We start from the raw sequence: 72,089 nt of genomic DNA, 5'->3' as shown, positions 1-72,089 counted from the left end.
ACATGTATCCATATAGGAGAAAACAGAGTGAAACCTAAAAACTAAAACTGTTACTGCCAATGAACGGTTTAATCTAGAAGAACGAAATTTGGTGAGCCAAGTGGGATTGGGGTAATGATCATTACCAGAAAGTGTCATTAAGATTGGGTGAAAAAATGTGTGGTGTGATTTCAGGAAACTCGTAGGTTTTTGGAAGCTTGGCAACCATTTCCATGAAAGTGATTTGCGCCAGTCTCTGCTTAGGGCTACATCAATAGGAAACAAACCATAGAGATAGAACGTGGAACTACTTTATTGTGTCAAGTTTCAAAGAGCTAGCACAAACCGTCTTATTTTAGATTTCCACCTACATATATCCATATAGGAGAAAACAGAGTGAAACCTAAAAATGTAAACTGTTAATGCCAAGGAACGATTTAACCTAGAAGTATGAAATTTGGTGAGCCAAGCGGGATTGGGGTACTGATCATTACCTGAAAGTGTCATCAAGATTGGTGAAAAAATGTGTGCTGACATTTCAGGAAACTCGTAGTTTTTTTTAACCTTGGCAACCCCTTTCCATGAAAGTGATTTGCGCCAGTCTCTGCTTAGGGCTACATCAATAGGAAACAATCCATAGAGATAGTACTTGGAACTAATTTCTTGTGTCAATTTCAAAGAGCTAGCACAAACCGTGTATGATTTAGAGTTCCAAATACATGTATCCATGTAGGAGAAAACAGAGTGAACCCTAAATATTAAAACTGATACTGCCAATGAACGGTTTAACCTAGAAGAAGGAAATTTGGTTAGCCAAGTGGGATTGGTGTACTGATCATTACCTGAAAGTGTCTTCAAGTTTGGTTGAAAAAATGTGTGCTGAGATTTTAGCAAACTCGTAGTTTTTTGGAAACTTGGCAAACCCTTTCCATGAAAGTGATTTGCGCCAGTCTCTGCTTAGGGCTACATCAATCGGAAACAAACCATAGAGATAGAACTTGGAACTACTTTATTGTGCCATGTTCAAAGAGCTAGCACAAACTGTGTTTGATTTAGAGTTCCAACTACATGTATCCATAAAGGAGAAAACAGAGTGAAACCTAAAAATTAAGACTGTTACTGCCAACGAATGGGTTAACCTAGAAGAATGAAATTTGGTGAGCCAAGTGGGATTGGGGTACTGATCATTACCTGAAAGTGTCATCAAGATTGGGTGAAAAAATTTGTGCTGAGATTTCAGGAAACTCGTAGTTTCTTGGAAGATTGGCAACCCCTTTCCATGAAAGTGATTTGTGCCAGTCTCTGCTTAGGGCTACATCAATAGGAAACAAACCACAGAGATAGATCGTGGAACTACTTTATTGTGTCAAGTTTCATAGAGCTAGCAGAAACCGTGTTTGATTTAGAGTTCCAACAACATGTATCCATATAGGAGAAAACAGAGTGAAACCTAAAAGTTAAAACTGTTACTGCCTACCAACGGTTTAACCTAGAAGAACGAAATTTGGTGAGCCAAGTGGGATTGGGGTACTGTTCATTCCCTGAAAGTGTCATCAAGATTGGGTGAAAAAATGTGTGCTGAGATTTCAGGAAACTCGGAGTTTTTTGGAAGCTTGGCAACCCCTTTCCATGAAAGTGATTTGCACCAGTCTCTGCATAGGGCTACATCAATAGGAAACAAACCATAGAGATAGAACTTGGAACTACTTTATTGTGTCAAGTTTCAAAGAGCTAGCACAAACTGTCTTTGATTTAGAGTTCCAACTACATGTATCCATATAGGAGAAAACAGAGTGAAACCTAAAAATTTAAACTGTTACTGCCAACAAACGGTTTAATTTAGAAGAACGAAATTTGGTGAGCCAAGTGGGATTGGGGTACTGACCATTTCCTGAAAGTGACATGAAGATTGGGTGAAAAAATGTAAGCTGAGATTTCAGGAAACTCGTAGTTTTTTGGAAGCTTGGCAACCCCTTTCCATGATAGTGATTTGCGCCAGTCTCTGCTTAGGGCTACATCAACAGGAAAGAAACCATAGAGACAGAACTTGGAACTAATTTGTTGTGTCAAGTTTCACAGAGCTAGCACAAACCGTCTTTGATTTAGATTTCCAAAACATGTATCCATATAGGAGAAAACAGAGTGAAACCTAAAAATTAAAAATGTTACTCCCAACGAACGGTTTAACCTAGAAGAAGGAAATTTGGTGAACCATGCGGGATTGGGGTACTGATCATTACAGGAAAGTGTCATCAAGATTGGGTGAAAAATTGTGTGCTGAGATTTCATGAAAATCGTAGTTTTTTGTAAGCTTGTCAACCCTTTCCATGAAAGTGATTTGCGCCATTCTCTGCTTAGGCTACATCAATAGGAATCAAACCATAGAGATTGAACTTGCAACTACTTTATTGTGTCAAGGTTCAAAGAGCTAGTACAAACCGTGTTTGATTTAGAGTTCCAACTACATGTATCCATATAGGAGAAAACAGAGTGAAACCTAAAAATTAAAACTGTTACTGCAAATGAACGGTTTAACCTAGAAGAACGAAATTTGGTGAGCCAAGAGGGAATGGTGTACTGATCATTTCCTGAAAGTGTCATCAAGTTTGGGTGAAAAAATGTGTGCTGATATTTCAGGAAACTCGTAGTTTTTTGGAAGCTTGTCAACCATTTTCCTTGGAAGGGATTTGCATCAGTCTCTGATTAGGGCTACATCAATAGGAAACAAACCATAGAGATAGAACTTGGAACTCCTTTATTGTGTCAAGTTTCAAAAAGCTAGCCCAAACCGTGTTTGATTTAGAGTTCCAACTACATGTATCCATATAGGAGAAAACAGAGTGAAACCTAAAAATTAAAACTGTTACTGCCAACGAACGGTTTAACCTAGAAGAACGAAATTTGGTGAGCCAAGTGGCATTGGGGTACTGATCATTACCTGAAAGTGTCATCAAGATTGGGTGAAAAAATGTGTGCTGGGATTTCAGGAAACTCGTAGTTATTTGAAGCTTGGCAAACCCTTTCCATGAAAGTGATTGGCAGAAGTCTCTGATTAGGGCTACATCAATAGGAAACAAACCATAGAGCTAGAACGTGGAACTACTTTATTGTGTCAAGTTTCAAAGAGCTAGCACAAACCGTGTTTGATTTAGAGTTCCAAATACATGTCTCCATATAGGAGAAAACAGAGTGAAACCTAAAAATTAAAACTGTTAATGCCAACGAACGCTTTAACCTAGAAGAATGAAATTTGGTGAGCCAAGTGGGATTGGGGTACTGATCATTACCTGAAAGTGTCATCAAGATTGGGTGAAAAAATGTGAGCTGAGATTTCAGGAAACTCGTAGTTTTTTGGAAGCTTGGCAACCCCTTTCCATGAAAGTGATTTGCGCCAGTCTCTGCTTAGTGCTACATCAATAGGAAACAAACCATAGAGATAGAACTTGGAACTACTTTATTGTGTCAAGTTTCAAAGAGCTAGCACAAACCGTCTTTGATTTAGAGTTCCAACTACATGTATCCATATAGAGGAAAACAGAGTGAAACCTAAAAATTAAAACTGTTACGGCCAATGAACGGTTTAACCTAGAAGAACGAAATTTGGTGAGCCAAGTGGGATTGGGGTACTGATCATTACTGGAAAGTGTCATCAAGATTGGTTCAAAAAATGTGTGCTGAGATTTCAGGAAACTCGTAGTTTTTTGGAAGCTTGGCAACCCCTTTCCATGAAAGTGATTTGTGCCAGTCTCTTCTAAGGGCTATATCAATAGGAAACAAACCACAGAGATAGAACTTAGAACTACTTTATTGTGTCAAGTTTAAAAGAGCTAGCACAAACCGTCTTTGATTTAGAGTTCCAACTACATGAATCCATATAGGAGAAAACAGAGTGAAACCTAAAAACTAAACCTGTTACTGCCAATGAACGGATTAATCTAGAAGAACGAAATTTGGTGAGCCAAGTGGGATTTGGTTACTGATCATTACCGGGAAGTGTCATCAAGATAGGGTGAAAAAATGTGTGCTGAGATTTGAGGAAACTCGTAATTTTTTGGAAGCTTGGCAACCCCTTTCCATGAAAGTGATTTGCGCCTGTCTCTCCTTAGGGCTACATCAATAGGAAAAAAAAAACATACAGATAGAACTTGGAACTACTTTATTGTGTCAAGTTTCAAAGAGCTAGCACAAACCGTGTTTGATTTAGAGTTCCAACTACATGTATCCATATAGGAGAAAACAGAGTGAAACCTAAAAATTTAAACTGTTACTGCCAACGAACAGTTTAACCTAGAAGAACGAAATTTGGTGAGCGAAGTGGGATTGGGGTACTGATCATTACCTGAAAGTGTCATCAAGATTGGGTGAAAAAATGTGTGCTGGGATTTCAGGAAACTCGTAGTTATTTGAAGCTTGGCAAACCCTTTCCATGAATGTGATTGGCAGAAGTCTCTGATTAGGGCTACATCAATAGGAAACAAACCATAGAGCTAGAACTTGGAACTACTTTATTGTGTCAAGTTTCAAAGAGCTAGCACAAACCGTGTTTGATTTAGAGTTCCAAATACATGTCTCCATATAGGAGAAAACAGAGTGAAACCTAAAAATTAAAACTGTTAATGCCAACGAACGCTTTAACCTAGAAGAATGAAATTTGGTGAGCCAAGTGGGATTGGGGTACTGATCATTACCTGAAAGTGTCATCAAGATTGGGTGAAAAAATGTGTGCTGAGATTTCAGAAATCTTGTAGTTATTGGAAGCGTGGCAACCCCTTTCCATGAAAGTGATTTGTGCCAGTCTCTGCTTAGGGCTACATCAATAGGAAACAAACCACAGAGATAGAACTTGGAACTGCTTTATTGTGTCAAGTTTCAAAGAGCTAGCACAAACCGTCTTTGATTTAGAGTTCCAACTACATGTATCCATATAGGAGAAAACAGAGTGAAACCTAAAAATTAAAACTGTTACTGCCAATGAACAGTTTAATCTAGAAGAACGAAATTTGGTGAGCCAAGTGGGATTGGGGTACTGATCATTACTTGAAAGTGTCATCAAGATTGGGTGAAGAAAATGTGCTGAGATTTCAGGAAAATCGTAGTTTTTTGGAAGCCTGGCAACCCCTTTCCATGAAAGTGATTGGCGCCAGTCTCTGCTTAGGGCTACATTAATAGGAAACAAACCACAGAGATAGAACTTGGAACAACTTTATTGTTTCAAGTTTCAAATAGCTAGCACAAACCGTCTTTGATTTAGAGTTCCAACTACATGTATCTATATAGAGGAAAACAGAGTGAAACCTAAAAATTAAAACTGTTACGGCCAATGAACGGTTTAACATAGAAGAATAAATTTCGTGAGCCAAGTGGGATTGGGGTACTGATCATTACCGGAAAGTGTCATCAAGATTGGTGGAAAAAATGTGTGCTGAAATTTCAGGAAACTCGTAGTTTTTTGGAAGCTTGGTAAACCCTTTCCACGAAAGTGATTTGCGCCAGTCTCTGCTTAGGGCTACATAAATACGAAACAAACCATAGAGATAGAACTTGGAACTACTTTATTGTGTCAAGTTTCAAAGAGCTAGCACAAACCGTGTTTGATTTAGAGTTCCAACTACATGTATCCATATAGAAGAAAACAGAGTGAAACCTAAAAATTAAAACTGTTACTGCCAACGAACGGTTTAACCTAGAAGAATGAAATTTGGTAAGCCAATTGGGATTGGGGTACTGATAATTACCTGAAAGTGTCATCAAGATTGGGTGAAAAAATGTGTGCTAAGATTTCAGGAAACTCGTAGTTTTTTGGAAGCTTGGCAACCCCTTTCCATGCAAATGATTTGCGCCAGTCTTTGCTTAGGGCTACATCAATAGGAAACAAACCATAGAGATAGTACGTGGAACTACTTTATTGTGTCAAGTTTCAAAGAGCTAGCACAAACCGTGTTTGATTTAGAGTTCCAAATACATGTATCCATATAGGAGAAAACAGAGTGAAACCTAAAAATTAAAACTGTTAATGCCAACGAACGGTTTAACCTAGAAGAATGAAATGTGGTGAGCCAAGTGGGATTGGGGTACTGATCATTACCTGAAAGTGTCATCAAGATTGGGTGAAAAAATGTGTGCTGAGATTTCAGGAAACTCGTAGTTATTGGAAGCGTGGCAACCCCTTTCCATGAAAGTGATTTGTGCCAGTCTCTGCTTAGGGCTACATCAATAGGAAAGAAAGCCTAGAGATAGAACTTGGAACTACTTTATTGTGTCAAGTTTAAATAGCTAGCACAAACCGTGTTTGATTTAGAGTTCCAACTACATGTATCTATATAGAGGAAAACAGAGTGAAACCTAAAATTTAAAACTGTTACGGCCAATGAACGGTTTAACATAGAAGAACGAAATTTGGTGAGCCAAGTGGGATTGGGGTACTGATCATTACCGGAAAGTGTCATCAATATTGGTGGAAAAAATGTGTGCTGAGATTTCAGGAAACTCGTAGTTTTTTGGAAGCTTGGTAAACCCTTTCCATGAAAGTGATTTGTGTCAGTCTCTGCTTAGGGCTATATCAATAGGAAAGAAAGCCTAGAGATAGATCGTGGAACTACTTTATTGTGTCAAGTTTCAAAGAGCTAGCACAAACCGTGTTTGATTTAGAGTTCCAACTACATGTATCCATATAGGAGAAAACAGAGTGAAACCTAAAAACTAAAACTGTTACTGCCAATGAACGGTTTAATCTAGAAGAACGAAATTTGGTGAGCCAAGTGGGATTGGGGTACTGATCATTACCGGAAAGTGTCATCAAGATTGGGTGAAAAAATGTGTGCTGAGATTTCAGGAAATTCGTAGTTTTTTGGAAGCTTGGCAACCATTTCCATGAAAGTGATTTGCGCCACTCTCTGTTTAGGGCTACATCAATAGGAAAAAAACCATACAGATAGAACCTGGAACTAAGTTATTGTGTCAAGTTTCAAAGAGCTAGCACAAACCATCTTTGATTTAGAGTTCCAACTACATGTATCCATATAGAGGAAAACAGATTGAAACCTAAAAATTAAAACTGTTACTGCCATGAACGGTTTTACCTAGAAGAACGAAATTTGGTGAGCCAAGTGGGATTGGGGTACTGATCATTACCGGAAAGTGTCATCAAGATTGGTTCAAAAAATGTGAGCTGAGATTTCAGGAAACTCGTAGTTTTTTGGAAGCTTGGCAACCCCTTTCCATGAAAGTGATTTGCGCCAGTCTCTGCTTAGGGCTACATCAGTAGGAAACAAAGCATAGAGATAGAACTTGGAATTACTTTATTGTGTCAAGTTTCAAAGAGCTAGCACAAATCGTCTTTGATTTAGAGTTCCAACTACATGTATCCATATAGAGGAAAACAGAGTGAAACCTAAAAATTAAAACTGTTACTGCCAATGAACGGTTTAACCTAGAAGAACGAAATTTGGTGAGCCAAGTGGGATTGGGGTACTGATCATTACTGGAAAGTGTCATCAAGATTGGTTCAAAAAATGTGTGCTGAGATTTCAGGAAACTCGTAGTTTTTTGGATGCTTGGCAACCCCTTTCCATGAAAGTGATTTGTGCCAGTCTCTGCTTAGGGCTATATCAATAGGAAACAAACCACAGAGATAGAACTTGGAACTACTTTATTGTGTCAAGTTTAAAAGAGCTAGCACAAACCGTCTTTGATTTAGAGTTCCAACTACATGTATCCATATAGGAGAAAACAGAGTGAAACCTAAAAATTAAAACTGTTACTGCCAACGAACGGTTTAACCTAGAAGAACGAAATTTGGTGAGCCAAGTGGGATTGGGGTAATGATCATTACCAGAAAGTGTCATCAAGATTGGGTGAAAAATGTGTGGTGTGATTTCAGGAAACTCAAAGGTTTTGGAAGCTTGGCAACCACTTTCCATGAAAGTGATTTGCGCCAGTCTCTGCTTAGGGCTACATCAATAGGAAACAAACCACAGAGTTAGAACTTGGAACTACTTTATTGTGTCAAGTTTCAAAGAGCTAGCACAAACCGTCTTTGATTTAGAGTTCCAACTACATGTATCCATATAGGAGAAAACAGAGTGAAACCTAAAAATTAAAACTGTTACTGCCAATGAACAGTTTAATCTAGTAGAACGAAATTTGGTGAGCCAAGTGGGATTGGGGTACTGATCATTACTTGAAATTGTCATCAAGTTTGGGTGAAAAAAATGTGCTGAGATTTCAGGAAACTCGTAGTTTTTTGGAAGCTTGGCAACCCATTTCCATGAAAGTGATTTGTGCCAGTCTCTGCTTAGGGCTACATCAATAGGAAAGAAATCCTAGAGATAGAACTTGGAACTACTTTATTGTGTCAAGTTTAAATAGCTAGCACAAACTGTCTTTGATTTAGAGTTCCAACTACATGTATCTATATAGAGGAAAACAGATTGAAACCTAAAAATTAAAACTGTTACTGCCATGAACGGTTTTAACTAGAAGAACGAAATTTGGTGAGCCAAGTGGGATTGGGTTACTGATCATCAGCGGAAAGTGTCATCAATATTGGTTGAAAAAATGTGTGCTAAGATTTCAGGAAACTTGTAGTTTTTTGGAAGCTTGGCAACCCCTTTCCATGAAAGTGATTTGCGCCAGTCTCTGCTTAGGGCTACATCAATAGGAAACAAACCATAGAGATAGAACTTGTAACTACTTTATTGTGTCAAGTTTCAAAGAGCTAGCACAAACCGTGTTTGATTTAGAGTTCCAAATACATGTATCCATATAGGAGAAAACAGAGTGAAACCTAAAAATTAAAACTGTTAACGCCAACGAACGGTTTAACCTAGAAGAATGAAATTTGGTGAGCCAAGTGGGATTGGGGTACTGATCATTACCTGAAAGAGTCATCAAGATTGGGTGAAAAAATGTGTGTTGAGATTTCAGGAAACTCGTAGGTTTTTGGAAGCTTGGCAACCACTTTCCATGAAAGTGATTTGCGCCAGTCTCTGCTTAGGGCTACATCAATAGGAAACAAACCACAGAGATAGAACTTGGAACTACTTTATTGTGTCAAGTTTCAAAGAGCTAGCACAAACCGTCTTTGATTTAGAGTTCCAACTACATGTATCCATATAGGAGAAAACAGAGTGAAACCTAAAAATTAAAACTGTTACTGCCAATGAACAGTTTAATCTAGAAGAACGAAATTTGGTGAGCCAAGTGGGATTGGGGTACTGATCATTACTTGAAAGTGTCATCAAGATTGGGTGAAAAAAATGTGCTGAGATTTCAGGAAAATCGTAGTTTTTTGGAAGCCTGGCAACCCCTTTCCATGAAAGTGATTGGCGCCAGTCTCTGCTTAGGGCTACATCAATAGGAAACAAACCACAGAGATAGAACTTGTAACTACTTTATTGTTTCAGGTTTCAAATAGCTAGCACAAACCGTCTTTGATTTAGAGTTCCAACTACATGTATCTATATAGAGGAAAACAGAGTGAAACCTAAAATTAAAACTGTTACGGCCAATGAACGGTTTAACATAGAAGAACGAAATTTCGTGAGCCAAGTGGGATTGGGGTACTGATCATTACCGGAAAGTGTCATCAAGATTGGTGGAAAAAATGTGTGCTGAAATTTCAGGAAACTCGTAGTTTTTTGGAAGCTTGGTAAACCCTTTCCACGAAAGTGATTTGCGCCAGTCTCTGCTTAGGGCTACATAAATACGAAACAAACCATAGAGATAGAACTTGGAACTACTTTATTGTGTCAAGTTTCAAAGAGCTAGCACAAACCGTGTTTGATTTAGAGTTCCAACTACATGTATCCATATAGAAGAAAACAGAGTGAAACCTAAAAATTAAAACTGTTACTGCCAACGAACGGTTTAACCTAGAAGAATGAAATTTGGTAAGCCAATTAGGATTGGGGTACTGATAATTACCTGAAAGTGTCATCAAGATTGGGTGAAAAAATGTGTGCTAAGATTTCAGGAAACTCGTAGTTTTTTGGAAGCTTGGCAACCCCTTTCCATGCAAATGATTTGCGCCAGTCTTTGCTTAGGGCTACATCAATAGGAAACAAACCATAGAGATAGTACTTGGAACTACTTTATTGTGTCAAGTTTCAAAGAGCTAGCACAAACCGTGTTTGATTTAGAGTTCCAAATACATGTATCCATATAGGAGAAAACAGAGTGAAACCTAAAAATTAAAACTGTTAATGCCAACGAACGGTTTGACCTAGAAGAATAAAATTTGGTGAGCCAAGTGGGATTGGGGTACTGATCATTACCTGAAAGTGTCATCAAGATTGGGTGAAAAAATGTGTGCTGAGATTTCAGGAAACTCGTAGTTATTGGAAGCGTGGCAACCCATTTCCATGAAAGTGATTTGTGCCAGTCTCTGCTTAGGGCTACATCAATAGGAAAGAAATCCTAGAGATAGAACTTGGAACTACTTTATTGTGTCAAGTTTAAATAGCTAGCACAAACTGTCTTTGATTTAGAGTTCCAACTACATGTATCTATATAGAGGAAAACAGAGTGAAACCTAAAAATTAAAACTGTTACGGCCAATGAACGGTTTAACAGAGAAGAATGAAATTTCGTGAGCCAAGTGGGATTGGGGTACTGATCATTACCGGAAAGTGTCATCAATATTGGTGGAAAAAATGTGTGCTGAGATTTCAGGAAACTCGTACTTTTTTGGAAGCTTGGTAAACCCTTTCCATGAAAGTGATTTGTGCCAGTCTCTGCTTAGGGCTATATCAATAGGAAAGAAAGCCTAGAGATAGATCGTGGAACTACTTTATTGTGTCAAGTTTCAAAGAGCTAGCACAAACCGTGTTTGATTTAGAGTTCCAACTACATGTATCCATATAGAGGAAAACAGAGTGAAACCTAAAAACTAAAACTGTTACTGCCAATGAACGGTTTAATCTAGAAGAACGAAATTTGGTGAGCCAAGTGGGATTGGGGTACTGATCATTACCGGAAAGTGTCATCAAGATTGGGTGAAAAAATGTGTGCTGAGATTTCAGGAAATTCGTAGGTTTTTGGAAGCTTGGCAACCATTTCCATGAAAGTGATTTGCGCCACTCTCTGTTTAGGGCTACATCAATAGGAAAAAAACCATACAGATAGAACCTGGAACTAAGTTATTGTGTCTAGTTTCAAAGAGCTAGCACAAACTGTCTTTGATTTAGAGTTCCAACTACATATATCCATATAGAGGAAAACAGATTGAAACCTAAAAATTAAAACTGTTACTGCCATGAACGGTTTTAACTAGAAGAACGAAATTTGGTGAGCCAAGTGGGATTGGGTTACTGATCATCAGCGGAAAGTGTCATCAATATTGGTTGAAAAAATGTGTGCTAAGATTTCAGGAAACTTGTAGTTTTTTGGAAGCTTGGCAACCCCTTTCCATGAAAGTGATTTGCGCCAGTCTCTGCTTAGGGCTACATCAATAGGAAACAAACCATAGAGATAGAACTTGTAACTACTTTATTGTGTCAAGTTTCAAAGAGCTAGCACAAACCGTGTTTGATTTAGAGTTCCAAATACATGTATCCATATAGGAGAAAACAGAGTGAAACCTAAAAATTAAAACTGTTAACGCCAACGAACGGTTTAACCTAGAAGAATGAAATTTGGTGAGCCAAGTGGGATTGGGGTACTGATCATTACCTGAAAGAGTCATCAAGATTGGGTGAAAAAATGTGTGTTGAGATTTCAGGAAACTCGTAGTTATTGGAAGCGTGGCAACCCCTTTCCATGAAAGTGATTTGTGCCAGTCTCTGCTTAGGGCTATATCAATAGGAAAGAAAGCCTAGAGATAGAACTTGGAACTACTTTATTGTGTCAAGTTTCAAAGAGCTAGCACAAACCGTGTTTGATTTAGAGTTCCAACTACATGTATCCATATAGGAGAAAACAGAGTGAAACCTAAAAACTAAAACTGTTACTGCCAATGAACGGTTTAATCTAGAAGAACGAAATTTGGTGAGCCAAGTGGGATTGGGGTAATGATCATTACCAGAAAGTGTCATTAAGATTGGGTGAAAAAATGTGTGGTGTGATTTCAGGAAACTCGTAGGTTTTTGGAAGCTTGGCAACCACTTCCATGAAAGTGATTTGCGCCAGTCTCTGCTTAGGGCTACATCAATAGGAAACAAACCACAGAGATAGAACTTGGAACTACTTTATTGTGTCAAGTTTCAAATAGCTAGCACAAACCGTCTTTGATTTAGAGTTCCAACTACATGTATCTATATAGAGGAAAACAGAGTGAAACCTAAAAATTAAAACTGTTACGGCCAATGAACGGTTTAACAGAGAAGAACGAAATTTCGTGAGCCAAGTGGGATTGGGGTACTGATCATTACCAGAAAGTGTCATCAAGATTGGTGGAAAAAATGTGTGCTGAGATTTCAGGAAACTCGTAGTTTTTTGGAAGCTTGTTAAACCCTTTCCATGAAAGTGATTTGCGCCAGTCTCTGCTTAGGGCTACATAAATACGAAACAAACCATAGAGATAGAACTTGGAACTTATTTATTGTGTCAAGTTTCAAAGAGCTAGCACAAACCGTGTTTGATTTAGAGTTCCAACTACATGTATCCATATAGGAGAAAACAGAGTGAAACCTAAAAACTAAAACTGTTACTGCCAATGAACGGTTTAATCTAGAAGAACGAAATTTGGTGAGCCAAGTGGGATTGGGGTAATGATCATTACCAGAAAGTGTCATTAAGATTGGGTGAAAAAATGTGTGGTGTGATTTCAGGAAACTCGTAGGTTTTTGGAAGCTTGGCAACCACTTCCATGAAAGTGATTTGCGCCATTCTCTGCTTAGGGCTACATCAATAGGAAACAAACCACAGAGATAGAACTTGGAACTACTTTATTGTGTCAAGTTTCAAATAGCTAGCACAAACCGTCTTTGATTTAGAGTTCCAACTACATGTATCTATATAGAGGAAAACAGAGTGAAACCTAAAAATTCAAACTGTTACGGCCAATGAACGGTTTAACAGAGAAGAACGAAATTTCGTGAGCCAAGTGGGATTGGGGTACTGATCATTACCAGAAAGTGTCATCAAGATTGGTGGAAAAAGTGTGTGCTGCGATTTCAGGAAACTCGTAGTTTTTTGGAAGCTTGTTAAACCCTTTCCATGAAAGTGATTTGCGCCAGTCTCTGCTTAGGGCTACATAAATACGAAACAAACCATAGAGATAGAACTTGGAACTTATTTATTGTGTCAAGTTTCAAAGAGCTAGCACAAACCGTGTTTGATTTAGAGTTCCAACTACATGTATCCATATAGGAGAAAACAGAGTGAAACCTAAAAACTAAAACTGTTACTGCCAATGAACGGTTTAATCTAGAAGAACGAAATTTGGTGAGCCAAGTGGGATTGGGGTAATGATCATTACCAGAAAGTGTCATTAAGATTGGGTGAAAAAATGTGTGGTGTGATTTCAGGAAACTCGTAGGTTTTTGGAAGCTTGGCAACCACTTCCATGAAAGTGATTTGCGCCAGTCTCTGCTTAGGGCTACATCAATAGGAAACAAACCACAGAGATAGAAGTTGGAACTACTTTATTGTGTCAAGTTTCAAATAGCTAGCACAAACCGTCTTTGATTTAGAGTTCCAACTACATGTATCTATATAGAGGAAAACAGAGTGAAACCTAAAAATTAAAACTGTTACGGCCAATGAACGGTTTAACAGAGAAGAACGAAATTTCGTGAGCCAAGTGGGATTGGGGTACTGATCATTACCGGAAAGTGTCATCAAGATTGGTTGAAAAAATGTGTCCTGAGATTTCAGGAAACTCGTAGTTTTTTGGAAGCTTGTTAAACCCTTTCCATGAAAGTGATTTGCGCCAGTCTCTGCTTAGGGCTACATAAATACGAAACAAACCATAGAGATAGAACTTGGAACTTATTTATTGTGTCAAGTTTCAAAGAGCTAGCACAAACCGTGTTTGATTTAGAGTTCCAACTACATGTATCCATATAGGAGAAAACAGAGTGAAACCTAAAAACTAAAACTGTTACTGCCAATGAACGGTTTAATCTAGAAGAACGAAATTTGGTGAGCCAAGTGGGATTGGGGTAATGATCATTACCAGAAAGTGTCATTAAGATTGGGTGAAAAAATGTGTGGTGTGATTTCAGGAAACTCGTAGGTTTTTGGAAGCTTGGCAACCATTTCCATGAAAGTGATTTGCGCCAGTCTCTGCTTAGGGCTACATCAATAGGAAACAAACCACAGAGATAGAACTTGGAACTACTTTATTGTGTCAAGTTTCAAATAGCTAGCACAAACCGTCTTTGATTTAGAGTTCCAACTACATGTATCTATATAGAGGAAAACAGAGTGAAACCTAAAAATTAAAACTGTTACGGCCAATGAACGGTTTAACAGAGAAGAACGAAATTTCGTGAGCCAAGTGGGATTGGGGTACTGATCATTACCAGAAAGTGTCATCAAGATTGGTGGAAAAAATGTGTGCTGAGATTTCAGGAAACTCGTAGTTTTTTGGAAGCTTGTTAAACCCTTTCCATGAAAGTGATTTGCGCCAGTCTCTGCTTAGGGCTACATAAATACGAAACAAACCATAGAGATAGAACTTGGAACTACTTTATTGTGTCAAGTTTCAAAGAGCTAGCACAAACCGTGTTTGATTTAGAGTTCCAACTACATGTATCCATATAGGAGAAAACAGAGTGAAACCTAAAAACTAAAACTGTTACTGCCAATGAACGGTTTAATCTAGAAGAACGAAATTTGGTGAGCCAAGTGGGATTGGGGTAATGATCATTACCAGAAAGTGTCATTAAGATTGGGTGAAAAAATGTGTGGTGTGATTTCAGGAAACTCGTAGTTTTTTTTAACCTTGGCAACCCCTTTCCATGAAAGTGATTTGCGCCATTCTCTGCTTAGGGCTACATCAATAGGAAACAAACCACAGAGACAGAACTTGGAACTACTTTATTGTGTCAAGTTTCAAATAGCTAGCACAAACCGTCTTTGATTTAGAGTTCCAACTACATGTATCTATATAGAGGAAAACAGAGTGAAACCTAAAAATTAAAACTGTTACGGCCAATGAACGGTTTAACAGAGAAGAACGAAATTTCGTGAGCCAAGTGGGATTGGGGTACTGATCATTACCAGAAAGTGAAATCAAGATTGGTGGAAAAAATGTGTGCTGGGATTTCAGGAAACTCGTAGTTTTTTGGAAGCTTGTTAAACCCTTTCCATGAAAGTGATTTGCGCCAGTCTCTGCTTAGGGCTACATAAATACGAAACAAACCATAGAGATAGAACGTGGAACTTATTTATTGTGTCAAGTTTCAAAGAGCTAGCACAAACCGTGTTTGATTTAGAGTTCCAACTACATGTATCCATATAGGAGAAAACAGAGTGAAACCTAAAAACTAAAACTGTTACTGCCAATGAACGGTTTAATCTAGAAGAACGAAATTTGGTGAGCCAAGTGGGATTGGGGTAATGATCATTACCAGAAAGTGTCATTAAGATTGGGTGAAAAAATGTGTGGTGTGATTTCAGGAAACTCGTAGGTTTTTGGAAGCTTGGCAACCACTTCCATGAAAGTGATTTGCGCCATTCTCTGCTTAGGGCTACATCAATAGGAAACAAACCACAGAGATAGAACTTGGAACTACTTTATTGTGTCAAGTTTCAAATAGCTAGCACAAACCGTCTTTGATTTAGAGTTCCAACTACATGTATCTATATAGAGGAAAACAGAGTGAAACCTAAAAATTCAAACTGTTACGGCCAATGAACGGTTTAACAGAGAAGAACGAAATTTCGTGAGCCAAGTGGGATTGGGGTACTGATCATTACCAGAAAGTGTCATCAAGATTGGTGGAAAAAATGTGTGCTGCGATTTCAGGAAACTCGTAGTTTTTTGGAAGCTTGTTAAACCCTTTCCATGAAAGTGATTTGCGCCAGTCTCTGCTTAGGGCTACATAAATACGAAACAAACCATAGAGATAGAACTTGGAACTTATTTATTGTGTCAAGTTTCAAAGAGCTAGCACAAACCGTGTTTGATTTAGAGTTCCAACTACATGTATCCATATAGGAGAAAACAGAGTGAAACCTAAAAACTAAAACTGTTACTGCCAATGAACGGTTTAATCTAGAAGAACGAAATTTGGTGAGCCAAGTGGGATTGGGGTAATGATCATTACCAGAAAGTGTCATTAAGATTGGGTGAAAAAATGTGTGGTGTGATTTCAGGAAACTCGTAGGTTTTTGGAAGCTTGGCAACCACTTCCATGAAAGTGATTTGCGCCAGTCTCTGCTTAGGGCTACATCAATAGGAAACAAACCACAGAGATAGAACTTGGAACTACTTTATTGTGTCAAGTTTCAAATAGCTAGCACAAACCGTCTTTGATTTAGAGTTCCAACTACATGTATCTATATAGAGGAAAACAGAGTGAAACCTAAAAATTAAAACTGTTACGGCCAATGAACGGTTTAACAGAGAAGAACGAAATTTCGTGAGCCAAGTGGGATTGGGGTACTGATCATTACCGGAAAGTGTCATCAAGATTGGTGGAAAAAATGTGTGCTGAGATTTCAGGAAACTCGTAGTTTTTTGGAAGCTTGGTAAACCCTTTCCATGAAAGTGATTTGCGCCAGTCTCTGCTTAGGGCTACATAAATACGAAACAAACCATAGAGATAGAACTTGGAACTTATTTATTGTGTCAAGTTTCAAAGAGCTAGCACAAACCGTGTTTGATTTAGAGTTCCAAAAACATGTATCCATATAGGAGAAAACAGAGTGAAACCTAAAAATTAAAACTGTTACTGCCAACGAACGGTTTAACCTAGAAGAATAAAATTTGGTGAGCCATGTGGGATTGGGGTACTGATCATCACCAGAAAGTGTCATCAAGATTGGGTGAAAAAATGTGTGCTGAGATTTCAAGAAACTCATAGTTATTGGAAGCTTGGCAACCCCTTTCCATGAAAGTGATTTGCGCCACTCTCTGTTTAGGGCTACATCAATAGAAAAAAAACCATACAGATAGAACCTGGAACTAAGTTATTGTGTCAAGTTTCAAAGAGCTAGCACAAACCGTCTTTGATTTAGAGTTCCAACTACATGTATCTATATAGAGGAAAACAGAGTGAAACCTAAAAATTAAAACTGTTACTGCCATGAACGGTTTACCTAGAAGAACGAAATTTGGTGAGCCAAGCGGGATTGGGGTACTGATCATTACCGGAAAGTGTCATCAAGATTGGTTCAAAAAATGTGAGCTGAGATTTCAGGAAACTCGTAGTTTTTTGGAAGCTTGGCAACTATTTCCATGAAAGTGATTTGCGCCAGTCTATGCTTAGGGCTACATCAATAGGAAACAAACCATAGAGATAGAACTTGGAACTTATTTATTGTGTCAAGTTTCAAAGAGCTAGCACAAACCGTCTTTGATTTAGAGTTCCAACTACATGTATCCATATAGGAGAAAACAGAGTGAAACCTAAAAATTAAAACTGTTAATGCCAACGAACGGTTTAACCTAGAAGAATGAAATTTGGTGACCCAAGTGGGATTGGGGTACTGATCATTACCGGAAAGTGTCATCAAGATTGGGTGAAAAAATGTGTGCTGAGATTTCAGGAAATTCGTAGTTTTTTGGAAGCTTGGCAACTATTTCCATGAAAGTGATTTGCGCCACTCTCTGTTTAGGGCTACATCAATAGAAAAAAAACCATACAGATAGAACCTGGAACTAAGTTATTGTGTCAAGTTTCAAAGAGCTAGCACAAACCGTCTTTGATTTAGAGTTCCAACTACATGTATCTATATAGAGGAAAACAGAGTGAAACCTAAAAATTAAAACTGTTACTGCCATGAACGGTTTTACCTAGAAGAACGAAATTTGGTGAGCCAAGTGGGATTGGGGTACTGATCATTACCTGAAAGTGTCATCAAGATTGGTTCAAAAAATGTGAGCTGAGATTTCAGGAAACTCGTAGTTTTTTGGAAGCTTGGCAACCCCTTTCCATGAAAGTGATTTGCGCCAGTCTCTGCTTAGGGCTACATCAATAGGAAACAAACCATAGAGATAGAACTTGGAACTTATTTATTGTGTCAAGTTTCAAAGAGCTAGCACAAACCGTCTTTGATTTAGAGTTCCAACTACATGTATCCATATAGGAGAAAACAGAGTGAAACCTAAAAATTAAAACTGTTAATGCCAACGAACGGTTTAACCTAGAAGAATGAAATTTGGTGACCCAAGTGGGATTGGGGTACTGATCATTACCTGAAAGTGTCATCAAGATTGGGTGAAAAAATGTGTGCTGAGATTTCAGGAAACTCGTAGTTATTGGAAGCGTGGCAAACCCTTTCCATGAAAGTGATTTGTGCCAGTCTCTGCTTAGGGCTATATCAATAGGAAAGAAAGCATAGAGATAGAACTTGGAACTACTTTATTGTGTCAAGTTTCAAAGAGCTAGCACAAACCGTGTTTGATTTAGAGTTCCAACTACATGTATCCATATAGGAGAAAACAAAGTGAAACCTAAAAACTAAAACTGTTACTGCCAATGAACGGTTTAATCTAGAAGAACGAAATTTGGTGAGCGAAGTGGGATTGGGGTACTGATCATTACTTGAAAGTGTCATCAAGATTGGGTGAAAAAATGTGTGCTGAGATTTCAGGAAACTCGTAGTTTTTTGGAAGCTTGGCAACCATTTCCATGAAAGTGATTTGCGCCACTCTCTATTTAGGGCTACATCAATAGGAAAAAAACCATACAGATAGAACCTGGAACTAAGTTATTGTGTCAAGTTTCAAAGAGCTAGCACAAACCGTCTTTGATTTAGAGTTCCAACTACATGTATCCATATAGAGGAAAACAGATTGAAACCTAAAAATTAAAACTGTTACAGCCATGAACGGTTTTACCTAGAAGAACGAAATTTGGTGAGCCAAGTGGGATTGGGGTACTGATCATTACCGGAAAGTGTCATCAAGATTGGTTCAAAAAATGTGAGCTGAGATTTCAGGAAACTCGTAGTTTTTTGGAAGCTTGGCAACCCCTTTCCATGAAAGTGATTTGCGCCACTCTCTGTTTAGGGCTACATCAATAGGAAAAAATCCATACAGATAGAACCTGGAACTAAGTTATTGTGTCAAGTTTCAAAGAGCTAGCACAAACCGTCTTTGATTTAGAGTTCCAACTACATGTATCTATATAGAGGAAAACAGAGTGAAACCTAAAAATTAAAACTGTTACGGCCAATGAACGGTTTAACCTAGAAGAACGAAATTTGGTGAGCCAAGTGGGATTGGGGTACTGATCATTACCGGAAAGTGTCATCAAGATTGGTGGAAAAAATGTGTGCTGAGATTTCAGGAAACTCGTAGTTTTTTGGAAGCTTGGTAAACCCTTTCCATGAAAGTGATTTGCCCCAGTCTCTGCTTAGGGCTACATAAATACGAAACAAACCATAGAGATAGAACTTGGAACTTATTTATTGTGTCAAGTTTCAAAGAGCTAGCACAAACCGTCTTTGATTTAGAGTTCCAACTACATGTATCCATATAGGAGAAAACAGAGTGAACCCTAAAAATTTAAACTGTTAATGCCAACGAACGGTTTAACCTAGAAGAATGAAATTTGGTGAGCCAAGTGGGATTGGGGTACTGATCATTACCTGAAAGTGTCATCAAGATTGGGTGAAAAAATGTGTGCTGAGATTTCAGGAAACTCGTAGTTATTGGAAGCGTGGCAACCCCTTTCCATGAAAGTGATTTGTGCCAGTCTCTGCTTAGGGCTATATCAATAGGAAAGAAAGCATAGAGATAGAACTTGGAACTACTTTATTGTGTCAAGTTTCAAAGAGCTAGCACAAACCGTGTTTGATTTAGAGTTCCAACTACATGTATCCATATAGGAGAAAACAGAGTGAAACCTAAAAACTAAAACTGTTACTGCCAATTAACGGTTTAATCTAGAAGAATGAAATTTGGTGAGCCAAGTGGGATTGGGGTACTGATCATTACTTGAAAGTGTCATCAAGATTGGGTGAAAAAATGTGTGCTGAGATTTCAGGAAACTCGTAGTTTTTTGGAAGCTTGGCAACCCCTTTCCATGAAAGTGATTTGCGCCAGTCTCTGCTTAGGGCTACATCAATAGGAAACAAACCTTAGAGATAGAACTTGGAACTACTTTATTGTGTCAAGTTTCAAAGAGCTAGCACAAACCGTCTTTGATTTAGAGTTCCAACTACATGTATCCATATAGAGGAAAACAGAGTGAAACCTAAAAATTAAAACTGTTACTGCCAATGAACGGTTTAACCTAGAAGAACGAAATTTGGTGAGCCAAGTGGGATTGGGGTACTGATCATTACCGGAAAGTGTCATCAAGATTGGTTCAAAAAATGTGAGCTGAGATTTCAGGAAACTCGTAGTTTTTTGGAAGCTTGGCAACCCCTTTCCATGAAAGTGATTTGCGCCAGTCTCTACTTAGGGCTACATCAATAGTAAACAAACCATAGAGATAGAACTTGGAACTACTTTATTGTGTCAAGTTTCAAAGAGCTAGCACAAACCGTCTTTTATTTAGAGTTCCAACTACATGTATCCATATAGAGGAAAACAGAGTGAAACCTAAAAATTAAAACTGTTACTGCCAACGAACGGTTTAACCTAGAAGAATGAAATTTGGTGAGCCAAGTGGGATTGGGGTACTGATCATTACCTGAAAGTGTCATCAAGATTGGGTGAAAAAATGTGTGCTGAGATTTCAGGAAACTCGTAGTTATTGGAAGCGTGGCAACCCCTTTCCATGAAAGTCATTTGTGCCAGTCTCTGCTTAGGGCTATATCAATAGGAAAGCAAGCATAGAGATAGAACTTGGAACTACTTTATTGTGTCAAGTTTCAAAGAGCTAGCACAAACCGTGTTTGATTTAGAGTTCCAACTACATGTATCCATATAGGAGAAAACAGAGTGAAACCTAAAAACTAAAACTGTTACTGCCAATGAACGGTTTAATCTAGAAGAACGAAATTTGGTTAGCCAAGTGGGATTGGGGTACTGATCATTACCGGAAAGTGTCATCAAGATTGGGTGAAAAAATGTGTGCTGAGATTTCAGGAAATTCGTACTTTTTTGGAAGCTTGGCAACCATTTCCATGAAAGTGATTTGCGCCACTCTCTGTTTAGGGCTACATCAATAGAAAAAAAACCATACAGATAGAACCTGGAACTAAGTTATTGTGTCAAGTTTCAAAGAGCTAGCACAAACTGTCTTTGATTTAGAGTACCAACTACATGTATCCATATAGGAGAAAACAGAGTGAAACCTAAAAATTAAAACTGTTACTGTCAACGAACGGTTTAACCTAGAAGAACGAAATTTGGTGAGCCAAGTGGGATTGGGGTAATGATCATTACCAGAAAGTGTCATCAAGATTGGGTGAAGGGCTGGGGATGTGGCTCAAGCGGTAGCGCGCTCGCCTGGAATGCGTGCGGCCCGGGTTCGATCCTCAGCACCACATACCAACAAAGATGTTGTGTCCGCCGAGAACTAAAAAATAAATATTAAAAAAAAAATTCTCTCTCCTCTCTCACTCTCTCTTTAAAAATAAAATAAAATAAAACCAGGATGCTGCTTGCTTTCTCTCTCTCTCTCTCTCTCTCTCTCTCTCTCTCTCTCTCTCTTCTTTAAAAAAAAAAAAAAAAAAAAAAAAAAAAAAAAAAAAAAGATTGGGTGAAAAAATGTGTGGTGTGATTTCAGGAAACTCGTAGGTTTTTGGAAGCTTGGCAACCACTTTCCATGAAAGTGATTTGCGCCAGTCTCTGCTTAGGGCTACATCAATAGGAAACAAACCACAGAGATAGAACTTGGAACTACTTTATTGTGTCAAGTTTCAAATAGCTAGCACAAACCGTCTTTGATTTAGAGTTCCAACTACATGTATCTATATAGAGGAAAACAGAGTGAAACCTAAAAATTAAAACTGTTACGGCCAATGAACGGTTTAACATAGAAGAACGAAATTTCGTGAGCCAAGTGGGATTGGGGTACTGATCATTACCGGAAAGTGTCATCAAGATTGGTGGAAAAAATGTGTGCTGAGATTTCAGGAAACTCGTAGTTTTTTGGAAGCTTGTTAAACCCTTTCCATGAAAGTGATTTGCGCCAGTCTCTGCTTAGGGCTACATAAATACGAAACAAACCATAGAGATAGAACTTGGAACTTATTTATTGTGTCAAGTTTCAAAGAGCTAGCACAAACTGTCTTTGATTTAGAGTTCCAACTACATGTATCCATATAGGAGAAAACAGAGTGAAACCTAAAAATTAAAACTGTTACTGCCAACGAACGGTTTAACCTAGAAGAACGAAATTTGGTGAGCCAAGTGGGATTGGGGTAATGATCATTACCAGAAAGTGTCATCAAGATTGGGTGAAAAAATGTGTGGTGTGATTTCAGGAAACTCGTAGGTTTTTGGAAGCTTGGCAACCACTTTCCATGAAAGTGATTTGCGCCAGTCTCTGCTTAGGGCTACATCAATAGGAAACAAACCACAGAGATAGAACTTGGAACTACTTTATTGTGTCAAGTTTCAAATAGCTAGCACAAACCGTCTTTGATTTAGAGTTCCAACTACATGTATCTATATAGAGGAAAACAGAGTGAAACCTAAAAATTAAAACTGTTACGGCCAATGAACGGTTTAACATAGAAGAACGAAATTTGGTGAGCCAAGTGGGATTGGGGTACTGATCATTACAGGAAAGTGTCATCAAGATTGGTTCAAAAAATGTGTGCTGAGATTTCAGGAAACTCGTAGTTTTTTGGAAGCTTGGCAACCCCTTTCCATGAAACTGATTTGTGCCAGTCTCTGCTTACGGCTACATCAATAGGAAACAAACCACAGAGATAGAACTTGGAACTACTTTATTGTGTCAAGTTTCAAAGAGCTAGCACAAACCGTCTTTGATTTAGAGTTCCAACTACATGTATCCATATAGGAGAAAACAGAGTGAAACCTAAAAATTAAAACTGTTACTGCCAACGAACGGTTTAACCTAGAAGAACGAAATTTGGTGAGCCAAGTGGGATTGGGGTAATGATCATTACCAGAAAGTGTCATCAAGATTGGGTGAAAAAATGTGTGGTGTGATTTCAGGAAACTCGAAGGTTTTGGAAGCTTGGCAACCACTTTCCATGAAAGTGATTTGCGCCAGTCTCTGCTTAGGGCTACATCAATAGGAAACAAACCACAGAGAGAGAACTAGGAACTACTTTATTGTGTCAAGTTTCAAAGAGCTAGCACAAACCGTCTTTGATTTAGAGTTCCAACTACATGTATCCATATAGGAGAAAAAGAGTGAAACCTAAAAATTAAAACTGTTACTGCCAATGAACAGTTTAATCTAGAAGAATGAAATATGGTGAGCCAAGTGGGATTGGGGTACTGATCATTACTTGAAAGTGTCATCAAGATTGGGTGAAAAAAATGTGCTGAGATTTCAGGAAACTCGTAGTTTTTTGGAAGCTTGGCAACCCCTTTCCATGAAAGTGATTTGCGCCAGTCTCTGCTTAGGGCTACATCAATAGGAAACAAATCATAGAGATAGAACTTGGAACTACTTTACTGTGTCAAGTTTCAAATAGCTAGCACAAACCGTCTTTGATTTAGAGTTCCAACTACATGTATCTATATAGAGGAAAACAGAGTGAAACCTAAAAATTAAAACTGTTACGGCCAATGAACGGTTTAACATAGAAGAACGAAATTTCGTGAGCCAAGTGGGATTGGGGTACTGATCATTACCTGAAAGTGTCAGTAAGATTGGGTGAAAAAATGTGTGCTGAGATTTCAGGAAACTCGTAGTTTTTTGGAAGTTTTGCAAACGCTTTCCATGAAAGTGATTTGCGCCAGTCTCTGCTTAGTGCTACATCAATAGGAAACAAACCATAGAGATAGAACTTGGAACTACTTTATTGAGTCAAGTTTCAAAGCGCTAGCACAAACCGTGTTTGATTTAGAGTTCCAACTACATGTATCCATATAGAAGAAAACAGAGTGAAACCTAAAAATTAAAACTGTTACTGCCAACGAACGGTTTAACCTAGAAGAATGAAATTTGGTGAGCCAAGTGGGATTGGGGTACTGATCATTACCTGAAAGTGTCATCAAATTGGGTGAAAAAATGTGTTCTGAGATTTCAGGAAACTCGCAGTTTCTTGGAAGATTGGCAACCCCTTTCCATGAAAGTGATTTGCGCCAGTCTCTGCTTAGGGCTACATCAATAGGAAACAAACCATAGAGATAAAACTTGGAACTAATTTATTCTGTCAAGTTTGAAAGAGCTAGCACAAAGGTCTTTGATTTAGAGTTCTAACTACATGTATCCATATAGGAGAAAACAGAGTGAAACCTAAAAATTTAAACTGTTAATGCCAAGGAACGATTTAAACTAGAAGTACGAAATTTGGAGAGCCAAGCGGGATTGGGGTACTTATCTTTACCTGAAAGTGTCATCAAGATTGGGTGAAAAAATGTGTGCTGAGATTTCAGGAAACTCGTAGTTTTTTTTAACCTTGGCAACCCCTTTCCATGAAAGTGATTTGCGCCAGTCTCTGCTTAGGGCTACATCAATAGGAAACAATCCATAGATATAGAACTTGGAACTACTTTCTTGTGTCAATTTCAAAGAGCTAACACAAACCGTGTATGATTTAGAGTTCCAAATACATGTATCCATATAGGAGAATACAGAGTGAAACCTAAAAATAAAAACTGTTACTGGAAAAGAACGGTTTAACCTAGAAGAACGAAATTTGGTGAGCCAAGTGGGATTGGGGTACTGATCATTACCTGAAAGTGTCATCAAGATTGGGTGAAAAAATGTGTGCTGAGATTTCAGGAAACTCGTAGTTTCTTGGAAGATTGGCAACCCCTTTCCATGAAAGTGATTTGTGCCAGTCTCTGCTTAGGGCTACATCAATAGGAAACAAACCATAGAGATAGAACGTGGAACTACTTTATTGTGTCAAGTTTCAAAGAGCTAGCAGAAACCGTGTTTGATTTAGAGTTCCAACTACATGTATCCATAAGGAGAAAACAGTGAAACGTAAAAATTAAGACTGTTACTGCCAACGAACGGTTTAACCTAGAAGAATGGAATTTGGTGAGCCAAGTGGGATTGGGGTACTGATCATTACCTGAAAGTGTCATCAAATTGGGTGAAAAAATGGGTGCTGAGATTTAAGGAAACTGGTAGTTTTTTGGAAGCTTGGCAACCCCTTTCCACGAAAGGGATTTGCGCCAGTCTCTCCTTAGGGCTACATCAATAGGAAACAAACCATAGAGATAGAACGTGGAACTACTTTATTGTGTCAAGTTTCAAAGAGCTAGCACAAAAAGTCTTTGATTTAGAGTTCCAACTACATGTATCCATATAGGAGAAAAGAGAGTGAAACCTAAAAATTAAAACTGTTACTGCCAACGAACGGTTTAACCTAGCAGAACGAAATTTGGTGAGCCAAGTGGGATTGCGGTACTGATCATTTCCTGAAAGTGACATGAAGATTGGTTGAAAAAATGTAAGCTGAGATTTCAGGAAACTCGTAGTTTTTTGGAAGCTTGCCAACCCGATTCCATGAAAGTGATTTGCGCCAGTCTCTGCTTAGGGCTACATCAATAGGAAACAAACCATTGAGATACAACTTGGAACTACTGTATTGTGTCATGTTTCAAAGAGCTAGCACAAACCGTGTTTGATTTAGAGTTCCAACTACATGTATCCATATAGGAGAAAACAGAGTGAAACCTAAAAATTCAAACTGTTACTGCCAACGAACGGTTGAACCTATAAGAACGAAATTTGGTGAGCCAAGTGGGATTGGGGTACTGATCTTGACCTGAAAGTGTCATCAAGATTGGGTGAAAAAATGTGTGCTAAGATTTCAGGAAACTCGTAGTTTTTTGGAAGCTTGGCAACCCCTTTCCATGTAAGTCATTTGCGTCTGTCTCTGCTTAGGGCTACAGGAATAGGAAAAAACCATAGAGATAGAACTTGGAACTACTTTATTGTGTCAAGTTTCAAAGAACTAGCACAAACCGTCTTTGATTTAGAGTTCCAAATACATGTATCCATATTGGATAAAACAGAGTGAAACCTAAAAATTAACACTGTTACTGCCAACGAACGGTTTAACCTAGAAGAATTAAATATGGAGAGCCAAGTGGGATTGGGGTAGTGATCATTACCTGAAAGTGTCATCAAGATTGGGTGAAAAAATGTGTGCTGAGATTTCAGGAAACTCGTAGTTTCTTGTAAGATTGGCAATCCCTTTCCATGAAAGTGATTTGCGCCAGTCTCTGCTTAGGGCTACATCAATAGGAAACAATCCGTAGATATAGAACTTGGAACTACTTTCTTGTGTCAATTTCAAAAAGCTAACACAAACCGTGTATGATTTAGAGTTCCAACTACATGTATCCATATAGGAGAAAACAGAGTGAAACCTAAAAATTAAAACTGTTACTGGAAACGAACGGTTTAACCTAGAAGAACGAAATTTGGTGAGCCAAGTGGGATTGGGGTACTGATCATTACCTGAAAGTGTCATCAAGATTGGGTGAAAAAATGTGTGCTGAGATTTCAGGAAACTCGTAGTTTCTTGGAAGATTGACAACCCCTTTCCATGAAAGTGATTTGTGCCAGTCTCTGCTTAGGGCTACATCAATAGGAAACAAACCATAGAGATAGAACGTGGAACTCCTTTATTGTGTCAAGTTTCATAGAGCTAGCAGAAACCGTGTTTGATTTAGAGTTCCAACAACATGTATCCATATAGGAGAAAACAGAGTGAATCCTAAAAATTAAAACTGTTACTGCCTACGAACGGTTTAACCTAGAAGAACGACATTTGGTGAGCCAAGTGGGATTGGGGTACTGATCATTACCTGAAAGTGTCTTCAAGATTGGTTGAAAAAATGTGTGCTGAGATTTCAGGAAACTCGTAGTTTTTTGGAAGCTTGCCAACCCCTTTCCATGAAAGTGATTTGTGCCAGTCTCTGCTTAGGGCTACATCAATAGGAAACAAACCATAGAGATAGAACGTGGAACTCCTTTATTGTGTCAAGTTTCATAGAGCTAGCAGAAACCGTGTTTGATTTAGAGTTCCAACAACATGTATCCATATAGGAGAAAACAGAGTGAATCCTAAAAATTAAAACTGTTACTGCCTACGAACGGTTTAACCTAGAAGAACGACATTTGGTGAGCCAAGTGGGATTGGGGTACTGATCATTACCTGAAAGTGTCTTCAAGATTGGTTGAAAAAATGTGTGCTGAGATTTCAGGAAACTCATAGTTTTTTGGAAGCTTGCCAACCCCTTTCCATGAAAGTGATTTGCGCCAGTCTCTGCTTAGGGCTACATCAATAGGAAACAAACCATTGAGATACAACTTGGAACTACTGTATTGTGTCATGTTTCAAAGAGCTAGCACAAACCGTGTTTGATTTAGAGTTCCAACTACATGTATCCATAAAGGAGAAAACAGAGTGAAACCTAAAAATTAAGACTGTTACTGCCAACGAATTGTTTAACCTAGAAGAATGAAATTTGGTGAGCGAAGTGGGATTGGGGTACTGATCATTACCTGAAAGTGTCATCAAGATTGGGTGAAAAAATGTGTGCTGAGATTTCAGGAAACTCGTAGTTTTTTGGAAGCTTGGCAACCCATTTCCATGAAAGTGATTTGTGCCAGTCTCTGCTTAGGGCTACATCAATAGCAAACAAATCATAGAGATAAAACTTGGAACGAATTTATTCTGTCAAGTTTGAAAGAGCTAGCACAAACCGTCTTTGATTTAGAGTTCCAACTACATGTATCCATATAGGAGAAAACAGAGTGAAACCTAAAAATTTAAACTGTTAATGCCAAGGAACGATTTAAACTAGAAGTACGAAATTTGGAGAGCCAAGCGGGATTGGGGTACTTATCTTTACCTGAAAGTGTCATCAAGATTGGGTGAAAAAATGTGTGCTGAGATTTCAGGAAACTCATAGTTTTTTTTAACCTTGGCAACCCCTTTCCATGAAAGTGATTTGCAACAGTCTCTGCTTAGGGCTACATCAATAGGAAACAATCCATAGATATAGAACTTGGAACTACTTTCTTGTGTCAATTTCAAAGAGCTAACACAAACCGTGTATGATTTAGAGTTCCAAATACATGTATCCATATAGGAGAATACAGAGTGAAACCTAAAAATAAAAACTGTTACTGGAAAAGAACGGTTTAACCTAGAAGAACGAAATTTGGTGAGCCAAGTGGGATTGGGGTACTGATCATTACCTGAAAGTGTCATCAAGATTGGGTGAAAAAATGTGTGCTGAGATTTCAGGAAACTCGTAGTTTCTTGGAAGATTGGCAACCCCTTTCCATGAAAGTGATTTGTGCCAGTCTCTGCTTAGGGCTACATCAATAGGAAACAAACCATAGAGATAGAACGTGGAACTACTTTATTGTGTCAAGTTTCAAAGAGCTAGCAGAAACCGTGTTTGATTTAGAGTTCCAACTACATGTATCCATAAGGAGAAAACAGTGAAACGTAAAAATTAAGACTGTTACTGCCAACGAACGGTTTAACCTAGAAGAATGGAATTTGGTGAGCCAAGTGGGATTGGGGTACTGATCATTACCTGAAAGTGTCATCAAATTGGGTGAAAAAATGGGTGCTGAGATTTAAGGAAACTGGTAGTTTTTTGGAAGCTTGGTAACCCCTTTCCACGAAAGGGATTTGCGCCAGTCTCTCCTTAGGGCTACATCAATAGGAAACAAACCATAGAGATAGAACGTGGAACTACTTTATTGTGTCAAGTTTCAAAGAGCTAGCACAAACCGTCTTATTTTAGATTTCCACCTACATATATCCATATAGGAGAAAACAGAGTGAAACCTAAAAATGTAAACTGTTAATGCCAAGGAACGATTTAACCTAGAAGTATGAAATTTGGTGAGCCAAGCGGGATTGGGGTACTGATCATTACCTGAAAGTGTCATCAAGATTGGTGAAAAAATGTGTGCTGACATTTCAGGAAACTCGTAGTTTTTTTTAACCTTGGCAACCCCTTTCCATGAAAGTGATTTGCGCCAGTCTCTGCTTAGGGCTACATCAATAGGAAACAATCCATAGAGATAGTACTTGGAACTAATTTCTTGTGTCAATTTCAAAGAGCTAGCACAAACCGTGTATGATTTAGAGTTCCAAATACATGTATCCATGTAGGAGAAAACAGAGTGAACCCTAAATATTAAAACTGATACTGCCAATGAACGGTTTAACCTAGAAGAAGGAAATTTGGTTAGCCAAGTGGGATTGGTGTACTGATCATTACCTGAAAGTGTCTTCAAGTTTGGTTGAAAAAATGTGTGCTGAGATTTTAGCAAACTCGTAGTTTTTTGGAAACTTGGCAAACCCTTTCCATGAAAGTGATTTGCGCCAGTCTCTGCTTAGGGCTACATCAATCGGAAACAAACCATAGAGATAGAACTTGGAACTACTTTATTGTGCCATGTTCAAAGAGCTAGCACAAACTGTGTTTGATTTAGAGTTCCAACTACATATATCCATAAAGGAGAAAACAGAGTGAAACCTAAAAATTAAGACTGTTACTGCCAACGAATGGGTTAACCTAGAAGAATGAAATTTGGTGAGCCAAGTGGGATTGGGGTACTGATCATTACCTGAAAGTGTCATCAAGATTGGGTGAAAAAATTTGTGCTGAGATTTCAGGAAACTCGTAGTTTCTTGGAAGATTGGCAACCCCTTTCCATGAAAGTGATTTGTGCCAGTCTCTGCTTAGGGCTACATCAATAGGAAACAAACCACAGAGATAGATCGTGGAACTACTTTATTGTGTCAAGTTTCATAGAGCTAGCAGAAACCGTGTTTGATTTAGAGTTCCAACAACATGTATCCATATAGGAGAAAACAGAGTGAAACCTAAAAGTTAAAACTGTTACTGCCTACCAACGGTTTAACCTAGAAGAACGAAATTTGGTGAGCCAAGTGGGATTGGGGTACTGTTCATTCCCTGAAAGTGTCATCAAGATTGGGTGAAAAAATGTGTGCTGAGATTTCAGGAAACTCGGAGTTTTTTGGAAGCTTGGCAACCCCTTTCCATGAAAGTGATTTGCACCAGTCTCTGCATAGGGCTACATCAATAGGAAACAAACCATAGAGATAGAACTTGGAACTACTTTATTGTGTCAAGTTTCAAAGAGCTAGCACAAACTGTCTTTGATTTAGAGTTCCAACTACATGTATCCATATAGGAGAAAACAGAGTGAAACCTAAAAATTTAAACTGTTACTGCCAACAAACGGTTTAATTTAGAAGAACGAAATTTGGTGAGCCAAGTGGGATTGGGGTACTGACCATTTCCTGAAAGTGACATGAAGATTGGGTGAAAAAATGTAAGCTGAGATTTCAGGAAACTCGTAGTTTTTTGGAAGCTTGGCAACCCCTTTCCATGATAGTGATTTGCGCCAGTCTCTGCTTAGGGCTACATCAACAGGAAAGAAACCATAGAGACAGAACTTGGAACTAATTTGTTGTGTCAAGTTTCACAGAGCTAGCACAAACCGTCTTTGATTTAGATTTCCAAAACATGTATCCATATAGGAGAAAACAGAGTGAAACCTAAAAATTAAAAATGTTACTCCCAACGAACGGTTTAACCTAGAAGAAGGAAATTTGGTGAACCATGCGGGATTGGGGTACTGATCATTACAGGAAAGTGTCATCAAGATTGGGTGAAAAATTGTGTGCTGAGATTTCATGAAAATCGTAGTTTTTTGTAAGCTTGTCAACCCTTTCCATGAAAGTGATTTGCGCCATTCTCTGCTTAGGCTACATCAATAGGAATCAAACCATAGAGATTGAACTTGCAACTACTTTATTGTGTCAAGGTTCAAAGACCTAGTACAAACCGTGTTTGATTTAGAGTTCCAACTACATGTATCCATATAGGAGAAAACAGAGTGAAACCTAAAAATTAAAACTGTTACTGCAAATGAACGGTTTAACCTAGAAGAACGAAATTTGGTGAGCCAAGAGGGAATGGTGTACTGATCATTTCCTGAAAGTGTCATCAAGTTTGGGTGAAAAAATGTGTGCTGATATTTCAGGAAACTCGTAGTTTTTTGGAAGCTTGTCAACCATTTTCCTTGGAAGGGATTTGCATCAGTCTCTGATTAGGGCTACATCAATAGGAAACAAACCATAGAGATAGAACTTGGAACTCCTTTATTGTGTCAAGTTTCAAAAAGCTAGCCCAAACCGTGTTTGATTTAGAGTTCCAACTACATGTATCCATATAGGAGAAAACAGAGTGAAACCTAAAAATTAAAACTGTTACTGCCAACGAACGGTTTAACCTAGAAGAACGAAATTTGGTGAGCCAAGTGGCATTGGGGTACTGATCATTACCTGAAAGTGTCATCAAGATTGGGTGAAAAAATGTGTGCTGGGATTTCAGGAAACTCGTAGTTATTTGAAGCTTGGCAAACCCTTTCCATGAAAGTGATTGGCAGAAGTCTCTGATTAGGGCTACATCAATAGGAAACAAACCATAGAGCTAGAACGTGGAACTACTTTATTGTGTCAAGTTTCAAAGAGCTAGCACAAACCGTGTTTGATTTAGAGTTCCAAATACATGTCTCCATATAGGAGAAAACAGAGTGAAACCTAAAAATTAAAACTGTTAATGCCAACGAACGCTTTAACCTAGAAGAATGAAATTTGGTGAGCCAAGTGGGATTGGGGTACTGATCATTACCTGAAAGTGTCATCAAGATTGGGTGAAAAAATGTGAGCTGAGATTTCAGGAAACTCGTAGTTTTTTGGAAGCTTGGCAACCCCTTTCCATGAAAGTGATTTGCGCCAGTCTCTGCTTAGTGCTACATCAATAGGAAACAAACCATAGAGATAGAACTTGGAACTACTTTATTGTGTCAAGTTTCAAAGAGCTAGCACAAACCGTCTTTGATTTAGAGTTCCAACTACATGTATCCATATAGAGGAAAACAGAGTGAAACCTAAAAATTAAAACTGTTACGGCCAATGAACGGTTTAACCTAGAAGAACGAAATTTGGTGAGCCAAGTGGGATTGGGGTACTGATCATTACTGGAAAGTGTCATCAAGATTGGTTCAAAAAATGTGTGCTGAGATTTCAGGAAACTCGTAGTTTTTTTGGAAGCTTGGCAACCCCTTTCCATGAAAGTGATTTGTGCCAGTCTCTTCTAAGGGCTATATCAATAGGAAACAAACCACAGAGATAGAACTTAGAACTACTTTATTGTGTCAAGTTTAAAAGAGCTAGCACAAACCGTCTTTGATTTAGAGTTCCAACTACATGAATCCATATAGGAGAAAACAGAGTGAAACCTAAAAACTAAACCTGTTACTGCCAATGAACGGATTAATCTAGAAGAACGAAATTTGGTGAGCCAAGTGGGATTTGGTTACTGATCATTACCGGGAAGTGTCATCAAGATAGGGTGAAAAAATGTGTGCTGAGATTTGAGGAAACTCGTAATTTTTTGGAAGCTTGGCAACCCCTTTCCATGAAAGTGATTTGCGCCTGTCTCTCCTTAGGGCTACATCAATAGGAAAAAAAAAAACATACAGATAGAACTTGGAACTACTTTATTGTGTCAAGTTTCAAAGAGCTAGCACAAACCGTGTTTGATTTAGAGTTCCAACTACATGTATCCATATAGGAGAAAACAGAGTGAAACCTAAAAATTTAAACTGTTACTGCCAACGAACAGTTTAACCTAGAAGAACGAAATTTGGTGAGCGAAGTGGGATTGGGGTACTGATCATTACCTGAAAGTGTCATCAAGATTGGGTGAAAAAATGTGTGCTGGGATTTCAGGAAACTCGTAGTTATTTGAAGCTTGGCAAACCCTTTCCATGAATGTGATTGGCAGAAGTCTCTGATTAGGGCTACATCAATAGGAAACAAACCATAGAGCTAGAACTTGGAACTACTTTATTGTGTCAAGTTTCAAAGAGCTAGCACAAACCGTGTTTGATTTAGAGTTCCAAATACATGTCTCCATATAGGAGAAAACAGAGTGAAACCTAAAAATTAAAACTGTTAATGCCAACGAACGCTTTAACCTAGAAGAATGAAATTTGGTGAGCCAAGTGGGATTGGGGTACTGATCATTACCTGAAAGTGTCATCAAGATTGGGTGAAAAAATGTGTGCTGAGATTTCAGAAATCTTGTAGTTATTGGAAGCGTGGCAACCCCTTTCCATGAAAGTGATTTGTGCCAGTCTCTGCTTAGGGCTACATCAATAGGAAACAAACCACAGAGATAGAACTTGGAACTGCTTTATTGTGTCAAGTTTCAAAGAGCTAGCACAAACCGTCTTTGATTTAGAGTTCCAACTACATGTATCCATATAGGAGAAAACAGAGTGAAACCTAAAAATTAAAACTGTTACTGCCAATGAACAGTTTAATCTAGAAGAACGAAATTTGGTGAGCCAAGTGGGATTGGGGTACTGATCATTACTTGAAAGTGTCATCAAGATTGGGTGAAGAAAATGTGCTGAGATTTCAGGAAAATCGTAGTTTTTTGGAAGCCTGGCAACCCCTTTCCATGAAAGTGATTGGCGCCAGTCTCTGCTTAGGGCTACATCAATAGGAAACAAACCACAGAGATAGAACTTGGAACAACTTTATTGTTTCAAGTTTCAAATAGCTAGCACAAACCGTCTTTGATTTAGAGTTCCAACTACATGTATCTATATAGAGGAAAACAGAGTGAAACCTAAAAATTAAAACTGTTACGGCCAATGAACGGTTTAACATAGAAGAATAAATTTCGTGAGCCAAGTGGGATTGGGGTACTGATCATTACCGGAAAGTGTCATCAAGATTGGTGGAAAAAATGTGTGCTGAAATTTCAGGAAACTCGTAGTTTTTTGGAAGCTTGGTAAACCCTTTCCACGAAAGTGATTTGCGCCAGTCTCTGCTTAGGGCTACATAAATACGAAACAAACCATAGAGATAGAACTTGGAACTACTTTATTGTGTCAAGTTTCAAAGAGCTAGCACAAACCGTGTTTGATTTAGAGTTCCAACTACATGTATCCATATAGAAGAAAACAGAGTGAAACCTAAAAATTAAAACTGTTACTGCCAACGAACGGTTTAACCTAGAAGAATGAAATTTGGTAAGCCAATTGGGATTGGGGTACTGATAATTACCTGAAAGTGTCATCAAGATTGGGTGAAAAAATGTGTGCTAAGATTTCAGGAAACTCGTAGTTTTTTGGAAGCTTGGCAACCCCTTTCCATGCAAATGATTTGCGCCAGTCTTTGCTTAGGGCTACATCAATAGGAAACAAACCATAGAGATAGTACGTGGAACTACTTTATTGTGTCAAGTTTCAAAGAGCTAGCACAAACCGTGTTTGATTTAGAGTTCCAAATACATGTATCCATATAGGAGAAAACAGAGTGAAACCTAAAAATTAAAACTGTTAATGCCAACGAACGGTTTAACCTAGAAGAATGAAATGTGGTGAGCCAAGTGGGATTGGGGTACTGATCATTACCTGAAAGTGTCATCAAGATTGGGTGAAAAAATGTGTGCTGAGATTTCAGGAAACTCGTAGTTATTGGAAGCGTGGCAACCCCTTTCCATGAAAGTGATTTGTGCCAGTCTCTGCTTAGGGCTACATCAATAGGAAAGAAAGCCTAGAGATAGAACTTGGAACTACTTTATTGTGTCAAGTTTAAATAGCTAGCACAAACCGTGTTTGATTTAGAGTTCCAACTACATGTATCTATATAGAGGAAAACAGAGTGAAACCTAAAATTTAAAACTGTTACGGCCAATGAACGGTTTAACATAGAAGAACGAAATTTGGTGAGCCAAGTGGGATTGGGGTACTGATCATTACCGGAAAGTGTCATCAATATTGGTGGAAAAAATGTGTGCTGAGATTTCAGGAAACTCGTAGTTTTTTGGAAGCTTGGTAAACCCTTTCCATGAAAGTGATTTGTGTCAGTCTCTGCTTAGGGCTATATCAATAGGAAAGAAAGCCTAGAGATAGATCGTGGAACTACTTTATTGTGTCAAGTTTCAAAGAGCTAGCACAAACCGTCTTTGATTTAGAGTTCCAACTACATGTATCCATATAGGAGAAAACAGAGTGAAACCTAAAAACTAAAACTGTTACTGCCAATGAACGGTTTAATCTAGAAGAACGAAATTTGGTGAGCCAAGTGGGATTGGGGTACTGATCATTACCGGAAAGTGTCATCAAGATTGGGTGAAAAAATGTGTGCTGAGATTTCAGGAAATTCGTAGTTTTTTGGAAGCTTGGCAACCATTTCCATGAAAGTGATTTGCGCCACTCTCTGTTTAGGGCTACATCAATAGGAAAAAAACCATACAGATAGAACCTGGAACTAAGTTATTGTGTCAAGTTTCAAAGAGCTAGCACAAACCATCTTTGATTTAGAGTTCCAACTACATGTATCCATATAGAGGAAAACAGATTGAAACCTAAAAATTAAAACTGTTACTGCCATGAACGGTTTTACCTAGAAGAACGAAATTTGGTGAGCCAAGTGGGATTGGGGTACTGATCATTACCGGAAAGTGTCATCAAGATTGGTTCAAAAAATGTGAGCTGAGATTTCAGGAAACTCGTAGTTTTTTGGAAGCTTGGCAACCCCTTTCCATGAAAGTGATTTGCGCCAGTCTCTGCTTAGGGCTACATCAGTAGGAAACAAAGCATAGAGATAGAACTTGGAATTACTTTATTGTGTCAAGTTTCAAAGAGCTAGCACAAATCGTCTTTGATTTAGAGTTCCAACTACATGTATCCATATAGAGGAAAACAGAGTGAAACCTAAAAATTAAAACTGTTACTGCCAATGAACGGTTTAACCTAGAAGAACGAAATTTGGTGAGCCAAGTGGGATTGGGGTACTGATCATTACTGGAAAGTGTCATCAAGATTGGTTCAAAAAATGTGTGCTGAGATTTCAGGAAACTCGTAGTTTTTTGGATGATTGGCAACCCCTTTCCATGAAAGTGATTTGTGCCAGTCTCTGCTTAGGGCTATATCAATAGGAAACAAACCACAGAGATAGAACTTGGAACTACTTTATTGTGTCAAGTTTAAAAGAGCTAGCACAAACCGTCTTTGATTTAGAGTTCCAACTACATGTATCCATATAGGAGAAAACAGAGTGAAACCTAAAAATTAAAACTGTTACTGCCAACGAACGGTTTAACCTAGAAGAACGAAATTTGGTGAGCCAAGTGGGATTGGGGTAATGATCATTACCAGAAAGTGTCATCAAGATTGGGTGAAAAATGTGTGGTGTGATTTCAGGAAACTCAAAGGTTTTGGAAACTTGGCAACCACTTTCCATGAAAGTGATTTGCGCCAGTCTCTGCTTAGGGCTACATCAATAGGAAACAAACCACAGAGTTAGAACTTGGAACTACTTTATTGTGTCAAGTTTCAAAGAGCTAGCACAAACCGTCTTTGATTTAGAGTTCCAACTACATGTATCCATATAGGAGAAAACAGAGTGAAACCTAAAAATTAAAACTGTTACTGCCAATGAACAGTTTAATCTAGTAGAACGAAATTTGGTGAGCCAAGTGGGATTGGGGTACTGATCATTACTTGAAATTGTCATCAAGTTTGGGTGAAAAAAATGTGCTGAGATTTCAGGAAACTCGTAGTTTTTTGGAAGCTTGGCAACCCCTTTCCATGAAAGTGATTGGCGCCAGTCTCTGCTTAGGGCTACATCAATAGGAAAGAAATCATAGAGATAGAACTTGGAACTACTTTACTGTGTCAAGTTTCAAATAGCTAGCACAAACCGTCTTTGATTTAGAGTTCCAACTACATGTATCTATATAGAGGAAAACAGAGTGAAACCTAAAAATTAAAACTGTTACGGCCAATGAACTGTTTAACATAGAAGAACGAAATTTCGTGAGCCAAGTGGGATTGGGGTACTGATCATTACCGGAAAGTGTCATCAATATTGGTTGAAAAAATGTGTGCTGAGATTTCAGGAAACTCGTAGTTCTTTGGAAGCTTGGTAAACCCTTTCCATGAAAGTGATTTGCGCCAGTCTCTGCTTAGGGCTACATAAATAGGAAACAAACCATAGAGATAGAACTTGGAACTACTTTATTGTGTCAAGTTTCAAAGAGCTAGCACAAACCGTGTTTGATTTAGAGTTCCAACTACATGTATCCATATAGAAGAAAACAGAGTGAAACCTAAAAATTAAAACTGTTACTGCCAACGAACGGTTTAACCTAGAAGAATGAAATTTGGTGAGCCAATTGGGATTAGGGTACTGATAATTACCTGAAAGTGTCATCAAGATTGGGTGAAAAAATGTGTGCTGAGATTTCAGGAAACTCGTAGTTATTGGAAGTTTGGCAACCCCTTTCCATGAAAGTGATTTGCGCCAGTCTCTGCTTAGGGCTACATCAATAGGAAAGATACCATAGAGAGAGAACTTGGAACTTATTTATTGTGTCAAATTTCAAAGAGCTAGCACAAACCGTATTTGATTTAGAGTTCCAACTACATGTATCCATATAGGAGAAAACAGAGTGAAACCCAAAAATTAAAACTGTTACTGCCAACGAATGGTTTAACCTAGAAGAACGAAATTTGGTGAGCCAAGTGGGATTGGGTTACTGATCATCAGCGGAAAGTGTCATCAATATTGGTTGAAAAAATGTGTGCTAAGATTTCAGGAAACTTGTAGTTTTTTTGAAGCTTGGCAACCCCTTTCCATGAAAGTGATTTGCGCCAGTCTCTGCTTAGGGCTACATCAATAGGAAACAAACCATAGAGATAGAACTTGTAACTACTTTATTGTGTCAAGTTTCAAAGAGCTAGCACAAACCGTGTTTGATTTAGAGTTCCAAATACATGTATCCATATACGAGAAAACAGAGTGAAACCTAAAAATTAAAACTGTTAATGCCTACGAACGGTTTAACCTAGAAGAATGAAATTTGGTGAGCCAAGTGGGATTGGGGTACTGATCATTACCTGAAAGAGTCATCAAGATTGGGTGAAAAAATGTGTGTTGAGATTTCAGGAAACTCGTAGTTATTGGAAGCGTGGCAACCCCTTTCCATGAAAGTGATTTGTGCCAGTCTCTGCTTAGGGCTATATCAATAGGAAAGAAAGCCTAGAGATAGAACTTGGAACTACTTTATTGTGTCAAGTTTCAAAGAGCTAGCACAAACCGTGTTTGATTTAGAGTTCCAACTACATGTATCCATATAGGAGAAAACAGAGTGAAACCTAAAAACTAAAACTGTTACTGCCAATGAACGGTTTAATCTAGAAGAACGAAATTTGGTGAGCCAAGTGGGATTGGGGTAGTGATCATTACCAGAAAGTGTCATTAAGATTGGGTGAAAAAATGTGTGGTGTGATTTCAGGAAACTCGTAGGTTTTTGGAAGCTTGGCAACCACTTCCATGAAAGTGATTTGCGCCAGTCTCTGCTTAGGGCTACATCAATAGGAAACAAACCACAGAGATAGAACTTGGAACTACTTTATTGTGTCAAGTTTCAAATAGCTAGCACAAACCGTCTTTGATTTAGAGTTCCAACTACATGTATCTATATAGAGGAAAACAGAGTGAAACCTAAAAATTAAAACTGTTACGGCCAATGAACGGTTTAACAGAGAAGAACGAAATTTCGTGAGACAAGTGGGATTGGGGTACTGATCATTACCAGAAAGTGTCATCAAGATTGGTGGAAAAAATGTGTGCTGAGATTTCAGGAAACTCGTAGTTTTTTGGAAGCTTGTTAAACCCTTTCCATGAAAGTGATTTGCGCCAGTCTCTGCTTAGGGCTACATAAATACGAAACAAACCATAGAGATAGAACTTGGAACTTATTTATTGTGTCAAGTTTCAAAGAGCTAGCACAAACCGTGTTTGATTTAGAGTTCCAACTACATGTATCCATATAGGAGAAAACAGAGTGAAACCTAAAAACTAAAACTGTTACTGCCAATGAACGGTTTAATCTAGAAGAACGAAATTTGGTGAGCCAAGTGGGATTGGGGTAATGATCATTACCAGAAAGTGTCATTAAGATTGGGTGAAAAAATGTGTGGTGTGATTTCAGGAAACTCGTAGGTTTTTGGAAGCTTGGCAACCATTTCCATGAAAGTGATTTGCGCCAGTCTCTGCTTCGGGCTACATCAATAGGAAACAAACCACAGAGATAGAACTTGGAACTACTTTATTGTGTCAAGTTTCAAAGAGCTACCACAAACCATCTTTGATTTAGAGCTCCAACTCCATGTATCCATATAGGAGAAAACAGTGAAATCAAAAAATTAAAACTGTTACTGCCAACGAGTGGTTTAACCTAGAAGAACGAAATTTGTTGAGCCCAGTGGGACTGGGGTACTGATCATTACCTGAAAGTGTCATCAAGATTGGGTGAAAAAATGTGTGCTGAGATTTCAGAAATCTCGTAGTTATTGGAAGCGTGGCAACCCATTTCCATGAAAGTGATTTGTGCCAGTCTCTGCTTAGGGCTATATCAATAGGAAAGAAAGCATAGAGATAGAACTTGGAATTACTTTATTGTGTAAAGTTTCAAAGAGCTAGCACAAACCGTGTTTGATTTAGAGTTCCAACTACATGTATCCATATAGGAGAAAACAGAGTGAAACCTAAAAACTAAACCTGTTACTGCCAATGAACGGATTAATCTAGAAGAACGAAATTTGGTGAGCCAAGTGGGATTGGGGTACTGATCATTACTTGAAAGTGTCATCAAGATTGGGTGAAACAATGTTTGCTGAGATTTCAGGAAACTCGTAGTTTTTTGGAAGCTTGGCAACCCCTTTCCATGAAAGTGATTTGCGCCAGTCTCTGCTTAGGGCTACATCAATAGGAAACAAACCATAGAGATAGAACTTGGAACTACTTTATTGTGTCAAGTTTCAAAGAGCTAGCACAAACTGTCTTTGATTTAGAGTTCCAACTACATGTATCCATATACGAGAAAACACAGTGAAACCCAAAAATTAAAACTGTTACTGCCAATGAACGGTTTAAACTAGAAGAAGGAAATTTGGTGAGCCAAGTGGGATTTGGTTACTGATCATTACCGGGAAGTGTCATCAAGATAGGGTGAAAAAATGTGTGCTGTGATTTGAGGAAACTCGTAATTTTTTGGAAGCTTGGCAACCCCTTTCCATGAAAGTGATTTGCGCCTGTCTCTCCTTAGGGCTACATCAATAGGAAAAAAAAACATACAGATAGAACTTGGAACTACTTTATTATGTCAAGTTTCAAAGAGCTAGCACAAACCGTATTTGATTTAGAGTTCCAACTACATGTATCCATATAGGAGAAAACAGAGTGAAACCTAAAAATTAAAACTATTACTGCCAACGAACGGTTTAACCTAGAAGAACGAAATTTGGTGAGCCAAGTGGCATTGGGGTACTGATCATTACCTGAAAGTGTCATCAAGATTGGGTGAAAAAATGTGTGCTGGGATTTCAGGAAACTCGTAGTTATTTGAAGCTTGGCAACCCCTTTCCATGAAAGTGATTTGCGCCAGTCTCTACTTAGGGCTACATCAATAGGAAACAAACCATAGAGCTAGAACTTGGAACTACTTTATTGTATCAAGTTTCAAAGAGCTAGCACAAACCGTGTTTGATTTAGAGTTCCAAATACATGTCTCCATATAGGAGAAAACAGAGTGAAACCTAAAAATTAAAACTGTTAATGCCAACGAACGCTTTAACCTAGAAGAATGAAATTTGGTGAGCCAAGTGGGATTGGGGTACTGATCATTTCCTGAAAGTGTCATCAAGATTGGGTGAAAAAATGTGTGCTGAGATTTCAGAAATCTTGTAGTTATTGGAAGCGTGGCAACCCATTTCCATGAAAGTGATTTGTGCCAGTCTCTGCTTAGGGCTATATCAATAGGAAAGAAAGCATAGAGATAGAACTTGGAACTACTTTATTGTGTAAAGTTTCAAAGAGCTAGCACAAACCGTGTTTGATTTAGAGTTACAACTACATGTATCCATATAAGAGAAAACAGAGTGAAACCTAAAAACTAAACCTGTTACTGCCAATGAACGGATTAATCTAGAAGAATGAAATTTGGTGAGCCAAGTGGGATTGGGGTACTGATCATTACTTGAAAGTGTCATCAAGATTGGGTGAAACAATGTGTGCTGAGATTTCAGGAAAATCGTAGTTTTTTGGAATCTTGGCAACCATTTCAATGAAAGTGATTTGCGCCACTCTCTGTTTAGGGCTACATCAATAGGAAAAAAACCGTACAAATAGAACCTGGAACTAAGTTATTGTGTCAAGTTTCAAAGAGCTAGCACAAACCGTCTTTTATTTAGAGTTCCAACTACATGTATCCATATAGAGGAAAACAGATTGAAACCTAAAAATTAAAACTGTTACTGCCATGAACGGTTTTACCTAGAAGAACGAAATTTGGTGAGCCAAGTGGGATTGGGGTACTGATCATTACCGGAAAGTGTCATCAAGATTGGTTCAAAAAATGTGAGCTGAGATTTCAGGAAACTCGTAGTTTTTTGGAAGCTTGGCAACCCCTTTCCATGAAAGTGATTTGCGCCAGTCTCTGCTTAGTGCTACATCAATAGGAAACAAACCATAGAGATAGAACTTGGAACTACTTTATTGTGTCAAGTTTCAAAGAGCTAGCACAAACCGTGTTTGATTTAGAGTTCCAACTACATGTATCCATATAGAGGAAAACAGAGTGAAACCTAAAAATTAAAACTGTTACGGCCAATGAACGGTTTAACCTAGAAGAACGAAATTTGGTGAGCCAAGTGGGATTGGGGTACTGATCATTACTGGAAAGTGTCATCAAGATTGGTTCAAAAAATGTGTGCTGAGATTTCAGGAAACTCGTAGTTTTTTGGAAGCTTGGCAACCCCTTTCCATGACAGTGATTTGTGGCAGTCTCTGCTTAGGGCTACATCAATAGGAAACAAACCACAGAGATAGAACTTAGAACTACTTTATTGTGTCAAGTTTAAAAGAGCTAGCACAAACCGTCTTTGATTTAGAGTTCCAACTACATGTATCCATATAGGAGAAAACAGAGTGAAACCTAAAAATTAAAACTGTTACTGCCAATGAACAGTTTAATCTAGAAGAACGAAATTTGGTGAGCCAAGTGGGATTGGGGTACTGATCATTACTTGAAAGTGTCATCAAGATTGGGTGAAAAAAATGTGCTGAGATTTCAGGAAAATCGTAGTTTTTTGGAAGCCTGGCAACCCCTTTCCATGAAAGTGATTGGCGCCAGTCTCTGCTTAGGGCTACATCAATAGGAAACAAACCACAGAGATAGAACTTGTAACTACTTTATTGTTTCAGGTTTCAAATAGCTAGCACAAACCGTCTTTGATTTAGAGTTCCAACTACATGTATCTATATAGAGGAAAACAGAGTGAAACCTAAAATTAAAACTGTTACGGCCAATGAACGGTTTAACATAGAAGAACGAAATTTCGTGAGCCAAGTGGGATTGGGGTACTGATCATTACCGGAAAGTGTCATCAAGATTGGTGGAAAAAATGTGTGCTGAAATTTCAGGAAACTCGTAGTTTTTTGGAAGCTTGGTAAACCCTTTCCACGAAAGTGATTTGCGCCAGTCTCTGCTTAGGGCTACATAAATACGAAACAAACCATAGAGATAGAACTTGGAACTACTTTATTGTGTCAAGTTTCAAAGAGCTAGCACAAACCGTGTTTGATTTAGAGTTCCAACTACATGTATCCATATAGAAGAAAACAGAGTGAAACCTAAAAATTAAAACTGTTACTGCCAACGAACGGTTTAACCTAGAAGAATGAAATTTGGTAAGCCAATTAGGATTGGGGTACTGATAATTACCTGAAAGTGTCATCAAGATTGGGTGAAAAAATGTGTGCTAAGATTTCAGGAAACTCGTAGTTTTTTGGAAGCTTGGCAACCCCTTTCCATGCAAAATATTTGCGCCAGTCTTTGCTTAGGGCTACATCAATAGGAAACAAACCATAGAGATAGTACTTGGAACTACTTTATTGTGTCAAGTTTCAAAGAGCTAGCACAAACCGTGTTTGATTTAGAGTTCCAAATACATGTATCCATATAGGAGAAAACAGAGTGAAACCTAAAAATTAAAACTGTTAATGCCAACGAACGGTTTGACCTAGAAGAATAAAATTTGGTGAGCCAAGTGGGATTGGGGTACTGATCATTACCTGAAAGTGTCATCAAGATTGGGTGAAAAAATGTGTGCTGAGATTTCAGGAAACTCGTAGTTATTGGAAGCGTGGCAACCCATTTCCATGAAAGTGATTTGTGCCAGTCTCTGCTTAGGGCTACATCAATAGGAAAGAAATCCTAGAGATAGAACTTGGAACTACTTTATTGTGTCAAGTTTAAATAGCTAGCACAAACTGTCTTTGATTTAGAGTTCCAACTACATGTATCTATATAGAGGAAAACAGAGTGAAACCTAAAAATTAAAACTGTTACGGCCAATGAACGGTTTAACAGAGAAGAACGAAATTTCGTGAGCCAAGTGGGATTGGGGTACTGATCATTACCGGAAAGTGTCATCAATATTGGTGGAAAAAATGTGTGCTGAGATTTCAGGAAACTCGTACTTTTTTGGAAGCTTGGTAAACCCTTTCCATGAAAGTGATTTGTGCCAGTCTCTGCTTAGGGCTATATCAATAGGAAAGAAAGCCTAGAGATAGATCGTGGAACTACTTTATTGTGTCAAGTTTCAAAGAGCTAGCACAAACCGTGTTTGATTTAGAGTTCCAACTACATGTATCCATATAGAGGAAAACAGAGTGAAACCTAAAAACTAAAACTGTTACTGCCAATGAACGGTTTAATCTAGAAGAACGAAATTTGGTGAGCCAAGTGGGATTGGGGTACTGATCATTACCGGAAAGTGTCATCAAGATTGGGTGAAAAAATGTGTGCTGAGATTTCAGGAAATTCGTAGTTTTTTGGAAGCTTGGCAACCATTTCCATGAAAGTGATTTGCGCCACTCTCTGTTTAGGGCTACATCAATAGGAAAAAAACCATACAGATAGAACCTGGAACTAAGTTATTGTGTCTAGTTTCAAAGAGCTAGCACAAACTGTCTTTGATTTAGAGTTCCAACTACATATATCCATATAGAGGAAAACAGATTGAAACCTAAAAATTAAAACTGTTACTGCCATGAACGGTTTTAACTAGAAGAACGAAATTTGGTGAGCCAAGTGGGATTGGGTTACTGATCATCAGCGGAAAGTGTCATCAATATTGGTTGAAAAAATGTGTGCTAAGATTTCAGGAAACTTGTAGTTTTTTGGAAGCTTGGCAACCCCTTTCCATGAAAGTGATTTGCGCCAGTCTCTGCTTAGGGCTACATCAATAGGAAACAAACCATAGAGATAGAACTTGTAACTACTTTATTGTGTCAAGTTTCAAAGAGCTAGCACAAACCGTGTTTGATTTAGAGTTCCAAATACATGTATCCATATAGGAGAAAACAGAGTGAAACCTAAAAATTAAAACTGTTAACGCCAACGAACGGTTTAACCTAGAAGAATGAAATTTGGTGAGCCAAGTGGGATTGGGGTACTGATCATTACCTGAAAGAGTCATCAAGATTGGGTGAAAAAATGTGTGTTGAGATTTCAGGAAACTCGTAGTTATTGGAAGCGTGGCAACCCCTTTCCATGAAAGTGATTTGTGCCAGTCTCTGCTTAGGGCTATATCAATAGGAAAGAAAGCCTAGAGATAGAACTTGGAACTACTTTATTGTGTCAAGTTTCAAAGAGCTAGCACAAACCGTGTTTGATTTAGAGTTCCAACTACATGTATCCATATAGGAGAAAACAGAGTGAAACCTAAAAACTAAAACTGTTACTGCCAATGAACGGTTTAATCTAGAAGAACGAAATTTGGTGAGCCAAGTGGGATTGGGGTAATGATCATTACCAGAAAGTGTCATTAAGATTGGGTGAAAAAATGTGTGGTGTGATTTCAGGAAACTCGTAGGTTTTTGGAAGCTTGGCAACCACTTCCATGAAAGTGATTTGCGCCAGTCTCTGCTTAGGGCTACATCAATAGGAAACAAACCACAGAGATAGAACTTGGAACTACTTTATTGTGTCAAGTTTCAAATAGCTAGCACAAACCGTCTTTGATTTAGAGTTCCAACTACATGTATCTATATAGAGGAAAACAGAGTGAAACCTAAAAATTAAAACTGTTACGGCCAATGAACGGTTTAACAGAGAAGAACGAAATTTCGTGAGCCAAGTGGGATTGGGGTACTGATCATTACCAGAAAGTGTCATCAAGATTGGTGGAAAAAATGTGTGCTGAGATTTCAGGAAACTCGTAGTTTTTTGGAAGCTTGTTAAACCCTTTCCATGAAAGTGATTTGCGCCAGTCTCTGCTTAGGGCTACATAAATACGAAACAAACCATAGAGATAGAACTTGGAACTTATTTATTGTGTCAAGTTTCAAAGAGCTAGCACAAACCGTGTTTGATTTAGAGTTCCAACTACATGTATCCATATAGGAGAAAACAGAGTGAAACCTAAAAACTAAAACTGTTACTGCCAATGAACGGTTTAATCTAGAAGAACGAAATTTGGTGAGCCAAGTGGGATTGGGGTAATGATCATTACCAGAAAGTGTCATTAAGATTGGGTGAAAAAATGTGTGGTGTGATTTCAGGAAACTCGTAGGTTTTTGGAAGCTTGGCAACCACTTCCATGAAAGTGATTTGCGCCATTCTCTGCTTAGGGCTACATCAATAGGAAACAAACCACAGAGATAGAACTTGGAACTACTTTATTGTGTCAAGTTTCAAATAGCTAGCACAAACCGTCTTTGATTTAGAGTTCCAACTACATGTATCTATATAGAGGAAAACAGAGTGAAACCTAAAAATTCAAACTGTTACGGCCAATGAACGGTTTAACAGAGAAGAACGAAATTTCGTGAGCCAAGTGGGATTGGGGTACTGATCATTACCAGAAAGTGTCATCAAGATTGGTGGAAAAAGTGTGTGCTGCGATTTCAGGAAACTCGTAGTTTTTTGGAAGCTTGTTAAACCCTTTCCATGAAAGTGATTTGCGCCAGTCTCTGCTTAGGGCTACATAAATACGAAACAAACCATAGAGATAGAACTTGGAACTTATTTATTGTGTCAAGTTTCAAAGAGCTAGCACAAACCGTGTTTGATTTAGAGTTCCAACTACATGTATCCATATAGGAGAAAACAGAGTGAAACCTAAAAACTAAAACTGTTACTGCCAATGAACGGTTTAATCTAGAAGAACGAAATTTGGTGAGCCAAGTGGGATTGGGGTAATGATCATTACCAGAAAGTGTCATTAAGATTGGGTGAAAAAATGTGTGGTGTGATTTCAGGAAACTCGTAGGTTTTTGGAAGCTTGGCAACCACTTCCATGAAAGTGATTTGCGCCAGTCTCTGCTTAGGGCTACATCAATAGGAAACAAACCACAGAGATAGAAGTTGGAACTACTTTATGGTGTCAAGTTTCAAATAGCTAGCACAAACCGTCTTTGATTTAGAGTTCCAACTACATGTATCTATATAGAGGAAAACAGAGTGAAACCTAAAAATTAAAACTGTTACGGCCAATGAACGGTTTAACAGAGAAGAACGAAATTTCGTGAGCCAAGTGGGATTGGGGTACTGATCATTACCGGAAAGTGTCATCAAGATTGGTTGAAAAAATGTGTCCTGAGATTTCAGGAAACTCGTAGTTTTTTGGAAGCTTGTTAAACCCTTTCCATGAAAGTGATTTGCGCCAGTCTCTGCTTAGGGCTACATAAATACGAAACAAACCATAGAGATAGAACTTGGAACTTATTTATTGTGTCAAGTTTCAAAGAGCTAGCACAAACCGTGTTTGATTTAGAGTTCCAACTACATGTATCCATATAGGAGAAAACAGAGTGAAACCTAAAAACTAAAACTGTTACTGCCAATGAACGGTTTAATCTAGAAGAACGAAATTTGGTGAGCCAAGTGGGATTGGGGTAATGATCATTACCAGAAAGTGTCATTAAGATTGGGTGAAAAAATGTGTGGTGTGATTTCAGGAAACTCGTAGGTTTTTGGAAGCTTGGCAACCATTTCCATGAAAGTGATTTGCGCCAGTCTCTGCTTAGGGCTACATCAATAGGAAACAAACCACAGAGATAGAACTTGGAACTACTTTATTGTGTCAAGTTTCAAATAGCTAGCACAAACCGTCTTTGATTTAGAGTTCCAACTACATGTATCTATATAGAGGAAAACAGAGTGAAACCTAAAAATTAAAACTGTTACGGCCAATGAACGGTTTAACAGAGAAGAACGAAATTTCGTGAGCCAAGTGGGATTGGGGTACTGATCATTACCAGAAAGTGTCATCAAGATTGGTGGAAAAAATGTGTGCTGAGATTTCAGGAAACTCGTAGTTTTTTGGAAGCTTGTTAAACCCTTTCCATGAAAGTGATTTGCGCCAGTCTCTGCTTAGGGCTACATAAATACGAAACAAACCATAGAGATAGAACTTGGAACTACTTTATTGTGTCAAGTTTCAAAGAGCTAGCACAAACCGTGTTTGATTTAGAGTTCCAACTACATGTATCCATATAGGAGAAAACAGAGTGAAACCTAAAAACTAAAACTGTTACTGCCAATGAACGCTTTAATCTAGAAGAACGAAATTTGGTGAGCCAAGTGGGATTGGGGTAATGATCATTACCAGAAAGTGTCATTAAGATTGGGTGAAAAAATGTGTGGTGTGATTTCAGGAAACTCGTAGGTTTTTGGAAGCTTGGCAACCACTTCCATGAAAGTGATTTGCGCCATTCTCTGCTTAGGGCTACATCAATAGGAAACAAACCACAGAGACAGAACTTGGAACTACTTTATTGTGTCAAGTTTCAAATAGCTAGCACAAACCGTCTTTGATTTAGAGTTCCAACTACATGTATCTATATAGAGGAAAACAGAGTGAAACCTAAAAATTAAAACTGTTACGGCCAATGAACGGTTTAACAGAGAAGAACGAAATTTCGTGAGCCAAGTGGGATTGGGGTACTGATCATTACCAGAAAGTGTCATCAAGATTGGTGGAAAAAATGTGTGCTGGGATTTCAGGAAACTCGTAGTTTTTTGGAAGCTTGTTAAACCCTTTCCATGAAAGTGATTTGCGCCAGTCTCTGCTTAGGGCTACATAAATACGAAACAAACCATAGAGATAGAACGTGGAACTTATTTATTGTGTCAAGTTTCAAAGAGCTAGCACAAACCGTGTTTGATTTAGAGTTCCAACTACATGTATCCATATAGGAGAAAACAGAGTGAAACCTAAAAACTAAAACTGTTACTGCCAATGAACGGTTTAATCTAGAAGAACGAAATTTGGTGAGCCAAGTGGGATTGGGGTAATGATCATTACCAGAAAGTGTCATTAAGATTGGGTGAAAAAATGTGTGGTGTGATTTCAGGAAACTCGTAGGTTTTTGGAAGCTTGGCAACCACTTCCATGAAAGTGATTTGCGCCATTCTCTGCTTAGGGCTACATCAATAGGAAACAAACCACAGAGATAGAACTTGGAACTACTTTATTGTGTCAAGTTTCAAATAGCTAGCACAAACCGTCTTTGATTTAGAGTTCCAACTACATGTATCTATATAGAGGAAAACAGAGTGAAACCTAAAAATTCAAACTGTTACGGCCAATGAACGGTTTAACAGAGAAGAACGAAATTTCGTGAGCCAAGTGGGATTGGGGTACTGATCATTACCAGAAAGTGTCATCAAGATTGGTGGAAAAAATGTGTGCTGCGATTTCAGGAAACTCGTAGTTTTTTGGAAGCTTGTTAAACCCTTTCCATGAAAGTGATTTGCGCCAGTCTCTGCTTAGGGCTACATAAATACGAAACAAACCATAGAGATAGAACTTGGAACTTATTTATTGTGTCAAGTTTCAAAGAGCTAGCACAAACCGTGTTTGATTTAGAGTTCCAACTACATGTATCCATATAGGAGAAAACAGAGTGAAACCTAAAAACTAAAACTGTTACTGCCAATGAACGGTTTAATCTAGAAGAACGAAATTTGGTGAGCCAAGTGGGATTGGGGTAATGATCATTACCAGAAAGTGTCATTAAGATTGGGTGAAAAAATGTGTGGTGTGATTTCAGGAAACTCGTAGGTTTTTGGAAGCTTGGCAACCACTTCCATGAAAGTGATTTGCGCCAGTCTCTGCTTAGGGCTACATCAATAGGAAACAAACCACAGAGATAGAAGTTGGAACTACTTTATTGTGTCAAGTTTCAAATAGCTAGCACAAACCGTCTTTGATTTAGAGTTCCAACTACATGTATCTATATAGAGGAAAACAGAGTGAAACCTAAAAATTAAAACTGTTACGGCCAATGAACGGTTTAACAGAGAAGAACGAAATTTCGTGAGCCAAGTGGGATTGGGGTACTGATCATTACCGGAAAGTGTCATCAAGATTGGTGGAAAAAATGTGTGCTGAGATTTCAGGAAACTCGTAGTTTTTTGGAAGCTTGGTAAACCCTTTCCATGAAAGTGATTTGCGCCAGTCTCTGCTTAGGGCTACATAAATACGAAACAAACCATAGAGATAGAACTTGGAACTTATTTATTGTGTCAAGTTTCAAAGAGCTAGCACAAACCGTGTTTGATTTAGAGTTCCAAAAACATGTATCCATATAGGAGAAAACAGAGTGAAACCTAAAAATTAAAACTGTTACTGCCAACGAACGGTTTAACCTAGAAGAATAAAATTTGGTGAGCCATGTGGGATTGGGGTACTGATCATCACCAGAAAGTGTCATCAAGATTGGGTGAAAAAATGTGTGCTGAGATTTCAAGAAACTCATAGTTATTGGAAGCTTGGCAACCCCTTTCCATGAAAGTGATTTGCGCCAGTCTCTGCTTAGGGCAATATCAATAGGAAAAAAACCATAGAGATAGAACTTGGAACTACTTTATTGTGTCAAGTTTCAAAGAGCTACCACAAACCATCTTTGATTTAGAGCTCCAACTACATGTATCCATATAGGAGAAAACAGTGAAATCAAAAAATTAAAACTGTTACTGCCAACGAGGGGTTTAACCTAGAAGAACGAAATTTGTTGAGACTAGTGGGACTGGGGTACTGATAATTACCTGAAAGTGTCATCAAGATTGGGTGAAAAAATGTGTGCTGAGATTTCAGGAAACTCGTAGTTTTTTGGAAGCTTGGCAACCCCTTTCCATGAAAGTGATTTGCGCCAGTCTCTGCTTAGGGCTACATCAATAGGAAACAAACCGTAGAGACAGAACTTGGAACTACTTTATTGTGTCAAGTTTCAAAGAGCTAGCACAAACCGTCTTTGATTTAGAGTTCCAACTACATGTATCTATATAGAGGAAAACAAAGTGAAACCTAAAAATTAAAACTGTTACTGCCAACGAATGGTTTAACCTAGAAGAACAAAATTTGGTGAGCCAAGTGGGATTCGGGTACTGATCATTACCGGAAAGTGTCATCAAGATTGGGTGAAAAAATGTGTGCTGAGATTTCAGGAAACTCGTAGTTTTTTGGAAGCTTGGCAACCCCTTTCCATTAAAGTGATTTGTGCCAGTCTCTGCTTAGGGCTACATCAATAGGAAACAAACCACAGAGATAGAACTTAGAACTACTTTATTGTGTCAAGTTTAAAAGAGCTAGCACAAACCGTCTTTGATTTAGAGTTCCAACTACATGTATCCATATAGGAGAAAACAGAGTGAAACTTAAAAATTAAAACTGTTACTGCAAATGAACGGTTTAACCTAAAAGAACGAAATTTGGTGAGCCAAGTGGGATTGGGTTAATGATCATTACCAGAAAGTGTCATCAAGATTGGGTGAAAAAATGTGTGCTGAGATTTCAGGAAACTCGTAGTTATTGGAAGCGTGGCAACTCCTTTCCATGAAAGTGATTTGTGCCAGTCTCTGCTTAGGGATATATCAATAGGAAACAAACCATAGAGATAGAAATTAGAACTAATTTATTGTGTCAAATTTCAAAGAGCTAGCACAAACCGTGTTTGATTTAGCGTCCAAAAACATGTATCCATATAGGAGAAAACAGAGTGAAACCTAAAAATTAAAACTGTTAATGCCAACGAACGGTTCAACCTAGAAGAATGAAATTTGGTGAGCCAAGTGGGATTGGGGTACTAATCATTACCTGAAAGTGTCATCAAGATTGGGTGAAAAAATGTGTGCTGAGATTTCAGGAAACTCGTAGTTATCGGAAGCTGGCAACTCCTTTCCATGAAAGTGATTTGTGCCAGTCTCTGCTTAGGGCTATATCAATAGGAAAGAAAGCATAGAGATAGAACTTGGAACTACTTTATTGTGTCAAGTTTCAAAGAGCTAGCACAAACCGTGTTTGATTTAGAGTTCCAACTACATGTATCCATATAGGAGAAAACAGAGTGAAACCTAAAAATTAAAACTGTTACTGCCAATGAACGGTTTAATCTAGAAGAACGAAATTTGGTGAGCCAAGTGGGATATGGGTACTGATCATTACTTGAAAGTGTCATCAAGATTGGGTGAAAAAAAGTGTGCTAAGATTTCAGGAAACTCGTAGTGTTTTGGAAGCTTGGCAACCCCTTTCCATGAAAGTGATTTGTGCCAGTCTCTGCTTAGGGCTATATCAATAGGAAAAAAACCATGGAGATAGAACTTGGAACTAATTTATTGTGTCAAGTTTCAAAGAGCTAGCACAAACCGTCTATGATTTAGAGTTCCAACTACATGTATCCATATAGGAGAAAACAGAGTGAAACCTAAAAATTAAAACTGTTACTGCCAACGAACGGTTTAACCTATAAGAACGAAATTTGGTGAGCAAAGTGGGATTGGGGTACTGATCATTACCGGAAAGTGTCATCAAGATTGGTTGAAAAAATGTGTGCTGAGATTTCAGGAAACTCCTAGTTTTTTGGAAGCTTGGCAACCCCTTTCCATGAAAGTGATTTGCGCCAGTCTCTACTTAGGGCTACATAAATACGAAACAAACCATAGAGACAGAACTTGGAAATACTTTGTTGTGTCAAGTTTCAAAGAGCTAGCACAAACCGTGTTTGATTTAGAGTTCCAACTACAGGTATCCATATAGGAGAGAACAGAGTGAAACCTAAAAATTAAAACTGTTACTGCCAATGAACAGTTTAATCTAGAAGAACGAATTTGGTGAGCCAAGTGGGATTGGGGTACTGATCATTACTTGAAAGTGTCATCAAGATTGGGTGAAAAAAAGTGTGCTGAGATTTCAGGAAACTCGTAGGTTTTTGGAAGCTTGGCAACCCCTTTCCATGAAAGTGATTGGCGCCAGTCTCTGCTTAGGGCTACATCAATAGGAAAGAAACCATAGAGATAGAACTTGGAACTACTTTACTGTGTCAAGTTTCAAATAGCTAGCACAAACCGTCTTTGATTTAGAGTTCCAACTATATGTATCCATATAGAGGAAAACAGAGTGAAACCTAAAAATTAAAACTGTTACGGCCAATGAACGGTTTAACAGAGAAGAACGAAATTTCGTGAGCCAAGTGGGATTGGGGTACTGATCATTACCAGAAAGTGTCATCAAGATTGGTTGAAAAAATGTGTGCTGAGATTTCAGGAAACTCGTAGATTTTGGAAGCTGGGTAAACCCTTTCCATGAAAGTGATTTGCGCCAGTCTCTGCTTAGGGCTACATCAATAGGAAACAAAACATAGAGATAGAACTTGGAACTACTTTATTGTGTCAAGATTCAAAGAGCTAGCACAAACCGTGTTTGATTTAGAGTTCCAACTACATGTATCCATATAGAGGAAAACAGAGTGAAACCTAAAAATTAAAACTGTTATTTCCAACGAACGGTTTAACCTAGAAGGACGAAATTTGGTGAGCCAAGTGGCATTGGGGTACTGATCATTACCGGAAAGTGTCATCAAGGTTGGTTCAAAAAATGTGTACTGAGATTTCAGGAAACTCGTAATTTTTTGGAAGCTTGGCAACCCCTTTCCATGAAAGTGATTTGTGCCAGTCTCTGCTTAGGGCTACATCAATAGGAAACAAACCACAGAGACAGAACTTAGAACTACTTTATTGTGTCAAGTTTAAAAGAGCTAGCACAAACCGTCTTTGATTTAGAGTTCCAACAACATGTATCCATATAGGAGAAAACAGAGTGAAACCTAAAAATTAAAACTGTTACTGCCAACGAACGGTTTAACCTAGAAGAACGAAATTTGGTGAGCCAAGTGGGATTGGGGTAATGATCATTACCAGAAAGTGTCATCAAGATTGGGTGAAAAAATGTGTGATGAGATTTCAGGAAACTCGTAGGTTTTTGGAAGCTTGGCAACCACTTTCCATGAAAGTGATTTGCGCCAGTCTCTGCTTAGGGCTACATCAATAGGAAAAAACCACAGAGATAGAACTTGGAACTACATTATTGTGTCAAGTTTCAAAGAGCTAGCACAAACCGTCTTTGATTTAGAGTTCCAAATACATGTATCCATATAAAGGAAAACAGAGTGAAACCTAAAAATTAAAACTGTTACTGCCAATGAACGGTTTAACCTAGAAGAACGAAATTTGGTGAGCCAAGTGGGATTGGGGTACTGATCATTACCAGAAAGTGTCATCAAGATTGGGTGAAAAAATGTGTGCTGAGATTTCAGGAAACTCGTAGTATTTGGAAGCTTGGCAACCCCTTTCCATGAAAGTGATTTGCGCCAGTCTCTGCTTAGGGCTACATTAGTAGGAAACAAACCATAGAGATAGAACTTGGAACTACTTTATTGTGTCATGATTCAAAGAGCTAGCACAAACCGTCTTTGATTTAGAGTTCCAACTACATGTATCCATATAGAGGAAAACAGAGTGAAACCTAAAATTTAAAACTGTTACTGACAATGAACGGTTTAACTTAGAAGAACGAAATTTGGTGAGCCAAGTGGGATTGGGGTACTGATCATTACTGGAAAGTGTCATCAAGATTGGTTCAAAAAATGTGTGCTGAGATTTCAGGAAACTCGTAGTTTTTTGGAAGCTTGGCAACCCCTTTCCATGAAAGTGATTTGTGCCAGTCTCTTCTAAGGGCTACATCAATAGGATACAAACCACAGAGATAGAACTTAGAACTACTTTATTGTGTCAAGTTTAAAAGAGCTAGCACAAACCGTCTTTGATTTAGAGTTCCAACTACATGTATCCATATAGGAGAAAACAGAGTGAAACCTAAAAATTAAAACTGTTACTGCCAACGAACGGTTTAACCTAGAAGAACGAAATTTGGTGAGCCAAGTGGGATTGGGGTAATGATCATTACCAGAATGTGTCATCAAGATTGGTTGAAAAAATGTGTGGTGTGATTTCAGGAAACTCGTAGGTTTTTGGAAGCTTGGCAACCACTTTCCATGAAAGTGATTTGCGCCAGTCTCTGCTTAGGGCTACATCAATAGGAAACAAACCAAAGAGATAGAACTTGGAACTACTTTATTGTGTCAAGTTTCAAACAGCTAGCACAAACCGTCTTTGATTTAGAGTTCCAACTACATGTATCCATATAGGAGAAAACAGAGTGAAACCTAAAATTTAAAACTGTTACTGCCAATGAACAGTTTAATCTAGAAGAACGAAATTTGGTGAGCCAAGTGGGATTGGGGTACTGATCATTACTTGAAAGTGTCATCAAGATTGGGTGAAAAAAATGTGCTGAGATTTCAGGAAACTCGTAGTTTTTTGGAAGCTTGGCAACCCCTTTCCATGAAAGTGATTGGCGCCAGTCTCTGCTTAGGGCTACATCAATAGGAAACAAACCATAGAGATAGAACTTGGAACTACTTTATTGTGTCAAGTTTCAAAGAGCTAGCACAAACCGTCTTTGATTTAGAGTTCCAACTACATGTATCCATATAGAGGAAAACAGAGTGAAACCTAAAAATTAAAACTGTTACTGCCATTGAACAGTTTAACCTAGAAGAACGAAATTTGGTGAGCCAAGTGGGATTGGGGTACTGATCATTACCGGAAAGTGTCATCAAGATTGGTTCAAAAAATGTGAGCTGAGATTTCAGGAAACTCGTAGTTTTTTGGAAGCTTGGCAACCCCTTTCCATGAAAGTGATTTGCGCCAGTCTCTGCTTAGGGCTACATCAATAGGAAACAAACCATAGAGATAGAACTTGGAACTACTTTATTGTGTCAAGTTTCAAAGAGCTAGCACAAACCGTCTTTGATTTAGAGTTCCAACTACATGTATCTATATAGAGGAAAACAGAGTGAAACCTAAAAATTAAAACTGTTACGGCCAATGAACGGTTTAACATAGAAGAACGAAATTTCGTGAGCCAAGTGGGATTGGGGTACTGATCATTACCCGAAAGTGTCATCAAGATTGGTTCAAAAAATGTGTGCTGAGATTTCAGGAAACTCGTAGTTTTTTGGAAGCTTGGTAAACCCTTTCCATGAAAGTGATTTGCCCCAGTCTCTGCTTAGGGCTACATAAATACGAAACAAACCATAGAGATAGAACTTGGAACTTATTTATTGTGTCAAGTTTCAAAGAGCTAGCACAAACCGTCTTTGATTTAGAGTTCCAACTACATGTATCCATATAGGAGAAAACAGAGTGAACCCTAAAAATTTAAACTGTTAATGCCAACGAACGGTTTAACCTAGAAGAATGAAATTTGGTGAGCCAAGTGGGATTGGGGTACTGATCATTACCTGAAAGTGTCATCAAGATTGGGTGAAAAAATGTGTGCTGAGATTTCAGGAAACTCGTAGTTATTGGAAGCGTGGCAACCCCTTTCCATGAAAGTGATTTGTGCCAGTCTCTACTTAGGGCTATATCAATAGGAAAGAAAGCATAGAGATAGAACTTGGAACTACTTTATTGTGTCAAGTTTCAAAGAGCTAGCACAAACCGTGTTTGATTTAGAGTTCCAACTACATGTATCCATATAGGAGAAAACAGAGTGAAACCTAAAAACTAAAACTGTTACTGCCAATTAACGGTTTAATCTAGAAGAATGAAATTTGGTGAGCCAAGTGGGATTGGGGTACTGATCATTACTTGAAAGTGTCATCAAGATTGGGTGAAAAAATGTGTGCTGAGATTTCAGGAAACTCGTAGTTTTTTGGAAGCTTGGCAACCATTTCCATGAAAGTGATGTGCGCCACTCTCTGTTTAGGGCTACATCAGTAGGAAAAAAACCATACAGATAGAACCTGGAACTAAGTTATTGTGTCAAGTTTCAAAGAGCTAGAACAAACCGTCTTTGATTTAGAGTTCCAACTACATGTATCCATATAGAGGAAAACAGATTGAAACCTAAAAATTAAAACTGTTACTGCCATGAACGGTTTAACCTAGAAGAATGAAACTTGGTGAGCCAAGTGGGATTGGGGTACTGATCATTACCGGAAAGTGTCATCAAGATTGGTTCAAAAAATGTGAGCTGAGATTTCAGGAAACTCGTAGTTTTTTGGAAGCTTGGCAACCCCTTTCCATGAAAGTGATTTGCGCCAGTCTCTGCTTAGGGCTACATCAATAGGAAACAAACCATAGAGATAGAACTTGGAACTACTTTATTGTGTCAAGTTTCAAAGAGCTAGCACAAACCGTCTTTGATTTAGAGTTCCAACTACATGTATCCATATAGAGGAAAACAGAGTGAAACCTAAAAATTAAAACTGTTACTGCCAATGAACGGTTTAACCTAGAATAACGAAATTTGGTGAGCCAAGTGGGATTGGGGTACTGATCATTACCGGAAAGTGTCATCAAGATTGGTTCAAAAAATGTGAGCTGAGATTTCAGGAAACTCGTAGTTTTTTGGAAGCTTGGCAACCCCTTTCCATGAAAGTGATTTGCGCCAGTCTCTACTTAGGGCTACATCAATAGTAAACAAACCATAGAGATAGAACTTGGAACTACTTTATTGTGTCAAGTTTCAAAGAGCTAGCACAAACCGTCTTTTATTTAGAGTTCCAACTACATGTATCCATATAGAGGAAAACAGAGTGAAACCTAAAAATTAAAACTGTTACTGCCAATGAACGGTTTAACCTAGAAGAACGAAATTTGGTGAGCCAAGTGGGATTGGGGTACTGATCATTACCGGAAAGTGTCATCAAGATTGGTTCAAAAAATGTGTGCTGAGATTTCAGGAAACTCGTAGTTTTTTGGAAGCTTGGCAACCCCTTTCCATGAAAGTGATTTGTGGCAGTCTCTGCTTAGGGCTACATCAATAGGAAACAAACCACAGAGATAGAACTTGGAACTTATTTATTGTGTCAAGTTTCAAAGAGCTAGCACAAACCGTCTTTGATTTAGAGTTCCAACTACATGTATCCATATAAGAGAAAACAGAGTGAACCCTAAAAATTTAAACTGTTAATGCCAACGAACGGTTTAACCTAGAAGAATGAAATTTGGTGAGCCAAGTGGGATTGGGGTACTGATCATTACCTGAAAGTGTCATCAAGATTGGGTGAAAAAATGTGTGCTGAGATTTCAGGAAACTCGTAGTTATTGGAAGCGTGGCAACCCCTTTCCATGAAAGTGATTTGTGCCAGTCTCTACTTAGGGCTATATCAATAGGAAAGAAAGCATAGAGATAGAACTTGGAACTACTTTATTGTGTCAAGTTTCAAAGAGCTAGCACAAACCGTGTTTGATTTAGAGTTCCAACTACATGTATCCATATAGGAGAAAACAGAGTGAAACCTAAAAACTAAAACTGTTACTGCCAATTAACGGTTTAATCTAGAAGAATGAAATTTGGTGAGCCAAGTGGGATTGGGGTACTGATCATTACTTGAAAGTGTCATCAAGATTGGGTGAAAAAATGTGTGCTGAGATTTCAGGAAACTCGTAGTTTTTTGGAAGCTTGGCAACCATTTCCATGAAAGTGATGTGCGCCACTCTCTGTTTAGGGCTACATCAGTAGGAAAAAAACCATACAGATAGAACCTGGAACTAAGTTATTGTGTCAAGTTTCAAAGAGCTAGAACAAACCGTCTTTGATTTAGAGTTCCAACTACATGTATCCATATAGAGGAAAACAGATTGAAACCTAAAAATTAAAACTGTTACTGCCATGAACGGTTTAACCTAGAAGAATGAAACTTGGTGAGCCAAGTGGGATTGGGGTACTGATCATTACCGGAAAGTGTCATCAAGATTGGTTCAAAAAATGTGAGCTGAGATTTCAGGAAACTCGTAGTTTTTTGGAAGCTTGGCAACCCCTTTCCATGAAAGTGATTTGCGCCAGTCTCTGCTTAGGGCTACATCAATAGGAAACACACCATAGAGATAGAACTTGGAACTACTTTATTGTGTCAAGTTTCAAAGAGCTAGCACAAACCGTCTTTGATTTAGAGTTCCAACTACATGTATCCATATAGAGGAAAACAGAGTGAAAACTAAAAATTAAAACTGTTACTGCCAATGAACGGTTTAACCTAGAATAACGAAATTTGGTGAGCCAAGTGGGATTGGGGTACTGATCATTACCGGAAAGTGTCATCAAGATTGGTTCAAAAAATGTGAGCTGAGATTTCAGGAAACTCGTAGTTTTTTGGAAGCTTGGCAACCCCTTTCCATGAAAGTGATTTGCGCCAGTCTCTACTTAGGGCTACATCAATAGTAAACAAACCATAGAGATAGAACTTGGAACTACTTTATTGTGTCAAGTTTCAAAGAGCTAGCACAAACCGTCTTTTATTTAGAGTTCCAACTACATGTATCCATATAGAGGAAAACAGAGTGAAACCTAAAAATTAAAACTGTTACTGCCAATGAACGGTTTAACCTAGAAGAACGAAATTTGGTGAGCCAAGTGGGATTGGGGTACTGATCATTACCGGAAAGTGTCATCAAGATTGGTTCAAAAAATGTGTGCTGAGATTTCAGGAAACTCGTAGTTTTTTGGAAGCTTGGCAACCCCTTTCCATGAAAGTGATTTGTGGCAGTCTCTGCTTAGGGCTACATCAATAGGAAACAAACCACAGAGATAGAACTTAGAACTACTTTATTGTGTCAAGTTTAAAAGAGCTAGCACAAACTGTCTTTGATTTAGAGTTCCAACTACATGTATCCATATAGGAGAAAACAGAGTGAAACCTAAAAATTAAAACTGTTACTGCCAACGAACGGTTTAACCTAGAAGAACGAAATTTGGTGAGCCAAGTGGGATTGGGGTAATGATCATTACCAGAAAGTGTCATCAAGATTGGGTGAAAAAATGTGTGGTGTGATTTCAGGAAACTCGTAGGTTTTTGGAAGCTTGGCAACCACTTTCCATGAAAGTGATTTGCGCCAGTCTCTGCTTAGGGCTACATCAATAGGAAACAAACCACAGAGATAGAACTTGCAACTACTTTATTGTGTCAAGTTTCAAATAGCTAGCACAAACCGTCTTTGATTTAGAGTTCCAACTACATGTATCTATATAGAGGAAAACAGAGTGAAACCTAAAAATTAAAACTGTTATGGCCAATGAACGGTTTAACATAGAAGAACGAAATTTCGTGAGCCAAGTGGGATTGGGGTACTGATCATTACCGGAAAGTGTCATCAAGATTGGTGGAAAAAATGTGTGCTGAGATTTCAGGAAACTCGTAGTTTTTTGGAAGCTTGGTAAACCCTTTCCATGAAAGTGATTTGCGCCAGTCTCTGCTTAGGGCTACATAAATACGAAACAAACCATAGAGATAGAACTTGGAACTTATTTATTGTGTCAAGTTTCAAAGAGCTAGCACAAACCGTCTTTGATTTAGAGTTCCAACTACATGTATCCATATAGGAGAAAACAGAGTGAACCCTAAAAATTTAAACTGTTAATGCCAACGAACGGTTTAACCTAGAAGAATGAAATTTGGTGAGCCAAGTGGGATTGGGGTACTGATCATTACCTGAAAGTGTCATCAAGATTGGGTGAAAAAATGTGTGCTGAGATTTCAGGAAACTCGTAGTTATTGGAAGCGTGGCAACCCCTTTCCATGAAAGTCATTTGTGCCAGTCTCTGCTTAGGGCTATATCAATAGGAAAGAAAGCATAGAGATAGAACTTGGAACTACTTTATTGTGTCAAGTTTCAAAGAGCTAGCACAAACCGTGTTTGATTTAGAGTTCCAACTACATGTATCCATATAGGAGAAAACAGAGTGAAACCTAAAAACTAAAACTGTTACTGCCAATGAACGGTTTAATCTAGAAGAACGAAATTTGGTTAGCCAAGTGGGATTGGGGTACTGATCATTACCGGAAAGTGTCATCAAGATTGGGTGAAAAAATGTGTGCTGAGATTTCAGGAAATTCGTAGTTTTTTGGAAGCTTGGCAACCATTTCCATGAAAGTGATTTGCGCCACTCTCTGTTTAGGGCTACATCAATAGAAAAAAAACCATACAGATAGAACCTGGAACTAAGTTATTGTGTCAAGTTTCAAAGAGCTAGCACAAACCGTCTTTGATTTAGAGTTCCAACTACATGTATCTATATAGAGGAAAACAGAGTGAAACCTAAAAATTAAAACTGTTACTGCCATGAACGGTTTACCTAGAAGAACGAAATTTGGTGAGCCAAGTGGGATTGGGGTACTGATCATTACCGGAAAGTGTCATCAAGATTGGTTCAAAAAATGTGAGCTGAGATTTCAGGAAACTCGTAGTTTTTTGGAAGCTTGGCAACCCCTTTCCATGAAAGTGATTTGCGCCAGTCTCTGCTTAGGGCTACATCAATAGGAAACAAACCATAGAGATAGAACTTGGAACTTATTTATTGTGTCAAGTTTCAAAGAGCTAGCACAAACCGTCTTTGATTTAGAGTTCCAACTACATGTATCCATATAGGAGAAAACAGAGTGAAACCTAAAAATTAAAACTGTTAATGCCAACGAACGGTTTAACCTAGAAGAATGAAATTTGGTGACCCAAGTGGGATTGGGGTACTGATCATTACCGGAAAGTGTCATCAAGATTGGGTGAAAAAATGTGTGCTGAGATTTCAGGAAATTCGTAGTTTTTTGGAAGCTTGGCAACTATTTCCATGAAAGTGATTTGCGCCACTCTCTGTTTAGGGCTACATCAATAGAAAAAAAACCATACAGATAGAACCTGGAACTAAGTTATTGTGTCAAGTTTCAAAGAGCTAGCACAAACCGTCTTTGATTTAGAGTTCCAACTACATGTATCTATATAGAGGAAAACAGAGTGAAACCTAAAAATTAAAACTGTTACTGCCATGAACGGTTTTACCTAGAAGAACGAAATTTGGTGAGCCAAGTGGGATTGGGGTACTGATCATTACCGGAAAGTGTCATCAAGATTGGTTCAAAAAATGTGAGCTGAGATTTCAGGAAACTCGTAGTTTTTTGGAAGCTTGGCAACCCCTTTCCATGAAAGTGATTTGCGCCAGTCTCTGCTTAGGGCTACATCAATAGGAAACAAACCATAGAGATAGAACTTGGAACTTATTTATTGTGTCAAGTTTCAAAGAGCTAGCACAAACCGTCTTTGATTTAGAGTTCCAACTACATGTATCCATATAGGAGAAAACAGAGTGAAACCTAAAAATTAAAACTGTTAATGCCAACGAACGGTTTAACCTAGAAGAATGAAATTTGGTGACCCAAGTGGGATTGGGGTACTGATCATTACCTGAAAGTGTCATCAAGATTGGGTGAAAAAATGTGTGCTGAGATTTCAGGAAACTCGTAGTTATTGGAAGCGTGGCAAACCCTTTCCATGAAAGTGATTTGTGCCAGTCTCTGCTTAGGGCTATATCAATAGGAAAGAAAGCATAGAGATAGAACTTGGAACTACTTTATTGTGTCAAGTTTCAAAGAGCTAGCACAAACCGTGTTTGATTTAGAGTTCCAACTACATGTATCCATATAGGAGAAAACAAAGTGAAACCTAAAAACTAAAACTGTTACTGCCAATGAACGGTTTAATCTAGAAGAACGAAATTTGGTGAGCGAAGTGGGATTGGGGTACTGATCATTACTTGAAAGTGTCATCAAGATTGGGTGAAAAAATGTGTGCTGAGATTTCAGGAAACTCGTAGTTTTTTGGAAGCTTGGCAACCATTTCCATGAAAGTGATTTGCGCCACTCTCTATTTAGGGCTACATCAATAGGAAAAAAACCATACAGATAGAACCTGGAACTAAGTTATTGTGTCAAGTTTCAAAGAGCTAGCACAAACCGTCTTTGATTTAGAGTTCCAACTACATGTATCCATATAGAGGAAAACAGATTGAAACCTAAAAATTAAAACTGTTACAGCCATGAACGGTTTTACCTAGAAGAACGAAATTTGGTGAGCCAAGTGGGATTGGGGTACTGATCATTACCGGAAAGTGTCATCAAGATTGGTTCAAAAAATGTGAGCTGAGATTTCAGGAAACTCGTAGTTTTTTGGAAGCTTGGCAACCCCTTTCCATGAAAGTGATTTGCGCCACTCTCTGTTTAGGGCTACATCAATAGGAAAAAATCCATACAGATAGAACCTGGAACTAAGTTATTGTGTCAAGTTTCAAAGAGCTAGCACAAACCGTCTTTGATTTAGAGTTCCAACTACATGTATCTATATAGAGGAAAACAGAGTGAAACCTAAAAATTAAAACTGTTACGGCCAATGAACGGTTTAACCTAGAAGAACGAAATTTGGTGAGCCAAGTGGGATTGGGGTACTGATCATTACCGGAAAGTGTCATCAAGATTGGTGGAAAAAATGTGTGCTGAGATTTCAGGAAACTCGTAGTTTTTTGGAAGCTTGGTAAACCCTTTCCATGAAAGTGATTTGCCCCAGTCTCTGCTTAGGGCTACATAAATACGAAACAAACCATAGAGATAGAACTTGGAACTTATTTATTGTGTCAAGTTTCAAAGAGCTAGCACAAACCGTCTTTGATTTAGAGTTCCAACTACATGTATCCATATAGGAGAAAACAGAGTGAACCCTAAAAATTTAAACTGTTAATGCCAACGAACGGTTTAACCTAGAAGAATGAAATTTGGTGAGCCAAGTGGGATTGGGGTACTGATCATTACCGGAAAGTGTCATCAAGATTGGGTGAAAAAATGTGTGCTGAGATTTCAGGAAACTCGTAGTTATTGGAAGCGTGGCAACCCCTTTCCATGAAAGTGATTTGTGCCAGTCTCTGCTTAGGGCTATATCAATAGGAAAGAAAGCATAGAGATAGAACTTGGAACTACTTTATTGTGTCAAGTTTCAAAGAGCTAGCACAAACCGTGTTTGATTTAGAGTTCCAACTACATGTATCCATATAGGAGAAAACAGAGTGAAACCTAAAAACTAAAACTGTTACTGCCAATTAACGGTTTAATCTAGAAGAATGAAATTTGGTGAGCCAAGTGGGATTGGGGTACTGATCATTACTTGAAAGTGTCATCAAGATTGGGTGAAAAAATGTGTGCTGAGATTTCAGGAAACTCGTAGTTTTTTGGAAGCTTGGCAACCCCTTTCCATGAAAGTGATTTGCGCCAGTCTCTGCTTAGGGCTACATCAATAGGAAACAAACCTTAGAGATAGAACTTGGAACTACTTTATTGTGTCAAGTTTCAAAGAGCTAGCACAAACCGTCTTTGATTTAGAGTTCCAACTACATGTATCCATATAGAGGAAAACAGAGTGAAACCTAAAAATTAAAACTGTTACTGCCAATGAACGGTTTAACCTAGAAGAACGAAATTTGGTGAGCCAAGTGGGATTGGGGTACTGATCATTACCGGAAAGTGTCATCAAGATTGGTTCAAAAAATGTGAGCTGAGATTTCAGGAAACTCGTAGTTTTTTGGAAGCTTGGCAACCCCTTTCCATGAAAGTGATTTGCGCCAGTCTCTACTTAGGGCTACATCAATAGTAAACAAACCATAGAGATAGAACTTGGAACTACTTTATTGTGTCAAGTTTCAAAGAGCTAGCACAAACCGTCTTTTATTTAGAGTTCCAACTACATGTATCCATATAGAGGAAAACAGAGTGAAACCTAAAAATTAAAACTGTTACTGCCAACGAACGGTTTAACCTAGAAGAATGAAATTTGGTGAGCCAAGTGGGATTGGGGTACTGATCATTACCTGAAAGTGTCATCAAGATTGGGTGAAAAAATGTGTGCTGAGATTTCAGGAAACTCGTAGTTATTGGAAGCGTGGCAACCCCTTTCCATGAAAGTTATTTGTGCCAGTCTCTGCTTAGGGCTATATCAATAGGAAAGCAAGCATAGAGATAGAACTTGGAACTACTTTATTGTGTCAAGTTTCAAAGAGCTAGCACAAACCGTGTTTGATTTAGAGTTCCAACTACATGTATCCATATAGGAGAAAACAGAGTGAAACCTAAAAACTAAAACTGTTACTGCCAATGAACGGTTTAATCTAGAAGAACGAAATTTGGTTAGCCAAGTGGGATTGGGGTACTGATCATTACCGGAAAGTGTCATCAAGATTGGGTGAAAAAATGTGTGCTGAGATTTCAGGAAATTCGTACTTTTTTGGAAGCTTGGCAACCATTTCCATGAAAGTGATTTGCGCCACTCTCTGTTTAGGGCTACATCAATAGAAAAAAAACCATACAGATAGAACCTGGAACTAAGTTATTGTGTCAAGTTTCAAAGAGCTAGCACAAACTGTCTTTGATTTAGAGTACCAACTACATGTATCCATATAGGAGAAAACAGAGTGAAACCTAAAAATTAAAACTGTTACTGTCAACGAACGGTTTAACCTAGAAGAACGAAATTTGGTGAGCCAAGTGGGATTGGGGTAATGATCATTACCAGAAAGTGTCATCAAGATTGGGTGAAGGGCTGGGGATGTGGCTCAAGCGGTAGCGCGCTCGCCTGGAATGCGTGCGGCCCGGGTTCGATCCTCAGCACCACATACCAACAAAGATGTTGTGTCCGCCGAGAACTAAAAAATAAATATTAAAAAAAAAATTCTCTCTCCTCTCTCACTCTCTCTTTAAAAATAAAATAAAATAAAACCAGGATGCTGCTTGCTTTCTCTCTCTCTCTCTCTCTCTCTCTCTCTCTCTCTCTCTCTCTTCTTTAAAAAAAAAAAAAAAAAAAAAAAAAAAAAAAAAAAAAAAAAAAAAAGATTGGGTGAAAAAATGTGTGGTGTGATTTCAGGAAACTCGTAGGTTTTTGGAAGCTTGGCAACCACTTTCCATGAAAGTGATTTGCGCCAGTCTCTGCTTAGGGCTACATCAATAGGAAACAAACCACAGAGATAGAACTTGGAACTACTTTATTGTGTCAAGTTTCAAATAGCTAGCACAAACCGTCTTTGATTTAGAGTTCCAACTACATGTATCTATATAGAGGAAAACAGAGTGAAACCTAAAAATTAAAACTGTTACGGCCAATGAACGGTTTAACATAGAAGAACGAAATTTCGTGAGCCAAGTGGGATTGGGGTACTGATCATTACCGGAAAGTGTCATCAAGATTGGTGGAAAAAATGTGTGCTGAGATTTCAGGAAACTCGTAGTTTTTTGGAAGCTTGTTAAACCCTTTCCATGAAAGTGATTTGCGCCAGTCTCTGCTTAGGGCTACATAAATACGAAACAAACCATAGAGATAGAACTTGGAACTTATTTATTGTGTCAAGTTTCAAAGAGCTAGCACAAACTGTCTTTGATTTAGAGTTCCAACTACATGTATCCATATAGGAGAAAACAGAGTGAAACCTAAAAATTAAAACTGTTACTGCCAACGAACGGTTTAACCTAGAAGAACGAAATTTGGTGAGCCAAGTGGGATTGGGGTAATGATCATTACCAGAAAGTGTCATCAAGATTGGGTGAAAAAATGTGTGGTGTGATTTCAGGAAACTCGTAGGTTTTTGGAAGCTTGGCAACCACTTTCCATGAAAGTGATTTGCGCCAGTCTCTGCTTAGGGCTACATCAATAGGAAACAAACCACAGAGATAGAACTTGGAACTACTTTATTGTGTCAAGTTTCAAATAGCTAGCACAAACCGTCTTTGATTTAGAGTTCCAACTACATGTATCCATATAGAGGAAAACAGAGTGAAACCTAAAAATTAAAACTGTTACGGCCAATGAACGGTTTAACATAGAAGAACGAAATTTGGTGAGCCAAGTGGGATTGGGGTACTGATCATTACAGGAAAGTGTCATCAAGATTGGTTCAAAAAATGTGTGCTGAGATTTCAGGAAACTCGTAGTTTTTTGGAAGCTTGGCAACCCCTTTCCATGAAACTGATTTGTGCCAGTCTCTGCTTACGGCTACATCAATAGGAAACAAACCACAGAGATAGAACTTGGAACTACTTTATTGTGTCAAGTTTCAAAGAGCTAGCACAAACCGTCTTTGATTTAGAGTTCCAACTACATGTATCCATATAGGAGAAAACAGAGTGAAACCTAAAAATTAAAACTGTTACTGCCAACGAACGGTTTAACCTAGAAGAACGAAATTTGGTGAGCCAAGTGGGATTGGGGTAATGATCATTACCAGAAAGTGTCATCAAGATTCTGTGAAAAAATGTGTGGTGTGATTTCAGGAAACTCGAAGGTTTTGGAAGCTTGGCAACCACTTTCCATGAAAGTGATTTGCGCCAGTCTCTGCTTAGGGCTACATCAATAGGAAACAAACCACAGAGAGAGAACTAGGAACTACTTTATTTTGTCAAGTTTCAAAGAGCTAGCACAAAACGTCTTTGATTTAGAGTTCCAACTACATGTATCCATATAGTGGAAAACAGAGTGAAACCTAAAAATTAAAACTGTTACTGCCAATGAACAGTTTAATCTAGAAGAACAAAATATGGTGAGCCAAGTGGGATTGGGGTACTGATCATTACTTGAAAGTGTCATCAAGATTGGGTGAAAAAAATGTGCTGAGATTTCAGGAAACTCGTAGTTTTTTGGAAGCTTGGCAACCCCTTTCCATGAAAGTGATTTGCGCCAGTCTCTGCTTAGGGCTACATCAATAGGAAAAAAATCATAGAGATAGAACTTGGAACTACTTTACTGTGTCAAGTTTCAAATAGCTAGCACAAACCGTCTTTGATTTAGAGTTCCAACTACATGTATCTATATAGAGGAAAACAGAGTGAAACCTAAAAATTAAAACTGTTACAGCCAATGAACTGTTTAACATAGAAGAATGAAATTTCGTGAGCCAAGTGGGATTGGGGTACTGATCATTACCGGAAAGTGTCATCAAGATTGGTTCAAAAAATGTGTGCTGAGATTTCAGGAAACTCGTAGTTTTTTGGAAGCTTGGCAACCCCTTTCCATGAAAGTGATTTGTGCCAGTCTCTGCTTAGGGCTACATCAATAGGAAACAAACCACAGAGATAGAACTTAGAACTACTTTATTGTGTCAAGTTTAAAAGAGCTAGCACAAACTGTCTTTGATTTAGAGTTCCAACTACATGTATCCATATAGGAGAAAAGAGAGTGAAACCTAAAAATTAAAACTGTTACTGCCAACGAACGGTTTAACCTAGAAGAACGAAATTTGGTGAGCCAAGTGGGATTGGGGTAATGATCATTACCAGAAAGTGTCATCAAGATTGGGTGAAAAAATGTGTGGTGTGATTTCAGGAAACTCGTAGGTTTTTGGAAGCTTGGCAACCACTTTCCATGAAAGTGATTTGCGCCAGTCTCTGCTTAGGGCTACATCAATAGGAAACAAACCACAGAGATAGAACTTTGAACTACTTTATTGTGTCAAGTTTCAAATAGCTAGCACAAACCGTCTTTGATTTAGAGTTCCAACTACATGTATCTATATAGAGGAAAACAGAGTGAAACCTAAAAATTAAAACTGTTACGGCCAATGAACGGTTTAACATAGAAGAACGAAATTTGGTGAGCCAAGTGGGATTGGGGTACTGATCATTACAGGAAAGTGTCATCAAGATTGGTTCAAAAAATGTGTGCTGAGATTTCAGGAAACTCGTAGTTTTTTGGAAGCTTGGCAACCCCTTTCCATGAAACTGATTTGTGCCAGTCTCTGCTTACGGCTACATCAATAGGAAACAAACCACAGAGATAGAACTTGGAACTACTTTATTGTGTCAAGTTTCAAAGAGCTAGCACAAACCGTCTTTGATTTAGAGTTCCAACTACATGTATCCATATAGGAGAAAACAGAGTGAAACCTAAAAATTAAAACTGTTACTGCCAACGAACGGTTTAACCTAGAAGAACGAAATTTGGTGAGCCAAGTGGGATTGGGGTAATGATCATTACCAGAAAGTGTCATCAAGATTGGGTGAAAAAATGTGTGGTGTGATTTCAGGAAACTCGAAGGTTTTGGAAGCTTGGCAACCACTTTCCATGAAAGTGATTTGCGCCAGTCTCTGCTTAGGGCTACATCAATAGGAAACAAACCACAGAGAGAGAACTAGGAACTACTTTATTGTGTCAAGTTTCAAATAGCTAGCACAAACCGTCTTTGATTTAGAGTTCCAACTACATGTATCCATATAGGAGAAAAAGAGTGAAACCTAAAAATTAAAACTGTTACTGCCAATGAACAGTTTAATCTAGAAGAATGAAATATGGTGAGCCAAGTGGGATTGGGGTACTGATCATTACTTGAAAGTGTCATCAAGATTGGGTGAAAAAAATGTGCTGAGATTTCAGGAAACTCGTAGTTTTTTGGAAGCTTGGCAACCCCTTTCCATGAAAGTGATTTGCGCCAGTCTCTGCTTAGGGCTACATCAATAGGAAACAAATCATAGAGATAGAACTTGGAACTACTTTACTGTGTCAAGTTTCAAATAGCTAGCACAAACCGTCTTTGATTTAGAGTTCCAACTACATGTATCTATATAGAGGAAAACAGAGTGAAACCTAAAAATTAAAACTGTTACGGCCAATGAACTGTTTAACATAGAAGAATGAAATTTCGTGAGCCAAGTGGGATTGGGGTACTGATCATTACCGGATAGTGTCATCAAGATTGGTTAAAAAAATGTGTGCTGAGATTTCAGGAAACTCGTAGTTTTTTGGAAGCTTGGTAAACCCTTTCCATGAAAGTGATTTGCGCCAGTCTCTGCTTATGGCTACATAAATACGAAACAAACCATAGAGATAGCACTTGGAACTACTTTATTGTGTCAAGTTTCAAAGCGCTAGCACAAACCGTGTTTGATTTAGAGTTCCAACTACATGTATCCATATAGAAGAAAACAGAGTGAAACCTAAAAATTAAAACTGTTACTGCCAACGAACGGTTTAACCTAGAAGAATGAAATTTGGTGAGCCAATTGGGATTGGGGTACTGATAATTACCTGAAAGTGTCATCAAGATTGGGTTAAAAAATGTGTGCTGAGATTTCAGGAAACTCGTAGTTTTTGGAAGCTTGGCAACCCCTTTCCATGAAAGTGATTTGCGCCAGTCTCTGCTTAGGGCTACATCAATAGGAAAGACAGCATAGAGATCGAACATGGAACTTATTTATTGTGTCAAGTTTCAAAGAGCTAGCACAAACCGTATTTGATTTAGAGTTCCAACTACATGTATCCATATAGGAGAAAACAGAGTGAAACCCAAAAATTAAAACTGTTACTGCCAAAGAATGGTTTAACCTAGAAGAACGAAATTTGGTGAGCCAAGTGGGATTGGGTTAGTGATCATCACCGGAAAGTGTCATCAAGATTGGTTGAAAAAATGTGTGCAAAGATTTCACGAAACTGTAGTTTTTTGGAAGCTTGGCAACCCTTTTCCATGCAAATGATTTGCGCCAGTCTTTGCTTAGGGCTACATCAATAGGAAACAAACCATAGAGATAGAACTTGGAACTACTTTATTGTGTCAAGTTTCAAAGAGCTAGCACAAACCGTGTTTGATTTAGAGTTCCAAATATATGTATCCATATAGGAGAAAACAGAGTGAAACCTAAAAATTAAAACTGTTAATGCCAACGAACGGTTTAACCTAGAAGAATGAAATTTGGTGAGCAAAGTGGGATTGGTGTACTGATCATTACCTGAAAGTGTCATCAAGATTGGGTGAAAAAATGTGTGCTGAGATTTCAGGAAACTCGTAGTTATTGGAAGCGTGGCAACCCCTTTCTATTAAAGTGATTTGTGCCAGTCTCTGCTTAGGGCTATATCAATAGGAAAGAAAGCCTAGAGATAGAACTTGGAACTACTTTATTGTGTCAAGTTTCAAAGAGCTAGCACAAACCGTGTTTGATTTAGAGTTCCAACTACATGTATCCATATAGGAGAAAACAGAGTGAAACCTAAAAACTAAAACTGTTACTGCCAATGAACGGTTTAACCTAGAAGAACGAAATTTGGTGAGCCAAGTGGGATTGGGGTACTGATCATTACTTGAAAGTTTCATCAAGATTGGGTGAAAAAATGTGTGCTGAGATTTCAGGAAACTCGTAGTTTTTTGGAAGCTTGGCAACCATTTCCATGAAAGTGATTTGCGCCACTCTCTGTTTAGGGCTACATCCATAGGAAAAAAACCATACAGATAGAACCTGGAACTAAGTTATTGTGTCAAGTTTCAAAGAGCTAGCACAAACCGTCTTTGATTTAGAGTTCCAACTACATGTATCCATATAGAGGAAAACAGATTGAAACCTAAAAATTAAAACTGTTACGGCCATGAACGGTTTTACCTAGAAGAACGAAATTTGGTGAGCCAAGTGGGATTGGGGTACTGATCATTACCGGAAAGTGTCATCAAGATTGGTTCAAAAAATGTGAGCTGAGATTTCAGGAAACTCATAGTTTTTTGGAAGCTTGGCAACCCCTTTCCATGAAAGTGATTTGCACCAGTCTCTGCTTAGGGCTACATCAATAGGAAACAAACCATAGAGATAGAACTTGGAACTACTTTATTGTGTCAAGTTTCAAAGAGCTAGCACAAACCGTCTTTTATTTAGAGTTCCAACTACATGTATCCATATAGAGGAAAACAGAGTGAAACCTAAAAATTAAAACTGTTACTGCCAATGAACGGTTTAACCTAGAAGAACGAAATTTGGTGAGCCATGTGGGATTGGGGTACTGATCATTACCGGAAAGTGTCATCAAGATTGGTTCAAAAAATGTGTGCTGAGATTTCAGGAAACTCGTAGTTTTTTGGAAGGTTGGCAACCCCTTTCCATGAAAGTGATTTGTGCCAGTCTCTGCTTAGGGCTACATCAATAGGAAACAAACCAGAGAGATAGAACTTAGAACTACTTTATTGTGTCAAGTTTAAAAGAGCTAGCACAAACTGTCTTTGATTTAGAGTTCCAACTACATGTATCCATATAGGAGAAAACAGAGTGAAACCTAAAAATTAAAACTGTTACTGCCAACGAACGGTTTAACCTAGAAGAACGAAATTTGGTGAGCCAAGTGGGATTGGGGTAATGATCATTACCAGAAAGTGTCATCAAGATTGGGTGAAAAAATGTGTGGTGTGATTTCAGGAAATTCGTAGGTTTTTGGAAGCTTGGCAACCACTTTCCATGAAAGTGATTTGCGCCAGTCTCTGCTTAGGGCTACATCAATAGGAAACAAACCACAGAGATAGAACTTGGAACTACTTTATTGTGTCAAGTTTCAAATAGCTAGCGCAAACCGTCTTTGATTTAGAGTTCCAACTACATGTATCTATATAGAGGAAAACAGAGTGAAACCTAAAAATTAAAACTGTTACGGCCAATGAACGGTTTAACATAGAAGAACGAAATTTCGTGAGCCAAGTGGGATTGGGGTACTGATCATTACCTGAAAGTGTCAGTAAGATTGGGTGAAAAAATGTGTGCTGAGATTTCAGGAAACTCGTAGTTTTTTGGAAGTTTTGCAAACGCTTTCCATGAAAGTGATTTGCGCCAGT

This window comes from Spermophilus citellus (assembly GCF_964194105.1).
Source record: "Spermophilus citellus genome assembly, chromosome: 8".
NCBI classification, from domain to species: Eukaryota; Metazoa; Chordata; class Mammalia; order Rodentia; family Sciuridae; genus Spermophilus; species Spermophilus citellus.
Note: the sequence above shows the minus strand (reverse complement) of the source record.